The sequence below is a fragment of the Pinus tabuliformis genome, chromosome 5_2, assembly GCF_031772625.1.
Source record: "Pinus tabuliformis cultivar Carrire ecotype Pingquan chromosome 5_2, CPIR1, whole genome shotgun sequence".
In the NCBI taxonomy this organism is placed as follows: Eukaryota; Viridiplantae; Streptophyta; class Pinopsida; order Pinales; family Pinaceae; genus Pinus; species Pinus tabuliformis.
In genome coordinates this window covers 740,453,096-740,525,184 of record NC_142306.1, presented here as the reverse complement: position 1 = coordinate 740,525,184, position 72,089 = coordinate 740,453,096, and the positions used below count along the sequence as shown (strand labels likewise).

The following is a 72,089-nucleotide window of genomic DNA, read 5'->3' as shown; positions in this document are numbered from 1 at the left end:
CAGAGATCGACTGTATGGGCATTCACCGGATATCTCACCTTCCAAAGGAAGGATGAATCCAGAAGCTACCTGGCCCAATTACAGACTCTGCCTGAAGAAATAAAATGTAAACACTTTCTGAATAATAGATCTGATGATCAATCTCGCTTTGATATCCTGTAGAACTTTTTCTACAACTCAACCAGCTCTGATACCATGTAGAAATTTTGAATAATATGACACATATTCACAGAGATTATCCTGATTATACACTATTGTGGAATACATGCATAATACATAACCTCCTCTACGTTGATCATCAATTTACAAAAGCAGAAACAATAACATGCGCACATAGAAGCATCAATCACACATATCAACACAATATTTTCACGGGGAAAGCATCTCGCTAAAAACCCCAACTATCTGTATATTATATCGATTGAGAACATGTAACAAACATAGTACAATACTCCTCTCAAGTACTCAACACTATCGCCACCTGTTACACACAATACAACTCAGATCTGATCTCGAAATCTCCTCCGCTGCTTGCCTGCCTCCACTGCACAATACCTGCAAGAGAATGAATGAATCCAAACTCGTTCCAAGTTCTATTTACCTTGGAAAATCACTCACACTGGAAATCACGTGAGCACAGGCTATAATACTGGGCAAATATTGCGCAATACTCATTGGCATACTCAATCCATTGATTGTGCAAGATCTCATGCACAACTGATAGTCACAACTCACCCTTTCACTCACCTCTAACACTTGTCTCCACTGAACTATCCATGCACTGAGTTAATTGATGTATTCTTCAGTTGCATTATGAGTTAATAATTAGTGAATTAATTAATAACTAATTCACACAACTCATCACTTAGTCTATTGATCAGTTAGACTAAATACAACTAGTTCAACTAAGTCAAACTGAACACAACTCCATTAACTGCTCATCTAACTCCACAGAACTCAACCACTTGAGTTCTAACTGAAGTCCTTCATGCAATAGCTTAGTCAACCCATAGCTAACCACGTTATTCCTTTAGGTAGTTGCATGTGCCACATCTGTAGCTCCAACTGAAGTGCTCCAAGAGAATAAGATAAAGTTTAGAGTCCAAATATTACTAAGGGCTAATAATATTTGACTGTTTCTATTTTTACCTGACAGTCTAAAAATAGACTTTGATCACTCTTGCTGTGATCCAAAAATAGAAGTCCATCTATTTTTCCCAACATGACCAATCATCCATAAACAACATCCTGCAACTCATAGACCATGATCCATATGTCTAAAAATATACTTTGCGCCAAAACTTGCCTGCGGGACCACTTAGTGAAGACGACTCCTTTCCACTAAGCTCCATCATCTTGTTGCATTCTCAACAAGCATTTCTTGTTGCACACTTTTCAACATTTAGGAACTAGAATTTTAAGTTTTTTAAATTGTTTTATGAAATTTTCTAAAATCTTACTTCTAGTAATGACCTTAAGGGGCTTAGAATTTAAATTAAGTTTTCTTTAAAGTTTTAGGAGACTGAGGATCAAAGTCCCTAGTATGGTCACCATAAATGTTATCACTTTGGTAATTCCTTTGAAGTAAGAAGAAGGAAAAACCAAAGGTAACCACTATTCACTTTTGGAGATAAAGATCTGTTATAGACATTTTTGTGCCTTACAGCTATAAGCATGAAATGTCCATAATCTAAGGGATCCAAAGTCCCTAAACATGTTGTTCCTACCCCTAGAGGAACAAGGCTAACAAACCACAGCAATTCACAGAAGTTCTCCACCAGAAACTGCTCAAAAACAAGTCAATTCAGGATCAATTCAGAGGCTCCACTAGCTGTCTGCGCTGAAATGCAAAGTCTGCACTGGCTACCTGCACTGCAACGCAGGTAGAAGCACTACCAGGGTGCGCTGAGCGGGAATTGACAAATGGAAAGTTCATTCAACGAAGTGTCAAGACCCTGGAAGCTTCCAGAATCTTCCTCAATGACACTTGCCTCAGTGAATTCGACTAGTGATGAGTAAGAGGTTCTCAACCTCCAAGTGGAAGCAAGAACCTCCAAGTGGAAACAAGAACTGACAGAGGGAGAGGACACTAGTCAGATCTCAAGCTGACTCATCCTCTCTCCAAACATCTATATATGGATCTCTCCTCCATGAGATCTAGAGGCTGGAATTTTGTTATTGCAAAGAATTGCTGTTGGTTTGAGATTGGAATCATTGGGTGCTTAATGCTTTGAAGGGAGGTGAAGATAGGAATTCCATTTGATGGGAAGGAGATGCTAGATTGGAGCCTTCTTGGTTGTATCTCTTCCTGAACCTTGTTATTCATTAATAAAGCTATCTTGGTTTCTCCTATATACTGATGTATCTTTGATGTATGATTGCATTAGTATGTTTAGTTTATTTCTAATCCTGAACTAGTTATGAATATGAATCTATGTCTTTGTGTAGTGTTCTCTTCTTGTGATCTTGCAGGGACCTGTTGAAGCTGGGCGAGCGAGAAGGCAAGTAGTTGGGAACCCTCAAAGAGAAGAGAAACTGGATCGAGGGACAAACGGAAGACACTGGTTAGTCCATCCATCTCTCTTCATTCTTAATTCATAAAGGAAGAATACTAGAATAGCTGTTTCTGTTTGTTGCTAAGGCACTGTCACACCTTAGGTGGATAGGATCGTCCTGCATAGGCATTTTTCCCCACAACAAATTGGCGACTCCGCTGGGGAGATCTGTCTAGTCATTTTATTTGTGTATCTATCATTATTTGTTTCATAGACTCAACAACAACAATCGAACTGCATCTGCTATTCTCAGATGCAAAGTAGACAGCTGCTGCTTTGATCCAACCACTGGATTTGTCTATGATCTGAACGATGGACTCACAAATGATTTGATGATCCTTTGTGATAGATCTTAGTCCTCCCTCAAAGCATCCCTTTGATTGTACCTTGCTTGTTGCTTTTATTTGGCCTGAAACCGTAGATTAATCAGCAAACTGTGACCCAGAACCCAGTGAGGAACTCTCGTTTCTCCTTCAGCGCAGACCCTGTGAAGAGGTTCTGCATTTCAACGCAGGTCCCGTGAAGGCTACCTGCGCTGAATGTCAAAACCTCTGTGTTGAGGGTGCATTGATCCAGTTAGGCCTTGTGCAGCTGGGGTTCTCTGCTTTGTTTTGCCTTGTTTTGATCTCTGATTTTTGCAGCTTGTAACCAGCATAGGTACCTGTCTGATAACTCCTTTTCTCTGCTTAAATTCCGCCTCCTTTTTTACAAAAAGACTGTGAGTGTTTTTATGTGTTTGTGGCGTCATTTACAGTTTTCCTTTGCAAGAGTGAAATAATCATCCTGTAGCCCTTGATTCAGATCTGTTGATTGTGATCTTAGGAGAGAGTTCATTGGCTGTTTACAGTTGATTATACATTTACTTTTGCTTTTGGTTTGAGTTTGTCTCTTTTAAGTGTCGAAACAAGTGTTCATTTCGAAAGTCGTAAAGTGTTGTATTCTCTTCTACCCTTTCTGATTTCGAAAAAGTAAACTTGTTTGTATTTGTCATTTAAAAGCAAATTCAAAGTTGTACAAAAAGCTTTCTTTTTAGGCATCAATATTAAGAAAGCGGAAAACAAACACCTGCATTGTGCATTTGCATCTTGATAGTTTGCATGCTTGATTTAGGAAAAGTGCATTAGAGTGTGCTGATTGCTCTTTGAGAAAAGATGGTGTCTTTCTTTTCCCTTTGTAGCTAGGATTTTCATAGTTGAAAAGATATAAAGCTTGCTTATCATCTTTAGACTGCATTTAGGAATTGTATCATACATCTCGTGGTGATCCAGAAAGGCAAACTTCTAAAAAGATCAACCTAAAATAAATTGAATGAACTTAACAACGCTTTGCAACATAACGCACAACATAGAGGTCTAGGCTAGAGACGTGTTCCGGCGTCGTAAAGCCTGGTGACTGTCGATCTCGCTGATGGTGGGTGATTCCTCCTGAGGGACGATAGCGCCAGTATGGATTGTGCTCCCACGTACCGTCGCGTATATATTGGGAGACCTCTATAGGAATATAACCTTTATCCATAGGAAGCCATGTCGGCCACCCTACTGATCACAATGCACTGAACACAGCATTAAGGAAGATCGACCGCCCGTACCTTAAAAAGTATTCTCCGGTTTTGCGAAAAGTTTGGCACACCCTCTACCTAGAACTCCAGAGCAGTTCCTTTTGGCCTTTTTCAGACTCTATAACGGAAAAATTCCATCCGAGCATTTGTCACTTCGGGCTTGTTAAAACATCGAAGGAGACTAGAGTCATCTTTAGCTTTTTCTCGACTCTTTAAAATTGAAAAATCAAGTTGTGTCTAAAGCGTCTAAAAAATTCATTCAACTCGGAAACACACTTTCCCCTTTTTGTATTTTGGTTGATCGAGTAATCCGCAATCGTGGAAGAAAGTCAATTGAAACCCCGTCGTTCGTGGAGGATTACGAGTCAACCGTCTTTGTCTTTGGAATCGAAAACAGTACGGACAAAGCGAACTTGTTTAACCGGTTCGAAATCTCCTATCAAAGTTAGAACAAGTGTTCCAACAACATCTGAGATTTCGGTTACTCCAAACATTTTTGGAAACCCTGCCTCCACAGAAGAAGTTCAACAGCCACATAGGGACAGTGATACTGATCCTAGTTTGAGAACAAACACTTGTGTTACTGAACCAGTTCCATCTGTAACTGGTCCAGAGAGTCTTGTTCTTCAAACATCTCTCGTTGTTGATTCAACCCCTTCTTCGGCACCAGAAATATTTTACGGACCTGACGTTCTTCCCCTTCCACCTGGTTTGATTGCGATAGAGGAAATTGTAGAAGATCCGCAAGCAAGTACTCCAACACATTTTGGAGTCGGGGTCACTCTATTTCCTTCGACATCAGAAGTTAGTCTACCACAAGTGGAAGTTCCTGTAGAATCGCTAGGCAATCTATTAGATAGACTCAAAATGTCTGAGCAACCGTCAACATCTAGGACTGTGTCAAATGACACAGCGACAGCAGAACTCCCTGCCGTCACCCCGACAATGTTTGCCGGCATACCATCTGTCCCGACTAGCTCACAACCGCTAGAAGGAGTCCACCCAGGGACTATTTCGACAGTGTGGTCTGTTCCAGTTTGTTCCTCCGGAATAATATCCGGCAACTCTTATGTTGAGACTCGCCAGATTGATCTATTTGGAGGTCAATTTGGGCAATCCAGTCCCCAAGGACAAACAATCCCCTTGAGTTCCGGATTTCCACCGTATGGGGGGCAGTATGCCCTTTCATTACCCCCTCCGGGAGGATATCCATACGGGAGTTCTCAACAGTATTCAGGTTATACTGGAATTATGACAAGTGGTTGGGTACCTATACTACCCCAACAACCAAGAGTTGTGTATTCTATGAAACAATGTGTACCTATGTCGAACATCCCGACAACACCAGCTATTGTAACAGTGTCACAAGTTCAAACGATGCCTGTTGTATGTCAGCCTCAGATTTCTCAGGTTGTAATGCAACAACCCCTTGACCCTGTGACTCAACCGCAATCACCAACTGGTGGGGCGACACAGGTCCAAACAGGTACAATTACCCCACATCTTGGTCCGACGGTTAGTATAGCACAACAGAACATGGCTTCACAACCGTGGCTGGTGCAATACCAACAACCACAATTCCAATAAGTATACCAAGGTTCTGAGCAGCAGATCTTTGCGAACAGTGGACAACCGTACATTCAAAACGGTCAAAATCAACCACTTTACAGTGGTCAAGTCCACCAACCGTATCAGTCATACCAACATCAATTGCATTATGCTGGTATGCAAAGGCCAACTGCTCAGGCAATTCCATCGTACCCTGGGTATGCTTCACCTAACCTGAATCAACAGTTACCATTCGTGGCAACTTTAGAGTTACCCGATTTACACCGGCTAACAAATGATCCAATTGCTTACGCCCCTTGGTGGCCAGCGATTCCTCACAAACTTCCATCAGACATTCCTAAATTTAATGGAAATCCAGGTGAAGACCCATCGAATCACGTGATGATGTTTCGTCTGTGGTGTTCATCAAACACCCTAAACGATGATTCGATAAGGCTTCGCCTTTTTCAGAGGACGTTAAAGGGTCCAGCGGAAAAATGGTATATTGAATTACCTAGAGCCTCGTTCGACAATTTCAGCTCCCTAGCCACGACTTTCTTAACCCATTTTCAATTACCGATAAGGTATGAGACGGGAACGGAAATCTTAACCAACTTCAAACAGATGACGGCCACTCATATATCCGATCATATACATGAGTGGCGTCGTCGTCGTAGGATGGTGAAAACGTACGTTCCCGATCAGCTATTAGCTGAATGGTTTATCAAGTCGTTACTTCCTGCCATAACGGAAGATGTGGCCAAGGGGGGAGTCGTAACGGAGGAGCAAGTTATTGCTCGTGCACAATATCTAGACTTAGTCTACACTCAGTTTGGCAGACTCTATGACAAAATACCTGATGCCCCTAGATCAGAATTCTCAATTCCTCCTCCTCCTAAATCAAATAGTGACTCTCATGCCAGCGATGGTGTGATTGGCACGACAAACGCGAAATCGACAAAGGCTGTCTCCAAGAAAGCCCGTAAGATTTCAGATCAAAATGCAAAAGAAGGAATTCTTGCTTCGGAAGTAAATGCCGTATCAGCAGATAAAGGCAAAGAAACCAAACAACCAGGAAGAAAGAAGAAGCAAAACAAAGGGAAGAAGAAGAAACAAGGTGAGTCATCTCCCGAAAAAACTTCTTCAAACCCTCCTGGGAAAGGGAAACCAAAAAATCCATGTTTTATATGTGATGAGGATCATTGGACAGCCAATTGTCCATACAGAGCTGAGCTTAAGAAGTTCTTTAAAAGTCCAAAAACCTCAGCTGTGTTGACTGATCCGTTCCCAAATCCAGGTACAAATCTGGTTGATAGTGGAAATGCTTCCCCGTCGCAAGTGCTAATGTTATCGATTTCCAAGCAACAAAATGATGCTTTGATTTTGACAAGGAACAAAGATTATGGGAATCTGCAGCTGTCAAACGACAAAGGTAAAGATCAACCAAGTAGTTCGACAACAACTTCGACAGAAGTTGTACCGCCCATCATTCCTGAATTAACAATAAAACCGCCAAAGGGAGTAGTACACAAGTCGACATTTAATCCTCGCGCCAGAGCGGCGCGGCATTATAACATAGTGGAAGATTTGGCCCAATTGCCATCCGCTATGTCGACTCTTGAAGTACTACAAAATTTTCCATCCCAAAGGCAGGCTTTGTTATCGGCCATTGGTGGGGTTGATCCTAAGGATTCCAATCTTGTATCCTTCGACCACAAAGGATACGATCCTCAGTTACCAACTCAACTAGCTTTCCTTATTCAAGTGAAAGCCCTCAACAAAACTGTTCACCGAACAATTATTGATGAGGGGGCATCTACATGTATTATGTCGATGAGTTGCTGGAAAACTTTAGGGTCTCCAACCTTGTCACGATCTTCGACGACATTAAAAGCATTCGACGGAAGGACATATACCCCGTACGGTATCCTAAATAACTTGAAGGTTGAACTAGGGGGAAAAACAGTAGAAATAGATGTTGAAGTCATCGATGGGAATCTTGATTACAACATCCTACTGGGAAGACCGTGGATATATGCCATGGCAGCTGTAGTGTCGACCTATTTTAGAAAGATCGCATTCCCTTTTCAAGGAGGGATTACGATCGTCGACCAACAAAACTTCCTCCCTAATGGTTCACAAGTTACAGGAAGCATTCCCATGATCCATGGAAGCAACAATTCGCTTCAAAATATCGGAGTAGGCCTACTGAAAGACCCCACATTAATGGGAACTTTCGCACTTCCACCTCCAATCTATATAGGAGAAGTAGCATTGGTAGGAGCCTGCAACATGATATCTTCCACGAAGATCTCAGAAGACGATATCAACATGGATCATGCAATGGTTTTGCCCCCAAGCCCAATAGAAATATTGTAGCAATCAATGTTTCGGGCATGGGAGGCGAACCCAAATCAATGCTTATCAAGCGTTTGGGTAGATAGGTCTAGAGAATATGGTACCCCATTAGATCCTTGGTCGAGAGTGCATGGAACCGACGAAGGAATCCTACAATCCATGTTGATTGAGGGGGCACCATGGAATGATTGCCACCATCATTCCCTTCTTCTAGATTATGAAGAAGATACTCAACATGACCTTTATCACCCTTCAGTTTTTGAATTCCTATCAAATACTGTAAATACGGTGGATTCCGAGCGAAACTTATCCAATATTGAAGAGACTATAGCCATAAATATCTCGACTAAAACAAATGTTGTAGAGAATATTTATGTCGGCAAAGGTTGTTCTCCTTCAGAACTGGAAATATATAACGCTCTTTTTCGCGAGTTCAGAGATGTATTTGCTTGGTCATATGATGAAATGCCAGGCATTGACTCGAGTATCGTTGAACACGAAATTAAGATGTATCCAGATGTCAAACTGGTAAGACAACGGCTCAGGCAGGTGCACCCCGAGAAAGCCGCTGCCATTAAGGCAGAAGTTGAAAAGTTTCTCCATGCTGGTTTCATCTACCCGGTTCCTCTAACCGATTGGGTATTGAATATTGTCCCTGTTATGAAGAAACAAGGGACAATTAGAGTGTGTGTCGATTATAGGGATGTAAACCAAGCTTGTCCGAAAGACAACTACCCTACACCCTTCATTGACCAGATAATTGATGAATGTGACGGATGTGAAATCATTTCATTCATGGATGGATTTTCCGGGTATAATCAAATAAATATCCGCCCACAGGACCAGTCAAAGACTGCATTCATTTGTCCGTGGGGCACATTCGCTTATCGAAAATTACCCTTTGGTTTAAAGAACGCAGGGGCGACGTTTCAGAGGGCAATGAATTGTGCCTTCCATGAAATCAAGAACATCGTTCAACCATACCTCGACGACCTTCCGGCTCATTCGCGAAAGCGAACTGATCATCCGCAGCATTTAAGAGCGATATTTCTACGTTGCCAACACTACAAGATTAGACTCAATCCGCACAAATGTGTATTTTGCGTCGGTTCTGGTCGTTTACTTGGCTTTGTAGTCTCCAAGGATGGGATTCGTCTCGACCCTTGCAAGGTTCAGGCAATCATCAATTTGCCTCCACCTTCAAATTTGCTTCAGATTCAGAAACTCCAAGGGAAAGCAAACTTTCTGAGGAGGTTCATTCCAAATTACGCAGAACTTGCTAAAGGTTATACTCGTCTTTTGAAAAAGGATGTACCTTTTGTCTGGGATCAGGTGGTGCAAGCTTCCTTTGACGCTCTGAAAGATTCTCTAGTAAAAGCATCATTAATGTATGCCCCAGACTATCAAAGAGATTTTAACCTGTATCTGGCTGCAGTAGATACGACCATTGCGATGATTTTAGTTCAAGAAGTCGATGGAATTGAACATCCTATATATTATTTAAGTAAAAACTTAAATGATACAGAAAGCAAATATTCTTACATTGAAAAACTAGCGCTTGCAGCTGTTCTAGCGATTCAAAGATTTCGACATTATGTCCTCTTTCGGAAAACTACCATTTTATCAGATTGCAACCCCATGACTTATATATTGTCGCGACAGTTGCTGGGGGGCAAATATTCAAAATAGATAGCGATCCTTCAAGAGTTTGATCTGGAATTTGTAAAATCCAAATCAAAGAAAGCTCTAGTTTTCGCAGAATTATTGTGCGATCTCCCATCGTCGTCCAACGATGAAACATCCGAAGAATCAATCGTGGACGAGAATTTGTTTCTGATATCTACAAGCAATGAGTGGTATGGAGATATCATAATTTATCTCCAAACCCAAAAATTCAGGCCTAACACCTCTCATTCTGAACAGAAACGTATACGATACCAAGCAAAAGACTACATGATCGTCGGTGATACGCTTTACCGTCGTGGTATCGATACAGTTCTGAGGAGGTGCCTCACCCATGAGGAAGCCGAAAAAGCCCTGAATGAGTGTCATTCGGGCGCGTGTGGGGGGCATCAATCTGGATATGTAATAGCACAAAAAATATTACGAGCAGGATACTTCTGGCCAACCATGTTCAAAGATTGCATAACCGCAGTCAGAAGTTGCCATGCTTGTCAAATTTTTGATAGCAAAACCAGAAGACCACCTGCACCTTTACAGCCAATAGTTGCTGTTGGGCCTTTCGCCAAATGGGGCATCGATTTCATGACATGTAACCCCACCTCGACCGGGGGGAATGGGTATATCATAGTCGCCGTTGACTATTTTACCAAATGGGCCGAGGCGATGCCTACATTAGATAACACTGGTGAAACAACTGCCCTTTTCTTTTTCAATCATGTAGTTGCCAGGTTCGGCGTACCACAAGCTATAGTTACAGATCACGGATCGCATTTTCGCAATCACATGATGGTTGAATTAGCTGCCAAGCTAGGGCTATCTCACGACAGCTCTACCTCGTATTGTCCGCAAGCCAACGGACAAGTTGAAGCGATCAACAAGGTCCTGAAGCGTATGTTGCAAAGGATGATCGGAGTTCACAAAAGAAGGTGGCACCTAATCCTGTACTCAGCCTTGTGGGCTTACTGAACATCGGTAAGGAATGCGACCGGGTTCACACCTTTCCAACTGGTATATGGCCTGGAAGCAGTCTTACTAGTCCAGTGCGAAATTTTGTCTCTTAAACTCGCAATCGATCTCCTCCCCGGAACTTCAGAAGAAGAGGCCCGTTTCTTGGAATTAATCCAATTGGATGAAACCCGTCGTGATGCCGCTTTGGCTAACGAAGCCCATAAGAAACGAGTCAAGGCGCAGTTCGACAAAAATGTCAAACCCCGTGTCTTCTCAGAAGGTGACTTGGTCTTGCTTTACGACCAAGAATCCGACAAATTGGGAGCAGGTAAGTTTAATTCTTTATGGATGGGCCCCTATATTGTTAAACGAGTGTTAGCAAAAGGAGCCTATGAGTTAATGGATTATGACGGAATTCCACTGGCGCAACCTCACAATGGGTTGTACCTTAAGCGTTACTATGCTTAAATAGTAACCAATGTGCTTTTGTTGTATTTTGTTTTCGCTAAAGTGATTGTTTTGGTCGAGTAATCCATATTTTTACATTTATTACAGATGTCGAACCTTTTGGAGACATGTGTTGGATATGCCGACGGAGCGAGTCGTAGTTCGCGGAACCTGTCCTCCGCAGCCTGGGCCATTTTTGATCCAAGCGGCGAGTTAGTAAGTTTCCAAGGTGTATGTATTGGTCAATCAACGAATAACATCGCTGAGTATAGCGTGTTGATAGAACTGCTCTCTGATGCCATCACCCATGGTATACGCCGACTAATCGTCAGGCTAGACTCACAACTCGTAATTCTACAACTCAATGGTATATATTCCGTTCGCAACCCAGCTATTTATCGCATGTTCCTAAGGGTTAAGATTTTGGAAAGATGGTTTGATTTAATTCAATACCAACATATTTCCAGAAACTTAAACACATTAACCGACTCATTAGCAAACTATGTGTTAGACAGACATTTGCGACATTTATAAAAAGAAACACATCATCAATGTTGTACATATGGATCATATAACTCAACCAGAATAAACCCCGAAAATCAAAATATATATATATATATATAAGCTATTAATGATAGATTTTTCGGCGAAAATCACATGAGAGATCATTTGTCGACGCGTTTCGAACCAACCAGTGTGGTTCATCGTCAGGACAAGTTGAAAAACAGATCCAGCTTAGCCTGTTTAAATAGCTAGAGCAGAGACACCAACGGTTACCTGGGCCAAAAGTTGACTTCCGGAACAAGGTCAAATTTAGTTATAATAGGCAAAAACTAAATAAATAAATATATAAAAATAAAATCAAAAATAATAAATTATAAGGTCAAATTTAGTTATAATAGGTAAAAAATTAAATCACTACATAAATAAAAATATATAAATAAAATTAAAAATAATAAATTGTAAGGGAACATATAAATAAGTAAACAAATTAGTAGGCAAAATAGTTAAAATAAAAATAAATTAGAACCATATAAAAATAAATTAAATAAAATAAAAAGAGGAAAAGAGGATTAAAACAAATAAAATTAAAATTAAGAAAAATTGATAATAAAAGTAAAAATAACGGACCTTTCCTTATAAAAAGGGGGTTATTCAGATAAAAGAATGTTGGAAAAATAATAAATAAATACAAGCAATAACCAAAATAAAAGAAATAAATAATAGAATTAAAATAATAAATAAAAATAAACAAAAAATAAAATAAAACGATTACTATATAATAGTATTTATTATATATAAAAATAAATAAATAAATAATAACTAAATATAATAATTAAATAGTATTAGTAATAATAATAGATTAAAATAAATAATTAAATAAATAAACATATAATGTTCTGTAACCAAGACAAAATTGGCCGCATGACCCAAAAACTCAAAATGCTAGGGGGCACCCTAGCCTAGTGATGCTCATGATAACACGTCACGGCCTGTGCAATCATGCGTAAGAGACGAGTCCATCGTCTAGGCACACCAGTAGTATGCCGCTACAACTGTAGAGGTAACTCGTTGATCCTCACATCCGGAATGCCAAGAGTAAGGCTCTCAACCTGCTCCTGCATAGCTGTGAGGGTCTTGGCCACATCAAGGTCACGAAGAATAACCCTCCCAACAGTCTCCCCTGTTGGGGCAGCGGCTGGCACTCTCGGGCGAACTGCTGAACGAACAGGACCAACATCTGCATGCACACATGAGTTTGATTAAAGTCTTGATAGAATAAAGCACAAGGACATTATAAATAAAAATAGTAAATAGTGAGATGGTCGAAGATGTTACCAATAGCGCCCCACTGTTCGCCATCCGGCAGTACCAAATCCGGATCACCTCGGAAATCCATGCCAACATATGGATACTCGGAATAGACCATCTCCTGACGCTCGAAACACCTGAAGAAGGTATCAGTGAAAGAAATCTGAGATTGACCGGCATGCCTAGACATGTGATCAACCCATCTCTGCATGCGTGGTTCAGTAGGAGAAGGCAAGTCGAGTGCAATGTACTGTGGCTGCATCAGTGGTATCTTCTCCAAAGCAAAGGCGATCAAAATAGAACCAAACCCAAAGTTCTTCAGCTTTCCGTCCTTTACCTTGGTTAACTGACTTTTCATCTGAAGAAGTACTGCATCACACCAGTTGAAGATTTTCGGTTGGAGACACTCCAAGGCATGCTGCACATAGGATCTGTTGGCATCGTGAAGAGATGCACTACCGGCCATCCTACCAATAGTATACAGAATGGACCTGAGAGACCTGTCAGCAATCTCACGGATAACGATCTTGCCGTCTCTGCTCGGCTGAGATCCTTCCCTGCAATACTGGCGGACATAATCTCTCATAGAGTCATTCCCTCTGGCCGAACTTGACAAAGAAATGGGGGCACCCCGCCTCGACAATCCAGTCAAGAAGTAAATGTCTACTATGGTCAAGGGGATAGATTTGCCCCTAATCTGAAATACTTGGTTGATAGGATCCCAAGCGTCAAGCAAATACTACAGTAGAGAGATCTGTTGTCTCATACTAGAGATACGGAAAAACTTCAGCAGGCCACAGTTCCGTAGCGCGTTCACCGTGACAGGATCATGTAGGGCAAACATGTCCTCTTCTTCATGTTCTCATTCTCGCCATGTAAGGGTCATTTTGCTCAAAGATCCCTGCAAAACAAACAAGAGAAGGAGTAAGATCCTGATTTTGATGCAAAACAGGCAAAATTTTCATCAATGAGCAACAAGTTCCTCTTTTTCGCCCAACGCACCTACAGGAGTGGTTCACCTGCGTTGAATGTCAAACTGCCTTCATGCTAGCTGACATTCAGCGCAGGTTTCGCTAGGCACAGGGTGCGTTGATAGGAAAACGAGCTCATAAAACCCCAGGGGCTCAGAAAAACAGGAAAAGAGGCACAGAATGCAAAAAGGAAACCATGAAAAGAAAGAGCTAGGGTTTAGCTCCTACCTGGTCCAGACGGCGCCGAGAATCGTCCACAGAATCTCCCGAAATCAGCTGGTGAAAATCAAGGGGGAAGAGGCACCTCCAAAGCTCCAACAAACCAAGTTCAAATGAAATGGTAAAATGAGAGGTAAAAACACTTTTTAATTGCTTTTTACGTAGTTCAAAGAGAAATATTAGGGTTTTAATCTCATTTTCAAGCAAATGTTATTCATTTCTAACTAGTTTGATGCAGCAATTGAGGATACAGTACTATCTTTGAAAAGGGCAAAGCTAGTTATGGTAAAAAATCAAAATTAGACCATGTTATCGAGCAGTTTTAGCACACAGTTCATGCTCGTTAAAAAATAAACGCAAGATCCGAGCAGTTTTAGCACATAGTTCATGCTCGTTAAAAAATAAACATAAGATTGAGCAGTGTTTTTCCGCGTTTAAGCTCATTAAAAAAATGAACTATCTTCCCGTAAATAACCACTGTGAATGTAACATTATCAGCCATTAAAGCCTTGGTCGTGTTTGCACCGTCACCTCCACTTTTCCATTGGCCGATCGTTCACCTCCATATGATTGTTTACCTATTTTGAGGAACAGCTGCGAAGAGTGATTTCACTAGCCATCCTTGTGACACTACCGTGATTGGAAAATTCCAACCTGTACCTGGAATCATCTGCTAACCCGTTTTATCACTCATTCCTCAAAATACGAGTCTTCTTTAAGCTCTTTTCATCTGACTTGTAAAATATGAAAAGATTGCCGAGTTTTGGCCTTCCAGCTCGTTAAAGCGACCGGAAGTGCTATCCCTCCTCTAGATTTTAATCTTTTTGGACCTGAGGGATTATTGCACAAAAAGATCGAGTGCTTTTTTTGTTCGGCTCGTTAAAACTATCGAAAACTCATCCCTTCTGTATTGATTTATACCTTTTCGGACTTAAGGGATTAGATGACGAAAAAGGACTTTCGGAGTTGACTTTACGTACCTTTTCAGACTCTCTAAAATTGAAAAGGACCGAGTTATCTTTGTCGTTAGACTCGTTAAAAGCATTAAATAGCGACAAACTTGTCTTTAGACGAGAACGAGTTTCACTATCGCTAGGCTCGTTAAAACATAGCGATGGGCTTGCCCGAAGGGAAAGTTATAGAACAAGCATATGTTATCCTCCTCAAGCTTGACAAAAATAAAGAGGTACTGGTCAGCAATGACTGGGGAAAATTGGGAGAAACTCAAGAAAACTTTGATGGTAGCAAGTCGCTCTTGAACATGACACTTTTCCTCCGTACCACAATCGGGTTGGGTTGTTTCATTCACCGGTCACATCACCATGGTCTCGCCATACCATCCATATTTGGGGTAATTCTACCGATCCATCACATAAGTGTTTCGATATGTTCAAGAGAAGTCGTTCAGAGAAGTCAACCGTGTCCCATCCACTGCCGTACATTATCCTTCATCCTTTCATGACCGCCACCCTGAACCATATGTCATCAGATCGTTTTCACCTCCATCAAAATCATTAGCTCCGTTCCGTGTCATTGATGTGGGATTCATTAAGGCCCTCCTTTGACGGATCGCTTCTTGTCGACATCAGCTCATTATCCAAGAAGTGGATCTAGGAACAACCCCTTCAGTACTTTGAAGCTTGCATGCCTCAATGGCAAGTTTCTCACTTCCGGCGACAGGTATACATCAATGACCTTCGACCGAAAGATTTTGCGTGGTGTTCGACGCCAAGTCCTTTATTCACACCACGTGAATTGTACTGCAGTACCTTGAGGGTCATTATCATTATCGGTGATTCCTCTCGCGCTTGTTAACGGTTTACCTCATTGACCAGTAATCAAGCGATGTCTTTCCATGTTCGACTTCAGAACATTTCTCACATGGATCGACTTGTACTTAGAGTGAAGATCGAACGAGTTTGAAGACCCCGGATCTAGTTTCATCCATCCGGGCTGCGATATATATTCAGGAAAGATAAAGACATTGACATGTACATCATTGCAGCAGATAATCATCCTACCCAAAGGATGATAATTTCATCAAAAATTATCAGTCTACCATCAGACGATTGTCTATTCTATGTACAGAAAAATGAATTTATAAAGCTGAGCATGGGAATGCCCGCCTCAGCTAGATCATGAAATCAGTATGAAAAATAATGTATTGTATTGTATCTTATTACAGGTCCCCTCCCAGCATTGGATGAACTTCGGATCCTCCTGATAAAGCATTTCACCCGATAAACGGCCTCATACTTTAGGGGGCAACTGTTATAGACATTTTTGTGCCTTACAGCTATAAGCATGAAATGTCCATAATCTAAGGGATCCAAAGTCCCTAAACATGTTGTTCCTACCCCTAGAGGAACAAGGCTAACAAACCACAGCAATTCACAGAAGTTATCCACCAGAAACTGCTCAAAAACAAGTCAATTTAGGATCAATTCAGAGGCTCCACTAGCTGTCTGCGCTGAAATGCAAAGTCTGCACTGGCTACCTGCATTGCAACGCAGGTAGAAGCACTACCAGGGTGCGCTGAGCGGGAATTGACAAATGGCAAGTTCATTCAACGAAGTGTCAAGACCCTGGAAGCTTCCAGAATCTTCCTCAATGACACTTGCCTCAGTGAATTCGACTAGTGATGAGTAAGAGGTTCTCAACCTCCAAGTGGAAGCAAGAACCTCCAAGTGGAAACAAGAACTGACAGAGGGAGAGGACACTAGTCAGATCTCAAGCTGACTCATCCTCTCTCCAAACATCTATATATGGATCTCTCCTCCATGAGATCTAGAGGCTGGAATTTTGTTATTGCAAAGAATTGCTATTGGTTTGAGATTGGAATCATTGGGTGCTTAATGCTTTGAAGGGAGGTGAAGATAGGAATTCCATTTGCTGGGAAGGAGTTGCTGGATTGGAGCCTTCTTGGTTGTATCTCTTCCTGAACCTTGTTATTCATTAATAAAGCTATCTTGGTTTCTCCTATATACTGATGTATCTTTGATGTATGATTGCATTAGTATGTTTAGTTTATTTCTAATCCTGAACTAGTTATGAATATGAATCTATGTCTTTGTGTAGTGTTCTCTTCTTGTGATCTTGCAGGGACCTGTTGAAGCTGGGCGACCGAGAAGGCAAGTAGCTGGGAACCCTCAAAGAGAAGAGAAACCGGATCGAGGGACAAACGAAAGACACCGGTTAGTCCATCCATCTCTCTTCATTCTTAATTCATAAAGGAAGAATACTAGAATAGTTGTTTCTGTTTGTTGCAAAGGCACTGTCACACCTTAGGTGGATAGGATCGTCCTGCATAGGCATTTTTCCCCACAACAAGACCTAGCTTTCCTGATGCTTAGAGAGGGCTCTCTCTTCAAGATTTAACTTTGTTTTTAGTTAATATGTTTTTAGGCTAGATATTATTGTTTAAGGGTTGTTTGATTTTGTTTGAGATTGGGTGGTGGGATCTGCTTAGACAGATGGATAAATTGATGTCTTTTGGACCATTGGGCTATGGAGTCAACTGATATGGGAGCACCACTGGATTAACTCAGTAAAGGGGAGGTTCCAAGGGTAAGTTAACAGAGCTTATATCAGATATTTGAGACAGAGGGGTGGAAGCATTTCACTCGAGGTGAGAGAGAAGTTAAGGGCCCTCAGACCCAGATAATGAACGAGGAAGGAAGGGGTAATCGAAACCAAAGGGAAATTAAGGATCCTTTAACTTAGATTATTTATAAAATCAATTTAAACCAAAGAGAAATTAAGAATTCTTTAATTTAAATATCATAAGAAAACATTGAAATGCTTAACCGTTAAAATAGAGTGTGATTAAACAAGTTTCGAAATATTATTCCAGTTAAAGCATTTAGATTGAAACACATATAATATTATGATTAACTTTGAGAAAATTTGACAAAAACACATGAAAATACTTGTCTGCAATTTTTCTTAACACATGAATCCTTGGAAAAAGTCTATCTTTATTAATCAATCCAACTTGCTGGCTCATCAACTGATACAATAGCCTTCCGAGTCTTCTTGATCAAAAAGTAGATAGAAATGTCTAATAGAATCCACACAAAATACTTCGAAATGTGAAGTATTTATACAAAAGTTTATTACAAAATATCTCAAACTAACTTGAGATTTATTCTAGGAAATAAAAATATATTCTTGCAAGAAGATAGAGATAGCTATTGAACTGCTTCATGTTGTCCCTTGTATTTTGGTACTGCTAGCTTTTATGGTTTGATTTCTAGCCCTTTATGCTCCGTGCTGTTTGATCTTTCACGCTGGAAGCTTTATTCACTTTAGCCTTTCATCTGATACTCTTTGACACTGATACACTTTGACTCTGCTGATCTGTATTCATCTTTTTACCTGACTATTTTATTTTTACTGTACATTAACCTTTTTACTACATTTTACTATAGTAAATCAGTCAACTTTTCCCATGTTTCATTATTAGGTAATTTGATTTTCAACATCCTCCTATATATTTCATCTACCTTTGTGTACTTGGCAAAAGCAGGCTTAGTGATGAACAAGTGTTTTACCTTATGCTAGAGGTAAACCAAGTTTTCAAATGTATGGTATAGTACTTTGCCTATTGGCAATGCCTTGATTGATGATGTACTGACCTGTTCTTTAGCTAGCTCTCTGATTTTGTTGGTGTAATCCTATTGTGTCATGAGCTTGTCATTTATGACTAAGGGAATGGGTAACTGTTTCTCTCTCAAAATTTGAAATTTAGCCATAAATATATCAATGGCTACCTGCATATTCTGACATTTTCCCCCCAAGTTTAGCATTTTCTCTTGGAAAGGACCTTTCTCACCTCCAAAATGGTTTCTATCCTGTCTTCTATTTCCAATTCCTGAAGTTCATACTTGTTTTTGCTGTTAGGGAAATGGATAAGTCTGGTAGCATCTTCAGGCATATCTCCTAATTCTTCCTTCACTCTTTGTATGGCCTCTGTAGCCATCTTTATTAAATCTATTTTTTCAGAAAATACCTGAATAGATAGCCAAATATCATTGACAAAGTCAATGATATTGGTCCATAATAGTTCCTTGGCTTGTCGAAGGGGTTCTTTTAGTGTCAGGTCCTTCTCCATGGCTTTTAATCTCTCACTCATTCTGGCAGCTTTCTGCACTTCTTCTTTGTGCATGATTTTGGCAAGCTTGTAATCAGTTTCCAAGCTTGTCACCTTTTCTTTCAACTTATTCATCTCTATAGCCTGTATGGACATTTCCTCCATAGCTCTAACCAACTTTGCTGCTTCCTCTCTTGATGTACCTGCTGCTGATGTAGACTCTGTGGAAACTGGTTGTGCTATAGGCATAGGAGCTATGGGAGCCAATGAGGCTACCAATGTGGAAGGAATAACTGTTGAGATTGTTGGGATGACATTTACAGATGTAGTGGCAATACCAATTTGCTTCAATTGGATTAAACTGTCCAATTCCTTCTTTGTCTCCTTTAACTGATCGTTTAATTTTAGCACTAAGTCCATCAATTCTTCATGTCTAGTTTGTTTTTCCAAGACTTCCTGTGTTTGGGGATGCTGCAGCTGAGGTATCTTCAATTGCTTTTTAAGTGCTGCAATGTCATCATTCTTTTTCTTGATCAGTTGTTCAGTGGCTTTGATGTCTTTGGGATCATGTCCTAATTCAATCACTAAGTCTTCCAAAGACTTGATTTTGGTATGTTTAGCCCGTGAGGAGGCCTTCTCTAACTACTATTGGGCTGAGATATTGTTCAATGAATTCTGCAATTGATGGGCAGCTATGGCTTTATCTGTAAGGGTGGAGTATATCATTTCTACAGCCTGTTTGTGAAATTCTATTTGGTCAATGGGATGAATATCCCTTGCCAACACTTCAAAATCAATCATTTTGTAGTCCGCTGATGTCCTTGGCTATTGTACAATTGGTTTTATGAAAGACATCTGCATTTTCCCCTCCATGATGTCAAAAGATGACATCAACCTGGTTTGATTTGTAGGTGTGAGTTTGAGATACCGAGAATAAGACTGTGCCTTCAGTTTCTCATTTCTCATCTTGATCTCTTTAAATATGTCTTTTATGTCCTTATTCTTATCAACAGGCCTACTACAGGATGAAACTTCTTCACTTAGCTGCCTTTCCAAAATCTGGGTCTGTGATGTGGATGGCTCTTGTGTTTCCCCAGATGGAACTGTGCCTTTACTTTTGTCTAGCTCATTATTAGTTATTTCTACTGAGCCTTATGTGTCTTCCAACTCTAAAACAGGATTTAGCCTAGGCCTTTTACTCTGAATGGTCTCATTTGTATATATGATGTCCCCATTCCTGAACTTGAGGGTTCCTCTCTAGTCCTTTTGGGATTCTTTTCCTCATTTTGAGGAGTCTACACAACAAGAGGGCTGCTCATGGTTCTTTCTTGTTGTTTAGGTACCTGCAGAAACAAGCTCTCATCAAAATTTATTTCTAAGTCAATCAAGGTATTCTCAACATCTACCTTTGTACTATCTCCGTCTAAGTGAGTATTTTCCAACCACTTAGATTGGTTGGCATATCTCTCTATTTCTGGTATGGGGTGATGGATATAAGGTCCCAACTTGACCTTCTTTCTCAATCTGGTCATGAAATCCCGAGGGTCATATCTCCACATGAAACTTTTTTGAAACTTCATTTGTGGATAATTTGGTCAGCTTCCTCCCCTGCCTCTCTAGAATTGCAAATGAAGGGCCTAATTGGTTTTTGAGATTGAATTGAGATATTTTCTTGGTTGAAACAAGATTGATCTCATCAGAGTTCATTATCTGCCTATAGTACTCTAGAGAAAATAACCTCATGGGGAGGTATTTGGGCAGTTTATATGGGGCAAGCTGGCAACCATAGATTCTTATCTCTGTGTGGTTTTGGTAAAGGTACCAATCTCCCACTTTACTTTGCTTAGACAACTGAAGCACCCTTTTGATCTCTTGACTTATTCTGGGTGGAGGGCTTCTTGTCAGCATGGTCATGACTGGATGAACAAAAGAATCAATGAAATCTGTATAGGTATATGGTGATTGAAACTTGTGGAAAAGTGGGGTCCAAAATATGACAGACCTGGGCTGGCCTCTAGTATCCAGCTTTTGCAGGGTGAATGGAAATTTGTCTGGATGATAGTATAAAAAAAAATGGTATAGAACACATGAGTATTTAAATACTCTCAGATTGTGTATTTTCGTAAATTGTTCATGCATCCTTTCAGCTATGAACTGGGCATAATCATACAAAATAGCAAGAGGCTGTCTTGGGGTGTAAATGGACATGAAGGCCAGGACAAGTTCATCAACAAATTCATCAGTGGTACAACCCAGAACACATGATATCATAGTCACAATTTGCTTCCCCCTATCAGAGAAAATGGAAGAAACATATGGAGGAGCATCGCTAGGAATGTGCTGCTCTTCTACAATGAAAGTCTGGAATATCTGGGCTAATCTAGAGGGACTCAACTTGGTGTACTGGTCTAAAAAATCCCCAATGGAGAGTGGGGTCAGGTTTGGACCTAGTTGGACTTGCAACATCTCATTAATTGATTCAGCTGTAATTGTGAACAAAACCTTTTGGTCAGGGGACATTATGGCTCTCTGGCTAGGAATGTAACAGGTATGGCACATATGGACAATTTCAGGGAAGACATGCACCTCTGGAAACTGGTATTTGGGCAAATTTGACTCCCAAAGGCCAATATCATCAGCATGGTTCAGATATCTGTCCCTACTCAAGCAATGGATTTTAAGTAGGAGTGTATGGGTAGTTGTATCTTTGATTTGGAAATCCCTGTTAGCCAGGGGAAGGTGGTCGAGGTCCAAATGGGGAGTTGTGACAGGTCTAACATCCATGACGACAAGGGCAGCCATAATTCAGTTCTTGTGGATTTGAATTTGGCTTTACAGGTTTATTCAGAGGTTTTGACAGAAACTGAAAGCTTTCAGAAGGGTTTGGGCACAGACTTTTAATTTTAAAGCAATTTCAATTAATTTTACTTAATTAAAACACTTTACAGACTGAACGTTTTCAAATTGAAAGGGTTGGCTGGTATTTTGTTTTCAAATACCTGGAATGGGTGAATTAACTTCAAATTCGAAGTTCACAGCAGTTGCAGAAGTTTGAATGGCTCTGGTATGGATTTGAGAGCTTGATTGGGGTCTCTGCAGCTTCTTTAGGGGTGAAATTGGAGTTCAATGGGCGAATTCAATGTTTGTAGGTGTCGCACTGGTTAGTAGAGGTTTGCACAGAAAATGAGCAAAAAAAGGTGAAAAGGGGCTTCTTGGCCTTTTTATGGAGCAACGGTCACTTTTTGGCGGGTAATTTATGAATGAACAATGGGTGGTTTATTGGGCTTGGCGGGGAGGTGGTTTCCCAAGCCATCACACCGCTTTTGTGGAGGAGGCGGTATTTAGGAGGGGTCACCCGATCTACTCCACCACTTGACATGTAGCAGTTGGGGGGCTGGGGAAAACCATCTTATCGTGTGGGTAAAGGTCGGCAGGTGAAGCCGATATGGCTGTGGATCGTCGGATGAGGGCACGGTTGATCGAACGGTATTCGGGTGAGGGACGTGTGCAGATGATATGAGTGGAGGTTTCGGGGGGCCCAGGGCTTTTAATCCTTGGCGGTTTGGGATTAATTAGGATATAATCCTGGGTTAAAACGATCGGGTGGGGCTTAATAATGAGATTAGTTTAGGTTTACCGCGCAGGGGAGTATTAAGAGGGTTTTGTCGAGATATGGGGTGAATTGTATAGTTTTTATTAAAACTAAGGGTTGGGTTATTTTTTAGGGGATTTAATTATATACGAGAAAAGGTATTTTGGGATTTATGTAATTAAGTTAAAAATTAATATGAAATTAGTGGAGTGACTTACCCTCAAGCATAAATGTAACATTTGCGCATTTTACTTATATACACTTTATACTTAGGATAAAACCTCTTTGTGGGTTTTTTGAGTGAAAAGGAATTTAACATGGGGGTTTTACTTTTTCCTAGGCAAATGAAGTTTAACCTTATGAAAAGGGGTTTTATTAGGGAAATGAAGGGAGATGAAATTTATGAAGGGGCTCCAAACACTTGATGTCCATAAGCCATGAAACCAAGGGTCCAGTCCAACCAAAAGTTAGAGAAATGCTCTGGGCCTTTATGAATTAAAGGATTTTTAGTATTTATAACATATTTGTAGATGGGGAAATTAATAAGTATAGGGATGAAATGACCGAGGGGGAGTTAATTAAATCAACTTGTAAACCATTGTTGCTTTCCTTACTTTTTATGCACATTGAAAGATGTGTTTAAACATGATATAAGTGCTTTTGTGCAATCAACTTTCTACTTCAGCAACCTTTCTTCTACTTACCCATTACTTACCCTAACATTTTTCATCATTTATTTGGGTGCATTTAGGCTAGAAAACCCTTATCAATCCTTTTTCTTTTAAAAAGTAAACTATCTAATTCTAACCTTATATCATCCTATGGCTCAATTAAGCTTATGAGCACATTTTATTTCTCTACCTAACTATTGATCTGCCAAGATTAAACTGTTTGGTCAGATTTTATTCTCTAACTATAAACATAAAATTGAAAGCATGAAATAGTCAAGATTAAATAGTTTGACTACCATGGGTTGTGGCATATATGACAAGTTGCACACAACCATTATTGAAGACAGTAAAACAGTAAAATAGTAGTGGCATTTAGACTTGCACACTTTCATGATCTGTTTTTATTTTTGGGGTTCATATATTTTTATTTTTTGATCTTTTTTTATTATTTTTGTCCTTTGATATTTCTTTTAGGACATACCCTCTTTACATTTTTTAATTTTTTAATATGGAAAACATTTGCAGAAAGCAAAGGTATGTACAATATTACAAGGCTTAAACTTAGCCAATTCAAATTATGAATCCTATCACTATAGGACTCTAACAGGATGGAAAGAGAAGATGGAGAATTCCAAAATGGAGGTGAAAGAGGTTCCCTCCCCTACAGATCAACACAACCCTACAACCAACCACATACATACATCCATTGATCATTAACACAGTGATATAAACTATGATGGAAAAGATGAGTTGAATTTGAATAACATATATTTTATGCCATAACACTACTTTGATCACTGAACTGACTCCTAAGTTACAGAAAGTAAATATGAAGAAGGACAACTAACATCTATCTATTTCCAAGAAATCATAAACATAATGTTTTTGGGCTAAGATTGTGAATCCTTCCAACCATTCTCCCACAAGAGAGGTGATGTAGAAGCTTGCAATCATAAGTTTTTATAGCTTAACCTCTACTGTAATGAAAGAAAGCTATGAAATTCTTGGAACTAAGAACAAAACAAAAGTACAAAAGAGGGACCAAAGCCTTTGGGTTGGGCCCAAACCCAAGGGTCTCAGCCCTCTAAAACTAACTCAAATGTAGCTTAATAACCAACTTCTCATGATCAAAAGTAAAATTTTCATACATCACATGAAATTAAAAATAACAATGTCAAGCTCGGAGCTCTAATCTCAATAGCTACACTTAGCTGAATCAAAACTTTGAATCCTAATGAGACTTTCAGTTCATTTATTTATACAAAAGGGTAGCTGATAGAAGCTCCCTTAAAAATAGGAGTGATTTCCTCCTTGATCTCGAGAATTGTGGATCTTGTCCTCCTTAAGCTTCTAATGCACTTGAAGCTACTTGGATGTCAGTGAATTTGAGCTTGTGAGTGAGGATTTGGTGATCTCAAGCTGAGTTATAGAGTTAAGGAGGTGGACAAGCCTCCCTAGATTCCCTCATGATTATCTTAATCAAGCCCCTGCGTAGTAAATGCCTCAAAAATGCTTATTTTCTTGCAATTTAATCACATTAGGCCACATACTATGACAACCACTAAAATAAATGTGAATAAATATAATATTCTTACTAAGAATATTATAACAAAAAATGTGAATAAATGTGAGAAAAGGATAGTTCTAAGGCTGGAGGATACCATAATAAACTTCAATATATACATATTGATGGGACTCATCAATTACCCTTGTTGTCATCGCGATTACTGTCAACCATATGATCATTATTGTCATCATCGTTTCCATCCCCAGAGTCAAACCTGTAAGCATTTCATTCAATCCTTATTCATTCACTGCATTTTCACTGTCATGATCATCATCATTAAGGTCATTAGGTAGCATGTCATCAATGTATGCGAATCTCATAAGTTGTTAAAATTTCTCTTTCAATATGCTCTTTTCACCCTGGTATGGTTTAAAGGATGGTTTGGATCATCCCATCCAAATATTAATAGCCCAGTTGGATCAACTTGGGTATTAGTAGTCATTCTTTCATCATAATCTTCTACCTATCGAAAAACACAACCATTATTTAATGTTTGGAAAGAATTGGATAAATCATAAATGTATCAATTTCAAAGAAATATAATCAAATATCGCTTAACAAATCCCATCCCATGTACTATAGTCTTGAACAACCTCTTCTTCAGTGAAATTATTTGTTGTGTCTAAATTATCCATTGTCATATCCTCATCCACACACTGTTTTCTTCATGATTTAACAGTGTTAGGTCCATGCCCACGTACATATGTTTTTTTCTTTTGCTAGTTGAACGCTTAGGCTGTGCACTTGTTCCAATCTCCATATGAAATATCAACATGAATTAATTTATTTCAAGATTGGAAAATACACTATAAATTATAACAATATTGTGAAAAATGATCGGTGCATCACAAAATACTTCCTAAGTTAAGTCAAAATTTGATTATCAGATGCCCTATGACATCCGTTGTTTCCTTATTCGATATGACACTATCTGTTTCCATGGCCTCGTTTTGACCCTATAATACATAACATAATCAATGATGTTTAGTACACTAATTATATCATTTCAACCAATATGCTATCCAACACAAAACCTCACTTTACTCATATATTTGACATATCGATATCATGTTTTGGATTTGAAAAAAACAACAACATATTTTATATAACTTTATCTCGTCTATGTTGTAGCATTTATGAATTCATAAATACCATCCTCTTTTGGTTTAGGTTTCTTTGTCTTCTTACTATTGACGGTGTTGGACCTGGAAACATTCAAGGGGTATCCCCAATGTGTGGACCCAATTAGACCTCACACAATTTGGGATAGGAGCTCCATTTGGAATATGGCTCGGTTGCCGGTTTCTTAAATATTTTCCTTGGCTATAACTGTTAGCAAGAGAGAGGGATGCACACATATCTTCGAAAAGAAAGTTAGTGTGTCTAGTGAGTGCTCAATTGTAGGTGTGTCAAGGTTCTTCTACTGTAGAGTAGAAGGAAATTGAGCCTCTAAGAGAGAGGTATTAGTACCGCTCTAGTACAAACACACACAAACATGAAGAATATGTCTAATATCTAGTGTAATAGTCCACAAAGATGTGATGGTCATTGTAACAAATACAAACAAGAAGGATATGTCTAACATCCAATGGATTAGTCCACAAAGATGCGACAATCATAGAAACCATTGAAACCCATTCTCAATATTATAAGCACTAAAATAACCAAAATAGTTCAACTACTTTAGTACAAGTGAAAGTAAACATGAATTACAAACATTCAAATTACAATCTTACAAATATTCATAATCCATGCATGAAGAATGTGTTGACCATCAGGCTGAATATATTAAGTAAACATTCTTGGACACATGTATACAATGAAGACCACTAGCTCCAATAGTGGAGCGTTGGAGCCACTTCTTGCTCCCCGAAAGAACTAGCTTGTCTCTCTAATGCATTGCGAAAGGAGCCAAGTTGAAAAGTCCTTTGCAGTTCATACAATGAGGGTGTATATATAACCAGTGGGGTGATGCTTCACCTTCTTATGACTCTTTGACTACCCTCATGATTGTTTGAATTCCTATGTCTTTTCAACTTTACATGACTCTTCATCTTCTGTAAATGTTCTTTGGACTTCCACTTTACAATACATTTTGGAATAGTAAATTACATAATCCACAATAGTGATGTGGCATATGAAAATCCACGACATGACATGATGTGACATTGCTGCCATGGATTGCTTGATGACATGGCAATGTCAAGCCACTTTTTCTTCTCCTTGTTGTATATCTTCTTGAGAATTCTCTTCTATACACCTCCATATGGATTAGAGGCAAGGAGTATTCAATGATATCAAGTCTTGAGTCGAGGTCACAAACTAGTGTCCCATTTTATTTCTCTTGATGGAACAACTTGCATAATCAACTACAAATATGTCTTCCATCATGTTTCCCTTCTCCATCTCCTTCTTCATCTTCTTTCCATGGTATGATAGAGTACTTGCGTCTGCACTTCACTCATGACAGGACAACATGAGTCCGATAAACCCCTAGTCTAAGATGGTGCATGTTAATCCATTGATTGAGCCTGAACCAGGTTGCAAGCTAAGGGAGATGCTCAGTGACTATGAAATTTGACAGTCCAGGTAGTCAGAGGTGAAGCTTGACCCTCGATATTGCGTAATGCGTAGTTCAGGCTAGACTGGGCAGGCATATTGTATAGTTTTGGGACTCAGTGAGCTGGGCTGAGGGGTTTTGCATTGTTTCAACCAATTGCATAGTTCTGGGAGCTAGAGTAGACCTGGTAATTACACAATTATGTAACCAAGGAGCTCAAGGGATGAGCTTGAGCTCAAATACTATGCAATGCGCAATTGAGGCTAGACTAGAGGGTTGTATTACACAATTCTGGGGGCCAAGGTCTAGGCTTAAGCACTGAAACTACCCAATGCATAGTCTTGCAAGGCAGGAACTGCGTATTGTAGAGTATTAAGGGGAAGGGTTGTAGCTTGAGGTCTATAACTATGCAATGCAGAGCTAAGGAGGGTCGAATGAGGCTACGTTACTGGGAAAATTCAGGAATTTGGCTATGTGTGGGAATAATGAACTAATGTGATCAATGATATGACTTGAGTGTGATCATACACTTAGAACACTTGAAGACACAACAAAATATATCATCCATGAAACATGAACCACACATCTCCCTCAGTGTGAAAACTTTGCGACAACTTACGACAAGTGTGACACCAAAAATACACTTTGTGACGACTGTGATGACATTTGTGCGAAAATTGTTAAAACTTTAGAAATGAGTGCAAAAATGTTTACATGGTTATATCAACTCATTTAAACAAGAATAACCTCTTGAAACCAGCACACAAGCTTATATACATCGTGCGATACTTGACATGCGAAAATATGACACTTTGATTTTCTTGCAAAAGGGCCCAAAACACTTAGAGAAAACACATGGAATGGATCTGAATGTTTGTGATGGCAATATAAAAGACCAAGGTAGGCTCCAAAATTTGGTGCAGGCCAAAATTTTGGGGGTTGTTATAGCAACAACAACACTTGGCGACACACTAGCAGAATTTCAGCTTCTTTGTCTCATAACTCTTTTGTGTAGGGTCTCACTTCTTTAGGGAGTATTGATTCATCGTGCAAGTCACTTTGGATTCCCCACTTACCCCGTGAATAAACATGGTCTCCCTTTGTGCCTTCTCAGTTGAACACAAGCATAAGAGTCAACAATATCGCAATGTTTTGAATTGGAAAGGGTAGTGAAGTTGTGAGCTTTAGATTTTCAAAGTATATTTTTTCATCTTAGATGTTGCTCCACTGTCAGTAGGCATGGAAAGTACCTTGATGTAGTCACTATAGGAGCACAAAAATTTCTCTGTTACCAACAAGCCTAGATAGGACCTCGGCCGAGTTGCTTGCTTCACCTCCTTGTGAAGGAATCCTTTCTCTTCTTTCACCTTTATTTATATATTTAAATAGGCTTGTGCATTGACACTTACTAATTTTATGGGCGGAAGAGGGATCCCAATTTATTGAGAGAAAGCGAGATTGTTCTTTTGGAGAAGCATATAAATACCTCTAATTTAGGTTTGCTCATTTAGATTTTCCCCTTTTCCTCATCTACTGATTGGATAAGCATGAAAGCACCGAAACATAAGAACCAAGTATGGAATAAGGTTTCCAAAATAGACATCAGTATCATGGTTTGAATAAAACTCTCCTTATGGATGAATTATATTTTTCATTGGAACTTCATCGACAAAAATATATGACGAAAACAAAGAAGGAGGATTGAAGGTTAGCCAAATGTTGAAGTGTCAAAAGATTTTTTTTTTTAATTCAGCCATACGCAAAGAAGTCAAAAACACATTCACACATGACGCTTATTTATACAAACAAAAACAAAAACAAGACCAAACAAACAAACAAGCAAGAAAATAAACTATGTACATAGGACAACAAAAAACCACATATCATCATTGAAAATAATGTTTTAAGTCTTGGCCATTAATGGGAAGAGAGTCAACCTTCCCATCTAGTGATTGCAGATGATATGTGTGTTGGCCAAGCTTTTCGTGTATGGGGAATGGTATGATCCACATGGATTAGAACTTAGTGTGTTTCACTTTGTCCTCATGCCCCTTGTCCCACTCCAAGAATAAGTCACCCACATTGAATTCCTTCTTCCCTGTAGACTCCTTATCGAACCACCTCTTGATACAACTCTTGTTAAGTGAGAATTTTTGTTTTACTTTTTTCCTTTCTTCCATAAACTTGTGAAGGGTGCATACCCTACGCTGAACCAATAAGAAAGGATTTCTCTAGGATTTTTGTGAAAGTTGAAGGGCAGGCAGGTAGATGTTCAGGGGGAGGATGACTTCTTTTCTATAAAGCAGGAAGTAAGGAGATGTATTAAGAGAGGGTTTTGGCATGACTCAGTTAGACCATAAGGCATTCACCAAAGTGGAGTGCTAGTTTCTCTATTCAAAGAAAATGGTCATTTTGATAATGTGGATGAGGTTCTTGTTTGTAGACTCAACAAGACCATTTCCATGTGGATAATAATTAGCTGGATGTTTCAATATGATTCCATTTTCTAATGCAAAATCATATAATTTTAATGTGAAAAATACGTTTCGTTGTCAAAAGCAAGTGAAGTCAAGATGCCAAACCTGGAATTCATATTCTTCTTAAGGAATTTGATGACTTCCTGATCATTCACTTGTTTGAGTGGAATTGCTTCTGTCCACTACGTGAAGTAGTCTGTGGCAGTGATAATGTACTGGTGTTTCCTTAACGAGTGCAGGAAAATTTCACTGATCAAATTTAAGACCCATTGTTGAAATGGGTCTTCCACTGTAATTGATTGCATGGGGTGACTAGCTTCTTTCCTCTTCTGACACACTTTTGATAGACCAGATACTTATGGGTGTAGGTGTGAGGATCCTTTAATAATGTGGGTCAATAAAAACTAGACCACATAAGCTTGTGTGAATTTGTGTCATTTGCAAAGTGTCCCCCAGTTGGTCCATCGTGGAGATCACACAATACTCTCTTTGAATCATGGGCTTCTAAGCACTTGAGCAGAACTTCATTATGGTGCTTTCTAAAAAGCACCCTGTTAACACTCCATAAATCACTTAATTTTGAAGAAAGGAATCCCAGAGGTAACCACAAACCACTTGTAGGTTAAGGTTCAGTCCCCCCAACACTGGAGAGGGCTCTCTCACTGGATCAACTATCAATCAAACAATTGATAGGATATGGATTTTAGACTGGTTATTAAGCTTAGGGGTAGATGATATAAATTTGAATGAAAATTGTTGGGAGAGAGGGCCACATGAATATAAATTTATAAGACATCAGGGCATGCATGAGCCATCTAGATAACAAAGGAAAGATAGGTTCACAATCCAAGTCAACTGCGGTTGTAGTATAGTGAAGAATGAATGAAACACAAAAATATTTAGTCAAATGTAACAGAGCATACGGTTATGAATTCTATTACAAAACTAATGGCCAAATATTTAGAAGAAACATGAAATAGAAATAAAGAATTCTATCATGTATAAGATCCACTATTATCCCGAGCATCTAAGGATGAATTCAAGACAATAGTTTCAGAAACAAACATTAATTTAACACAAAGGAAAACACAAACCTAAGACCAAACACCACAGGAATCTCTAAAAATGATATTACAATCTCATCCTGAGCTTTTATTAAAAATAAGTTTACAGTGGTCTTCTTCCTCTCAACAATTCTCCATCATTCCATATTACATTATAAATTTAGCCTTTAAATACTACTTTGGCCAAGTGCCAAATACATTTCATTACATCCACTAAGTGATCAAAAGGTGCGTTTGATCATTTCTAATAGAAACAACAAGATTCGGGTTAATTACAAAGATAGAATTAACTTAGAAAAATCACCTTCATTCTCATCCGCTCGTAGTCCTTATCGAGTGACTTCTGATCGGTCTAGATCATAAACATATAGCGGATTATAAGTTGTGACTATATTCCCAGTCCTCCTGGGTTAAGCCCTTTTAGCTTGGGATAGAGGGCGATTGTTTGAAAATTGCGTTAATGCTCATTTAAAATAAGACTTCTGGAATTGGTGGAAAAAGGGGTAGATTCTTTAGAATATCGTGTTCCAATGGTTCCATCACACATGACATGGGACCACATATATATGCGCTTGGGTTTGTGCCTTATGCTGATAGCTCATGGCTCTTTTGAACTCTTTATAACGTGGGCTATCCCCCACATCGAAGCTCCTCTCCCGACAATTATAACCAATGGTTTCATTTGGTGCACACATTAAATTTCGTTGATTGCGATCGTCGATCACCTTTTACGTGTGGCCCTTGGTCTTGTAACTCTTCATGTGACCACATTCAACCCTCTTATCAGAGCCCCTCTTTCAGAGGTTTTCAATCAAAGGTTTCACACCAATGCACAACAAGCCTCAACCTCTGATCGCCAATATGTGATTGCTGATGTCATTGTTGCCATGTCACTACCATGTGTCAGCCTATGAGTGGTGACACATCTCACACATTTTTGGACCCTTCTGACCCTTGAAATGTCAAATCCACTGCCATGTGTCCACTGTATGGCCATGTCATTTCTGACGTCATCCTCCATGTGGCCCTTATCAGATGCAATTGCTGACTGCCACGCGTCCCTTTGGGAGGAGAGAGAAAAGGACCGACTTGCCCTGTTCTATAACGAATTTCCTTTTTATTTTATTTTCAGCCCTCCCAACATATTACAACTAGAGGCTTGTCCCTGAAATTTTTATCACATATAGCACTGCACAACCTCCAAACTGCGGGATGCCGGATCTCCGATCGTCGATATGTGGCATACAAGAATCCCTGATATGCCATACACCTCCGAACTACGGGATTTGAAACCCCCGATCACTGATTTGCGATATTGGCGATTGCTAATAGACATTTTGCTCTGACCTGCATTGTTTTCTCCTTTCAAACCTCCGATATGCAGGATTTGGGACCCTCCTTAAGCATTTTCCTCTATTTTTTGGGTTTTGAAGAGTAAACTTCAATTTGCTTTGACTTTTGAATCTGGGGTCCACTTGGGGAGCTTCACATACCATCGGAAAGCTAATTCTGAGCTCCATTTGATGATTTCACTTGAAATATCATCTGAACCAAACATTACGGACAAAAATTCCTCCCAACTTTGGACTGGTTTTTTGACCACATGACTTCAAGGACTGAATCACATCTTTGACAAGTAAATATTTAGGCTATTACACCTAGTGCTTCATAAGCTAAATTGACCAAAATGAATAGTGAGAGACCAATACAAATAATTCCTATTATAGGATTCTAACATCAGCTCCAATGGGGATGGAAGCCTCACAATGAGGTGCCAAGAGCAAAAAGCGGACTAGTGGCCTAACCATTGGGCACTAGAGTCAAAACTACAAACCGACTAACTCCAAATTGACTGACAAACATACATAATTGTAAAATTTAAAGGAAATAAGAAAATATGATAGCACATCGCTAAATTCTTAGGGCCTTCTCCTTGGCATCAAACCTCAATGAGACTTTTCTGCTGTTGTTGAGAATATATACACTAGGTGATCTCCTCCTCCCAATGTAACTAGTGAAGAAAATGGCTGCTTGACTGAGTTCTTCTCATAGTTCCCATGAGAAGGTAGAAGAAGGAAAAGAGTGGCAACCCAAAATTCAACTGATCTCAATACCCAACATTATTAAAGAGTGCAAGCTCCCATAACTCATGCAACATATTGGCCATGGGATAATAAAACTCTTCTTTTGTAGGCTCCATGAGACCAGCAAAAGAATCCTTAAAAACATAACTAGTTACCTCCACTTGAGCACTTTGTTCATCAATTTTTCTCTCTTCAACTGAGGCAACCAGATCCACAACAGTAATATGCACATCTATAGGATCCGGGACAACTTTCTCTTCTTCAGCAAATTGTTCAATTTCTAAACCTGGAGGAAGATCTTCAAGTGTAAGAGGCTATCAAACAACCCCTTCTCTTTCATTTTTCTCCTCTTCCTGATCTAGCTCGGTCTATTGAATTTCTTCATTAATCTTTGTATGATCAATTTAATCTTCAACTGCAAAAAATGTTACCTATTGGGAATCTTCAAGAATATATGGGTAACAGACCTCTTCTGTTTCTTCCTGAGGAAAAGACAACTCAAGCAAGTATTTTTCAATTTCATTTATCATTACATCTTGATAATAGATGTCAATTCCCATGAGTTGAAATAGATCATCTAATTTTCCAACAAATATTTCTATTAACACTATAGAAGGATAAGTCTGTTTAAAATTTGTACAAAATGCTAAATAGAAATCCATCATAGAACATATACTTACAGCTTGAAAATCTTCATACCATGATCTGGCTTTATCGTCTAAGGTTGCCATGAACATTTTCATCAATGAATCCTCATGAAAATGAACTTCAAGTCTATGTACATGCATATGGAATTTAATTAAATGTAGAGCAACATCTTCTCCCTTTCCATCTCTGAATATTAGGAGATAAGCTAACCAATTAACAAGAGGCATAGGATTTAGAAAACAGGAATACTACATTTATCCATAGGAGCATAACTGGTATTCATTCCTACAAAACCCATTTTGAAAACAATCATCAGTAATTCTTCAAATTACTGACCTTTAACCAATTAAGACATTGTGAACATTTCATCTTCTGGATCCTTTGAATTTCAAAGTCGCCAGGTGAATGATTCAACCTCTCTGTGTCTAATTGTTGTCCACCATCAACAATCAAATCTGAAACTTTGATATTATTTCTCGGAGAAGATTAAATTTTGTTGGGATGGGGTTGTCAGACTAGGAGGTAACTTCTCAATAACTTTTTTTGGGATGGGGCTGTCAAACCAGGAGGTAACTTCTCAAATTTGAATGATTTATTCATTTAGGTTGTTCATTATTATATACAAGAGGGAGTGATTTTTCAGTTCATCTCCCGATGACTCTCAATTTACTCTATTATTTATTTACACTAATTACTGTTGTTCACCCAATCCCTATGATTAGGTGTCAACATTCCCCCCCTTAATCTGAAGGGATGTTGGTGAGTCCAAGCATCATTTTGAATCTTTCAATCTTTTCTCTTCCAAGAGATTTGGTGAAGATGTCTACAATCTGTTCATTAGTGGAACAATGGAGGAGATGGATTGTTTTGGCCTCAACATGATTTCGAATCATATGATATTTTGTAGTGATGTGCTTCATTTGATCATGGAACTCTGGGTTCTTGGCCAGCTTTATTGCCTAGGTATTGTCAATCATGAGTGGAGTCGATTGTACTTGTTTTACATGCAAATATTCAAGAATTTTCCTCAGCCACACAATTTATTTTGTTGCCTCAGCTGCTACCACATATTCTTCCTTTGTTGTGGAATTTGCTGGAATTGATTGTTTACGTGATCTCCAGGAGACAGCTCCTGATCCAAGACTCATAGCATAACCTGAAGTAGATGCCCCAGTTTCTTTGTCTCCATCGAAGTCTAAATCAGAGTAACCAATCAAATTGAAGTCTCCCACCTGTGTATACTTGATTCCAAAGTCTTGAGTTCCCTTCAAGTACTTTAGAACTCTTTTTGCAGCAGATCAATGTCCCTCACAAGGCTTTTGCATAAACCTAGAGAGGATTCCAACAACAAACAAAATGGCTGGTCTGGTAGTAGTTAGGTAATTGAGACTTCCTACAAGTTTTCTATACTTTGTTGCATCCTCAAATTCTTTTCCCTCAATGGATGTGAGCTTTAAGTTTTGTTCCATTGGAGTAGTCAGAGGATTGCATTTAGTCATGCCAAATCTGTTCAACAGATCTCCAATGTACTTCTTTTGAGAAAGGAATATGGACTTTGGATGTTGAGTTACTTCAATACCAAGATAGTAATGAACATAGCCCAAATCAGTCATTTCAAAACCTTTCCTCAATTCCTTCTTTATGGATACAATTTAGCTCTCATTGTTCCCTATCATCAAAATATCATCTACATATACCACAAGATATACAACTGTTTTTCCAACCTTCTTGACAAACAAAGTTGCATCATCAAGATCATAATGTTTGAAATTGAGTTTCAGAAGATGCCCAGTTATTTTTTCATACTAGGCTCGTGGTGCTTGTTTGAGGCCATACAAGGATTTCACAAGTTTGCATACTTTATGTTCATGTCCTTTTACAACAAATCCTTTAGGCTGGGACATAAAAACATTCTAATTTAGGTCTCCATTCAAGAAAGCAGTTTTTACATCCATTTGATGGGCTTTCCAACCGTTCTGAGCTGCTAGGGAAAATAGTGTCCAGATGGTAGCCCATTTTGCTGTGGGGGCAAAAGTCTCCTCATAATCGACCCCTTCCTTCTGTGCAAAACCTTTTGCCACAAGCCTAGATTTGTGCTTGTCAAGTGAACCATTAGCTTTATACTTGTTCTTGTAGACCCACTTGCAGCCAATTGGTTTGGTTCCCAATGGAGGATCAACCAGCTTCCAAGTGCCATTCTTTATTAAGGCATCATACTCATTTTGCATTGCTTCTTTCCATTCATCATGAGAAGAAACTTTTTTGAAGGAAGTTGGTTCAAAATATGTAGAAAAATGCAATTCACAATCATAAGAAACATCCATATCAACAGGTGAATCAGAGTCATCTACATCACCTCCATTTTTCCGGTTTGAATTTCTAGTTCCTATCTTTCCAACCTCATCAAGATGAACACTTTCAAGTGTCTTTGTAAAACACTTTTGGGGGACCTTTCTCAGATGGTCAGGCTCCTCCGTTGATTGAGTTGGGAGTGAATCAAGATTGAGTCTCCCAATTCTATCAATCACATCACTCAAAGTATCATCCATTGTTGGAGTTTCATGCAGGGGAGAGAGTGCTTCAGAAGAAGATTCCACAGGTTGATCTAGTATAGGAATTCCCCCTTCAAGATGTGGAATCTTATTATCAAATTCTTGAAATGATTTTGCATTTGCGAATCTATCCAAGTGATCAAGTTTCCGCTCAACAACATTGTCAGTTTTGGATGATTCAAGAAAGATTACATCTCTAGATACAACAAACTTTTTATTGACTTCATCATAGAGACAATAATCTTTGGAGGTGTTTGAATACCCCAGGAAGATACACTTACGACTTCTTGCACCAAGTTTGTTTCTATGTACCTTTGGTATCAATGCATAACATGTGGAACCAAAGACCCTGAGATGCTTTACCGAAGGAATGTGTCCATACCACATTTCATAAGGGGTCTTGTTTCTAATAGCATTAGATGGACATATATTCTTTACATATACAACACATAGAATTGCATCATCCCAAAACACCAATTTTACATTTTTGAAAAACATCATGGAGCGCACCATATTTAAGATTGTCCTATTCATTCTTTCAGCTACTCCGTTCTGTTGGGGATTATAAGGCACAATTGTTTGATGTTTGATCCCATGTTGGCAAAGATAGTTTTCAAATTCATTTGAAGTGTATTTTTTTCCATTATCAGTGCGAATAGAGCCAATATGAGATTGTGCATCATTTTTAATCCATGTGTGAAAGTTCTTGAATGTTTGAAAAGCATTAGATTTGTTCTTCAATAAATAAACCCAACACATTTTGGTGTAGTCATCAATAAATGCCATCATATATTTATTTCCATTTGCAGAAGGAACATGCATTGGACCACATAAATCTGAATGAATGAGTTCAAGTTTTCTATGTGCTCTGGAATGTGAATCATGAAAAGACTGTTTGCTATGCTTTCCTAGAATGTGGAGGCTGTCATAGTTCAAGAGTCAAAATCTAGCATGCCATAATAAACTTGATGGAAATGTACCTTCTTCATAATGAGAATTGTATGAGAAATTTTGTGCACGAGCAGAGGTACCCTGCAGCTTGAGAAGCCTTTCTTCTTCTATCCCTGTCATGACAAGTGAGTGGTTTGATGCTTTTCTCACCTCAAGCTTGCCATCAAACATATGAATGGAGTGTCCTTGCTAGCGGATGTGGACCAAGGACAACAAGTTTCTCCTTAGCTGTGGGAGATATAGAACATGATGCAGAAGAAAGTATGGAAGACCATGAAATTTAAGCTGATTGTGCCAAGTCTTGATGGCATGAGTTTTGATTTGTCTGCAAAGTATACTGCTCCATCAACATTGTCAGTAAATTCTTCAAAAAAATCTCTTCTAAAAGTCACGTGGCAGGTTGCTCCTGAATCAAGCAACCAATCATTTTTCCAAGAAGCAAGTGAAGCATTAAATGAGCCTTCATTTACTCCAATATTACAATGTGCCACAACATAGTGAGCGGATTTAGGTGCTTTACCTTTCTCTTTGTCATTAGTTTTACCTTTGGTTTGGTTTCTTTCCTGCTCAATTCTATCCCAAGGCAACTTGCATGTGGATGCATCATGTGATCCATCTCTTTTACAGTGTATGCACTGCAAATCTTACTTTTCTCCTTGAGAGTGTCTGCCCCCCTTGCCTCTGAAATTTCTTCCTCTTCCTCTTCGACCACCTCTTCCTCTAGAAGAATCTTGAGGAAGATTCTTTTCTCTATGAGCAAGGCACACAACCTTTTCAGAATACTGAGGGGTTGTCTTCTTCCAAAAAGCCTTCTCTCTTTCAACAATTTTTTTCACAAGGGAGTCAAAGGTAATACCTTTGAGGTTTCCATTTGCTTGCAATGACTCAAGATAATTTGAGTAAGTGGGATAAAGTGCCTTGAGAAAAGCTATCAAAGGAATATCCAATTCAACATTAGTGACTTTGATATCATGCATAATAGATTTAACTTCTGATGCAAGAGCAAGAGGATCATCATTTTGTAATTCGAGGGTGAATAGTTTAATCATGAGTTGAACAACTTCAAGTGCAGAGTGTGAGTCATAGAGTTCCTTTAGTTTTTGTAAGGCTTCAAAAGCATTTGAAAATGGTGAAATATGGCGACTCACCTCTTCATTTACTGACGTTGCAATCCATGCATAAGCCTTGCTGTTCTTATTTTCCCAAATGGCAAATTCCTTGTCTGAGGTAGGCTATTCTGGATCTTTGTATCTGTTTCCAACACACTCCTTTCCATATCTCATTAAAAATGAGAGTGTGTTTGATTTTGCGTGATCATTCTAGATAGTTCTCATTGCCGGTGAGAACCTCTCCCATTATAGATATCAATGAATTCATTTTAAAAACCGTGTATTGTAAAAAAAATAGTTCTGCTACAAAATTTTACTCCTAATGGTAAAAAATATGATTCTGATATATGAAAATAGAGGTATTATGTGAGGGAGGTTTATATGATAGAGGCCCCATGGTTATGACGATACAAAAAATTCAAATATCAATACGCATTAAACTGGACAACATTAAAGTATGGAATATATGGGTGGGGCAGCGTAAATATATGGTGAGCGTATTATGGACAAAGTATACCAACGTTCAATGTAATACACAAAACTGTGTATTAACTGGATTCAACGTAATACAAGAACTGTGTATTCAAACCGGACAACATTAATGTAACTGGGCAGCGTTAAAGTATGCAGGGTATGGTGATGGCGGTATAGGTAAGCAAGCATATGAATGATGTATGCGGGTGGAGGCACAAATGAGGGAAGGTCTATGGAGAGGCGTAAAACTAGTGTATATCAAAATGTATACCACACAGCCTCCAAACACTGCTTCACCTACTCCTAAACACAACCTCCAAATGCTGCTCCGTCGGCCCCTAAACAAAGCCTCCAAATGCTACTCCGTCAACCCTCTGTTGCACACAGTCGAACTTCCTCCTCATAGTCTATGCCCGAAATCACACCTCCTTGCAGCGTTTCCACAACAGATTCAAGGGTATACTCAATAATGCATGTGCATTCAATAATGCATGAAATTTCACAAGGATTTGACAGAGATGTCAGTCTGCAAAGTCTGTAAAGGATGCAGAACATAGGCAGAAAGAATAGGAGTTACAAAATAGAGAGGGAAGCCAAAAAAGGTGTTGGCTCTCATACCATGTCAGACCAAGAGGTAACTCCTCAAATGTGATTGATTTATTCATTTAGGTTGTTCATTATTATATACAAGAGGGAGTTACTATTTAGTTCATCTCCCGATGACTCTCCATTTCCTCTATTATTTATTTACACTAATTACAACTGTTCACCCAATCCCTATGGTTAGGTGTCAACAGGGGTCCCCTAGGTCAATTTTGGGGAAAAAGCCCAAGTTTTGATGTATAAAGATGTAAAGTATCCACAAATTGTGGTCGCGAAGCATGTAGTTAATTAAAGAGTCAAAAATGGTTTTACCCTCTTTTATGTAAGTTGAGTTGGCTTTTTAAGATATACCCATGGTCCGCGGACCATGGGATTGTATAAATAAGTATGTCTTAGAGAGTCTAAGGAAGGATAACGATGACGGAGATGAATGTAATGGGTCAATAGAAGGAAGATCGTAGAAGTATTATAGGAGGAAAAGGATCTGTAGCTGAGTGCACAGAGGCCTAGAGTAGAGTCCGCAATTGAGTGCGCGAACCCTTGTAGCTGAGTGCGCAGGGAAGTCTTGAGTCTGTAAGCTTAATTGAATATCAATAAAGAAGATTATTACAAAAATTCCTGTGTTTCGTCTCTTTACTTCTGTTATGTATGAATGCACTTTATGCTATGATGAATAATGGTTGTATGAAATAATGATGTATTGGTGCATGACTTTACTTGATTTATATTGTTATTTGAACACAATTGATGTTAAGTGTTTACATGAAGAATATATCATTGTCTGTTAAAGTTATCAAACACTTAAGCAGAACTGAGTAAATATTGGGTTAAGAGTAATCTATGATGCACGTAAGTAGCTAATTCACCTATTCAGGGTCCATGAAAGCCAGTCGTAGACCTTCACGGAGGTCTAGAGGCTGATTAAAGGAAGTTACATCGATAAGCCATAAGGGCTTATCGATCTACGTGAAGGAAGATCTAGGGCACAAAACGACATCACACTGATCTCTGGGTGTAGAAACTTGGTTCCAACATCCCCCCATACTGCTTTGGGTGAGACTTTAGTCCGCACTCCACGGATTGATGCCAAAAGGGCCATAGTGTAGGGATTTGTTTGGCACAACAAATTCTAAACCTGGGTCAGGACTCACCAAGCCAACAAATGGTTCTGTTGCTAGGATCATGATCTACATAAAGAGATGTGTGATGTCGCATCACTAGAATCCGAAAAAGAAGGAAATTGAGAAGTGGTTGGATAGAAAAATCCACGAATTCGTGGCGCAAGAAAAAATAAATCTGTGCCTGATGAAAGAACAATGGTTGGACAAATATTTATACACAAAAATACACGAAATTTTCTTCTACACCTTCCCAATCGAACTATACGAGTGGATTTCTAAACTGGCAAACGACCAAGGAAGGTGGAGGCTTGACAATTCGATAGTGTGGACCCCGAAGTTCATGCAGAGGTTGGAAGCTTCTGAAGATAAGATTGTGCTTACAGTTGATCACTGGCTGAATCGAGTCATTAGAGGATTTGTTTCAGAGTTCATGGTTGATACCACAGTTAGTTACAGCGAAGTAGAGCGACTCTTCTTCAAGGGAACACGAGGCAAGTATTTGAGATCTTTGAATACTTGGATTAAGATTCTCTTGTGTGAAAAGAGGGTTAGGCCATTACCTTGATGTTTGGATCTACACGGAGTGGACAAAGCTTTAGAAATCAAGGAAAAATAGGTCCTGAATATAGTCCTCTGATTGGACCTCCTCTAAGTGATGACGAGGGAGCAACACCGGCTTCACTGCAAAGCACGATACAATTGATAAGATAGGGTTTTATGCGAATACCTCATCTGTCCACACCACCTCCACATTCACCTCCACAACATACATCTTCGCCCACACCTCCGCTGGTCAACATGTCAAATATGATGAAGTTGCCAGTTTTCAAAGGTTTAGGAAGTGAGGATCCAAATCAGTTTTGGTTTGTTGTGAATGTTGTGTGGACAACACAACAAATCAATGATGATAATATAAAGAAGGTGTAGTTAGTCACTACTCTACAACACCGCGCGCTAACATGGTATGTTAAGTATTGCACCGATAATTCATTGGCATCATTGGCAGATACTTAGACTGCTTTGAACAAGGAATTTGGTCAGCCTAAATCTAAATCACAGTCAGTAATTGGATTTAAGGAGATCATGATGAGGCCTAGTGAAATTCCATGGGAGATAGATCAAAGATTAAAGTGCGAGATCCGCGAAGTTAATATGAATCTCTCAGATATCCAACACTGCGATTGGTTTATAGTTGCGCTCTTGCCCCACTTAAGGATTTCTTTATCACAACAAAAGATAGGAACTCAGGTGGAAGCCTTGGAAATTGCAATGAGATTGCATGAGTCACCTATCTAGGACACTTCTTTGAGAGTCCAACAGATTCATGCAGAACTGCAGAACCTCTGCTTGGAGTTACAGAGCTTGAAAAAGGAAATATCGGTTTGATCGGAGGTGTGCAAAGAAGTTTGGTGTCTCAAGTGTAAAACCCAGGGGCATGATAAAGATCACTGCCCTATCTTTGCGAATTACATCACAGGAGGGGGCCCATGCCCCTAAGGCAGGAGGCTCTGGTAGGACCAAGTACGGGGCTTGTGCTATGGTGCGCTATTTGTCAAGTAGTCGGAAAACATGTAACAGACAATTGTCATTTGCTGCAAAAGTTTGTACAGACGCCACAACAATTGTTCTACGATTTTTGCAAATCAGTGGGCCACGATGAGCGCCACTGTCGAAGCTATGACTTAATGATGGAGAGGACATCCATGTATCGAATGCAAGTAGAAACTGGGCCTCCCGAATCAGGGTGCTGGGGGAGCGCGCAGAGGATACCAGGGGCATGGACGAGGCTGAGGAGGAGGAGGACCTGGTAGAGGCCGTGGACAAGTTATTTTCTATAATTTTAGAATGCCAAGACACTACGCACTGGAGTGTATGAGCCAGACATGCCTGTCATGTCGATACTGCACTCAATTTGACCACGCAATAGAAGAATGCCCTATATTGATAGCTAAAATGCAGGAGAAGAAGGCGTAGCCTTAATAACCTAACTAGAACCTGTAGATGATGAGGGCCGAGCCCAACGAGGAGGAACCAAATGCGAATATCATGCTGCAGTGTTGCATGATGACTGGTGACGATAAGGGAAAACAACTTGAAGAAGGTGGATGGGTCTGCAAGGCTCTAGAAAAGAAGGTTAGATTTGATCTGGAGCACGCGAAGGAAACATTCATGGAAGTGAAGAAAATCTTTGCTAAGGCCTATACCTTAGGGAGTCAAAAGAAACTGCCAGACACTAGTGCGCCTATAGAGGTTGACCCCTTTGTGCTTACCACGTTCTTGGAGACTTGTATGAAACTACTGCGTGATAGTAGGGCTATGAAAGGACTAGAGGAGTTGATAAACAAATGTGCCTGTAAGGATAATACTTCTGATGGACACCAGATGGTTAAAAATATCGGCAGACATAAGATAAAAATAGGGTGTGAGATGAGGCTCACCGCACAAATAGGAGATTATGAGATGGACCAAGTAATTTTGGATTTGGGGTCTGACGCGAATGTATTGCCTAAACAAACCTAGGAGATAATGGGGAGACCTGCGTTGCAATGGTCTCCAATTTAATTAAGGATGGCGAACAGATAAAAGATTATCCCTATGGGAAGATTGCATGGGGTGACTGTAGGTATAGAAGGTGCAAGCGCGTTGGCCAATTTTGAAGTGATAGAGATTGTTGGAGACAACAATCCATATCCCGCACTCCTGGGAATTGATTGGGATATCGACATGAATGGGGTCATCAACTTGAAAAGGTGGACAATGTCATTTGAAAGGAAAACGCTCCGCATTATAGTACCATTAGACCTTGTAGAAGGACCGTGCTATACTGAACTAGTTCGCGACTATGAGGAAAGAAATGATGATTTGGACCAGATCTATAAAATAATAGCGCGAGACCAAGATTGGGTTAATCCAACAACTGATGGATGAATTTCATGGGATCACGAAATCTCCTGTACCTCAGATTCAGATGAAGAATTGGAGCATTGGTAGAATAGGTTGCATGAAGTATCCACATTGCGCTACAATATGATGACTAAATCGTTGCGCTGTGTATCATTGGAGGTAAGAAATTTACATTATTATGATGGTTTAACTGATGTAGATAAGTTCTTGGATTCCTTTGAAAGAGAAGTAGCTGAGAACCATCACTTCCAAGCACTGGATTTGGTGCTACGCGCTACACCCGCTCGGTGGTGGGGTATGCATAAAGATAGCTTTGAAGAATGGCGCGATTACAGGAGGATGACGAGGATGCGATTTGGTCACCCTAAATTATGGTTAACGGTGAAATATGATGGGAGGAATGATCCGCGCTATCACCTGGAAAAATGGACTAAAGTATATTTAATGGAGCCGCAGCCAGAATGGGTGCATTTATTATGTCACACTGAATATAATCCCTATGAATTGATATTTGGAAATGGAGCTCTGCCACGAAATTGCAGAATGGGATATCTTAAGAGAAGGGTCCCTAAGGACATTCAACTTTGAATATGTGTTCAAAAGCATTGAGAAATGGGTCATTGATTTTGTAGGACCGATTCAACCCCCAGGAAAGAAAATTGGTGCGCCCTATATTATCACCGCGATGGAATATTTGTCTAGATGGGTGAAGGCATAGCCTGTGTAGGACTTTATAGGGGCAGCAAGAACAAAATTTTTGTTTGAATATGTGTTTGCCAGGTTCAGTTTCCTGAAGGTATTGATGAGTTATTACGGAACACATTTCCTCAATGAAACGATCAACACGCTGACAAATGAATTCCAAGTTTACCATCAGAAGAGTACAACATATCATCCTCAGGCCAATGGAACGGTTGAGCCTTTTAATAAGATAATGGAGAATGTGTTGACTAAGATTTGCAATGCATCATGGAATGATTGGGATGTGCGTGTACCGATAGTATTGTGGGCATACAAGACTACTTGCAAAAAGCTCACAGGTCAGACACCTTTTAGGTTGGACTATGTTTTGGAAGCTGTAATGGCTATGGAGTATATCATGCCTAGTCTACGCATAGTGTCTTTCATAGGAATGGCAGATCGTGGAGCCTTAGAATAAAAAATCGTGCAACTAATGGAGTTAGAGGAAGATAGGTTTTTGGCTGGATTCCATCAACATGTTCAAAAGGAACGCGAAAAATCTTGGCATGATTGACACATTAAACTACTCACCTTCAAGGTAAATGATCTGGTTATATTATATGACAGTAAGTCTGCTAAGTTTTTAGGAAAGTTTCAGATGCACTAGCTAGGGCCATATGTCATCAAGGAAATTACAGATGGCAGCGTAGTTCAACTTGCAAAGTTGAATGGAGAACCATTTTCGGGAAGGGTAAATGGAAGCCAATTAAATCCATACACAAGGGATCTGACTCAATGACTACATTACGACAACACAGTCTTAGCACTCCAAGCAGCTGCAAGGGAGCGCGGGACAATAAAATACATTGCCTTGTTAGTGGAACTACGTGATAGAAGGTCTGCATAGAAAAGGGTAATGTCGCAGTATCAAAAGATGCATGAAGGGAGCTGCGCTATGGGGGGATATACCATGCAACATAGCCAGAAAATGACTGTTATAGTCACTATTCATGATTTGATAGCGAGGAGACAGTTAATAAGAGTGGGGGGTGGAATTTAACGCTGAATTTAAGAATGAAATATTTGAAGATCTACCACCAAATCAAAATTTATGGACCAATTTTGGGGGGGAATGGTCGAATTTGAATTCAAATTCGCCTATAAATTACGTGTGGCTGTCCAACAAAGAACACTTTGCATCCTTAGAATTTTTGCACTGTGCTGTCCATTGTTTATGAATCCTCAGGTTTTTGTAGATTTGGTCCCTAGCTTAGTATTTGTAAAATTACCCAACGATACCCATCGGTTTATTCTCAGCATGATGTCCGGAACAGGTGAAACTGCAAGCATTGGAGGAATTGTCACCTTTGAGGGAGCTTCTCCAGAGGTTGTGAGCATGGAGGCTCTGACTGCTATGCCAACGGTGCCGAGGTCCCCTAGGCCAAAGCCTACACTAGTGAGAGAAGCCCCCAAGCTAAGAAAGACAAGCAGAAGAGGCCAGTGTCGGTGCACGAGTCGCCGAGGAAGCACTCTGCTACCCAGGACCAAAAGAAAGAAAAATAGTTGGCGAAGGACAAGGGGAAAGTTGTGGATTTTGAGGCTGAAGAGGGCACATAGGATATAGATGTTGAGGGCGTGGAGCCTATCTCCATGTTTCCAGATTATATCCCTCCATGTAAGGGAAAAGTGAAGATAACCAAAGACCCATAGGTAGAGAAATTCCTGATTCACACACCCCTGCTACCCGAGAGCATCACATTTGAAGGAATGCACCTGGCGCGAGTGCCCCATTTAAAGCTAGAAGATTGGGATTTGGCAGACCACGAGAGGTTCCCTCACCTTGCGACAAAGAATTATGTGAAGAGGGTATATTACAAAGAATACAGTGTGAAGAGTTCCTTGCGAATTGTCGTGAGGCTTAGGATGAGAGAAAAACCTTCCACTATGCATGGTTGTTGCTCTCCATCGTGCTAGTAGCTTGGGATTTGTCGGAGGACAGTCAATTTCCTCCCTTGGAGAAAGGATTACCAAAGGATCCCCAGTTTGCATCCCTTTGGGCCATAAAGGACGTCGTGCGGGTCACGGAGAACAAATTTTTCTGCTTGTTGATGGAGGCGAGCTTGCATATGGCCATCAACCATAATCCATGGTTGTCTCCGACTGTGTTCGAACAATTATCAGAGTATACAGAGTTTAAGACAAACATCCATCACAAATATATCAGGGCGTGGAAGGATCTGCAATAGAAATGGTTTGACCTGCCGTACCTTGTTACAGATGATGCTATTCAGGAGGTTAACAAGCGATGGATGGAAGATTGGAATTCTCCATCTGATCTAGCCGCAGGCAGTAGCAAAGGTGCAGGGAGTTCCACAGAAAAGAAAAAGGAGGCAACAAAACAAGTGGTCCAACAGTTGGCTGAGAAGCGAAGGAAAGAGGCCAAGGGTAAGGCCCAATTGGAAAAAGAGAACACTGCGAAGAAACATGTCAAACATGAAGAGCGTGACTCTAAGCGGAGTGGTAAGTCCCCTTCGCCCTAGATAGAGGAAGAGGAGTAGTTAGAGTAGGGCAGTGGCAGTCAGGAGGAACAAAGCACTCCCTTTTGGATAAAAAGGTATAGGGATCAACAGAAGGAGGGGCCCTAGAAGAAGTCGAAAGTGACAAAGCCATCACTGGATCTGATCACACTAATAGAAGGTGATCTCGATGAGATTGGAGATAAGGTGCACGACACCACAACGAAACTACTGCAATAGTTCGAATAGTAGCAACAACAAGCACTAAGTACTATCCAAAAGGATCTGCACAAGTTGCAGATTCAGACCAGCAGGATCCAGGTGGGCGCAGGGCAGGTAAGCACCAAAAATAAAAGCTTGGCACTAGGAACAAGTCTGGTAGCAAATATGGTCAGATCATTGGATCTTCGGGAAGTCGCGCTACCGAAAGGATCATTGAGCACGGAGGCGGCCGATGATAAGGTCATCGTGAGTTCTCTAAAGAACATCGACCTCAACCTTGCCGTGCTCCCCAATGAGTATCTTCACACACTGTAGATAGGTGTGATGACAGAGTTAAGAGCACGGGAGCAGCGCGCCCTCAGCCTCATAAGCAAATATCGAGTGAAAAATGAGCAGATGTTCACTGAGAAGACAGAGGCCTTGAAAGCAAGCCATATTGCAGACATGTATCATGTTTATGAAGCCATGTAATCAAGTGTTCAAGTCATTGAGTTTATGTTATCATGAGTTGGTGATAGGAAGGTTATGAGTCATATCAAGTTGGTATTTTCATGAGTTGTTGCAACCACCTTTGTGTTGTTGTATATCATGTCATAGTCATTTTGTAGCCTTGTATCTCATTATACAACCATGTACTACATTGTATTGCATATCATTGTTCATGGTCATGTTGGAGAGAGAGTATTGGTGTCTAGTATCTATTGATGAGGGATGAAATATCCATTCATGAGGGTTGATGGGTGTTGTTTCAGTCATGTATTACAAATCAGTCATAATGTGTTAATTCAACCCCTTGGTCCGTGAGGTGTAGCATTACACTAGAAGGCATTGGTTGTAGGTCTATGATGTTGATGCAAGTGTGGTTGTTGTGTTGCTGCTTGAGAGAGGATGGATGATCCTATTATTGATTGGTAATCATGTATATGCTATTATTGTATCAGAGGATGATTTTTTCCTACTAATTGGTTTTTGGAGAGAATTTTGTTGCTCACATTACGTTGTTGCTGCTGGTTAAGAGTGGTGTTCATGGAGAATTTGTTGTTGTTGCTTTGGGAGAGAGAGGGAGTTATAACTACTATTGTTTTTTGTCATGCTACCATGAGGAGTGTTGTTGATTATTGTTGCATTATGATATGACCCAACTAGTGTCTAGGGAGGAGTATTGACTATTTATATATCATTACTTAGATGAGATCAACACTTTGCCATTGATTTCAAAGGGGGAGTGACTGAGGAGTTTTTCATAGGACAGTTGGATGGTTCAGCAGGGGTTTCCATCAATGCCAAAGGGGGAGATTCTTGGAATTATAGCTCAGTTGTTGGTTGGCATTGATGTCAACCTGGTAGTGTGTGAATATTGATGAGTTCTGGTTAGACTCCTGATGAGGTCTAGAAGAGTCGTCATGATGTTACAAAGTCATGGGCAAGGTTGTCTTAGTGTATAAAATATCCTCTTGAAGAAAGACTGCAAAACTTTTGGGAAATCTCAGTTTTGAGAAGTATATGATGTTTTTGTGAAGGAAACTAGGGTACATACGATGTTATTATGAAGGAAACCCGCGTATACATCCTAGAAATGATTTTCTATAGATTCCTCATGCACATCAAGTGTTTATTTATTTTTTTCGGCTTATCTTATTCGAGACTCTTCATGTAAAGGTCAAAAAAAGGTTATTGAACTTCTAGAAGATGGCTAAAAGATCATATTCATTAGTAAGTGAAGTTAGTGGCTAGATTGAGTCAAGAAACAATGAACCAGACCACTTCCAGTATATGAATAGAGCTCCACTACAAGATTGTAATTATTGATTTAACCATTACTAAAGATTAGAAATAGATGGAGATCATGAGGTTATTGGTTGGTTCTCTTGTGTGAGAAAATTATCATTGTGTCTTGGAGAGCCAGTGGTGAGGAGAGTGAATTTTTTGTAGCTGAGACAGAAGTATGCATGGATGAAGACTATTTGTATGTAGAAGAAAAGTGACAGGTTGAAAAAGAGTTTTCTAATGTGTTTGTGATTGCAGGGGCAATATTTTATTTGAGTTTATATACGTTGTTGATATGATTGTGATAGATTGGATACAATAGTGTCTCATCTTTTTAGATGGCAATTTTATGTTGCATCATTGAGTCTTTGGATCTATATTATCTGCAGCTAATGTATTGAGGCGATTTGAGTTGAGGATGATGTCTGTATGTGAGAGAGGGTTATGATTTGAGTTTGATTCAGTGATTGATGTTTTGTATTGAGAGTGTTTATAATGTGTTATGATGATATTGTTGTTGTGATGTTCATTGTTGTCTTCAACGCTTCAACAATGCTCCAAGGGTAGCTTCAATAATGTTTCAAAAATAGTCAAGAATGTTTTCTCCAAGAAGTGGCTAAAGTTTGCTTCCAAAAAGTCTTCTTCAACAAGTTTTCACAAGGATCAACAACTACTCTAAAGTCAGCACAAGGGTCAATAACTACTCCAAATTCTGCATACGTCTATGTTATGGCATCAATACAATTATAAAAAAAATTCTTAAGAAATGTCAATAATTTTGTGAGGTAAGATTTGCTCCTAGAGGCTGAAACTCAGAACTTTCCACATGTCTTTTTCATAGGTTTCCATAGGCCAAAAAATCCTTGTTACAGGTTTTTAATTTAGGGTTGAATTTGAATTGTCATGGGTCTCCACACTGCAAAAAATTTTAGAAGTCTTCTCCTTGCCTCAGGCTGAAAATATGGTCTAGAAGGGCTAAAAAGACCAGCTCCAAATTACAGAGGGGTTTGCTCCAAAAGGGCATAATAGATCTACCCTAAAGTAGGTCAAGACTAGGTCCAAGGGAGGACCAAAAACATGCTTCAAGAAGCTTGAAGTTTTCTCTAAGAGGGGTCAATATTTGTTCCCAAACGAATCCCAGAAACCACATAAATATATCACAAAAAACCAATGAGAAAACTATCACGTTTTAGCTCCATTGATAAGCTCCTTAGTTCACAAGTTGGGAACTTCTTTCTTTCTTACCTCAGCTATGAATTGCTTCTATGTATACTTGGCTGAGTTGGATGGATGAATGGAGGAGCCTAGCTTCTTATTTATACTTGTTCGGCCATGATTATAATAGACACATATCTTGGGAAGGTCAACTTGTACTCATTTAGGATTGACAAAATATGGGTTTCCAACTTGTAAATCTAATATATTATTAATGAATAGGAGTTAGAAGGAGAGTAAATACTTGTTTGAAAGGTATTGAAATCCCATACACTCTTATGTAATTGACTTCTTGAGTTGGTGATCTCTTTGACATCAATAAGAAGAATTATTCCAACACCATGTTGGAAATTTTGTTATAACTATTTTTTCTAGAGTTTTAGACAATGAAATTTTGTGGAGCTTGAGGATAAATACCATAGTATAGGTGATAAAAAATTTAGGTTTTGGTTTCCTATACTTTCATAGATATAGTCTATGGAAGTTAGGGTTTGTGACTAATCCTGAAATTAGTTTTAAAACAGTCATCTTAGAATTTTCACTATATTTTTTTGGGGTGAAGTTTGACTCTGAATTTTTCAAACATTGAGACGTCATAACAAATTAAAAAGTGAATAATTTTTTCATATTTCTACTCATTTAGTTTACAATATATATCTTGTGGAGTTTAGGGTCTTTGGTTAAATATGTTATAGTAAATTTAAGAGTTTTTTTGGGTTAGCAAGCTCATTTTTCAAAATTTTTAGATGTATTCCAATGTCTTTAAATAAAACAATAATATATCATTTAATAGGTAAAACTATTGACATGGAAGAATACATACATCAATTAAACATAGTTTCACCTCGTTGGAAACTCATGTAATCCCTGTTAGTATCCCTTCGAGTAGTACTGCATCACATAGTACATGTATATAGAATATCACTTGATGTACCTATGGTTACATAAGAATTCCCTTTGGTATACTTGAAATTGGCTGTAGATAAGCTAATCAGATTCCATCTTTTTGTTATACTACATTGAAAACAACACTTAGGGAGACCACTCTCTAGTACGTGGATAGTCGAGTAAAACAATTAAGGGCATTGTTGAGCCTTCTTAGTTACTTCCCTAAGATATTGGGTTGAGTACTATTGTTGGAACCCACATGTATATCAGAGAGATATAAAACCTTACACTCTATTGTTATTAAGACCTACTAATTTTTTCTCATGAGCTCACACACAAAGATCAACCATTTAGAAAATGTTCAAAATAAGCTTGAAATGTACACAACAAAATGGCATAAGGTTTGATTGGAAGATATATTTGTGCTGATTAAAAATTTGCGATAGAAAGGAAAAAGAGGATTATTATCATTTTTTCACATGGATCCAAAGGGTGCTCCAAAAGTTACTTCACCAATTAAATGTCTAGAAATTTCATCCATGACTCATGAAGAAAATGAAGAATTACAAAACCAAATATCCAAATTGGATAATAAAATTAACGAATTAAATGATAGGTCAATGAAAAAGCTTGATTTGATAATATACAAATAGAAATAGAATGAAATATGGATAAAAAAATTAGAATGGTTGGAACATAAGATGAATGGAAAGTTGGAATAGATGGAACAAAATGTTATGGAATCTCTAAATGGGAGGCTCCCTAAAGTTGATAATGTCATTAAAGGGACAAATGGAAGTAAAGGTAGTATTCAGGTTGAACCCCTTTGCAATAATATTTTTTTCTTGTGGATTAAATTCTAATAGTGAAGTTACTTATGGATGGTATCCAAAGGGTGTGAACCATCCGAAGGTTGAGTTAAATAAGTTTAATGGAACATAAATTTTTAGTTGGGTGAATCAAATAGAACAATATTTTGAATTGCATAATGTTATGGATGATAAGAAAAGGATTTATATAACAACTTCATACTCTTAGATAAAACCCTATCAATGGTATTAATGGGTAGTTAAAAATAAGCCCCATTCTTATTAGTATACTTGGGGTTTATTTGCAAGAGGCCTAGAATCACAATATGGGAAAGTAACAGAATAATACCAATTCAATCAATTGACAAGAATCAAACACTTATGTGATATTGAAGATTATAATTCATAATTTCAAGCATTAGCCCCAAGGGTGGATAACATAAGTGAAGAAAATTTGGTGGAAGCTTACATGGGTGAATTAGAAGGAGACATTAAACATGGAATTTTCTCAAAACATCCTAAAAATATATGGAAGCTATGCAACTTTCTTATTATATTCAAGCTAAGAATAAGGCTACACACAATGGAGCATATGTAGGAAGCAAGTGTTCATAAGGCAACCTTACCTCAACCTACTCGAATATCACAAAAGGGAATGATGGATTAATATTTATTTGTGATTCCCATTACTACAAGTTCAAAACATGCATGGGCTCAAGTACTAATAATCATGTTGAATTGGAGGAAAACTTGTTTCTCTTCAAGCGTATGATGACTCTGCATTGATAATAAGTTGGATGAATGGAGTTTGTCATTTGTAGTAGTATATTTAATGGCTTTGGGGGTGCAACTAAAATAGATTGATTATAATTTTGAATCCCTTTCTTTCTTTCACATTTATATAGAGTTCAAAGAAGACGCCAACGAGCTTTCAAAGAAAGGATTACAAGTTGAGAGTGGTTTTTTGGTTGATGAAAGAATTTCCATAACAAATTTTAATGACGTTATAGTGTTAGGTATCTAATTTTTTTATTATATTTGAGGCAACATTAGATGGTTCATGTTGTCAAAATAGACAAACCTACGAGTTGTTATGGTTAGTGACCTATTTTTGCTCTTATATTTATTTACCTCTTATAATACTTAATCAAGACCATTTTTAGAGAACCATAATCAACACACTAGATACAGTTCATGATATATTATTATTATGTCTATGAGACTCTAATGTGAGAGGAAAACCATGAGCCATGATTTAACCATGATCCATATGAACATATTAACCGGTTCATGATATGGTTTTAATATGTTTATGAAGATCGACTCATGATATATTTTTATTATGCTTATGACACTCAACTTGTACACGAGCAACTACCTCACTACGAGAGGCACATCCTTGATTTAACCACAATCCATGATTAACATAGTGGAACCAGTTCATGATATGTTTTTATTATATTTATGAGGATAAACTCATGCTATATTTTTATTATGTTTATGGCTAAAATTGTACGAGAGCAACTGCCTTATTAGGAGAGGCTCTCTATGAGAGCAATTACCTCACCAGGAGAGGCTCTTTATGAGAACAACTACATGGACTTGCATTCATATGTTTTGCTTTTAAATGATAAAGTACTATGGTACTTGGATGAAAGCAAATTTGTTTCTCTTTTAATAGAAATTTATAACCTTTTTCTTGGAAAAAAAGAAAGAAGGAGGCAAATAGTAAATTGATATCCATAAAAATTAAAAATTAAAGATAGGAAAGTAGAATATTAATACATTAAAAAATAAACCATAATAATTATAAAATTCTACAATAAATAACAAAATAATAAGTTTAACTTACATATATCTTTCCCTTAAATAAATCTTTTGAAAAATGATATACCTCTATATTCCCTCTGTTTATGCTTATTTTTTCTACACTTAAATAATGCATATTAAAATATTACCTTTCAATATGATAATGGTCTTGGTTTTGTAAAAATGAAATCAAGATCTAGAAAATATTTTATAATAATTTTGTAATTTTCGAGTCATTATCATATATTGATATTTGTAAAAACCTGTGTAAAAATCTTATATTTTTTTCCTTTTAGTATAAATTATGGTTTCCACCCTCTCGCTATGGTTCCCATCATACTAAATTATTTTTAATTATATTACCAAGGAGAAATTATATTACCAAGTAACATACTCAATATGAGCCCAAACACACTAAAACTTCATTTTACAATGTTTAAAGATAAAAATGCTTATTTGACTTTATTTCTGCTATAATTTGTTTGATTCAAATGATAAAATTTCATTTTAAATATAGTTTTTGGCCAATTATTCAAGTGAATGGAGAGTTAAGTACTCAAGTGAAAGGAATTTTTCTACTTAAATGATAGAATTTCATTGTAGATGTGTTTATTTGACCTAAATGACAAGTAGAAAATTGACAAATGGGAAAGAATAGGATGAATAATACAACTTATGAACTATTCTTAACTAATACTTCTTATAAAAAGGAAAGAATTAGCAAATTAACATGCTTATGCCTTTTGTGTCATTGCCAATCTTTGCGAAAGGATATTTAGATTTAAATTTCATTGGTGGCAAATCTTCCCAAAGAACGACAAGGAATTTCCATCAAATATAAGAAAAAGTCAATATGAAGTTAAACAGATAGCTAATTCCAAAATCTTTAAGAATTGATACAAATTTTATCTATATTGATCACATAATGATATTTGTAAATGCCACTTTTGTTGGAAACTTGAGCTTTAAACTAAGGTTTTTGCCTCTTTTTAGTATAAATAGAGGTTTCAGCTTGCTCTCAATATGTCCCTATTATTTTTTTCCATAATAATTTCATTTTGGATAAACACAACATAACTTTTTATTCACAAGTTAGCATACTTATCATCCTTGTTTTGTTTATGCTTTTATTTTCTTGGAAGAATAAAGATAAAGACTTAGATATCAATTTTGTTGGTAACAAATTTCTGCAAAAAGAGTAACATGAAACTTCAATAAATCAATAAAAAATCTCACTTTGACAAAAATGGCTAGGTTTATAATTATTTTGTATCTTTATTGCTCAATATATGAGATCATTTCATCATGTGACAACAAGGCATATCATAAAATAGATCCTTTTAGTTATCAAACTTTATTTGGAGAAGAAGACAACTTATTATATTATGAAATATAAGAAGTTTGTAACAAATATTAAGGTGAAGCATATAATAGTATAATAATGTTTTCACAATGTCTAATCATAAGAAAAAATGTTCATAAAATTTCTCATTAAATTGTTGAATAATGAACTAAAATGATATCGTGTAAAGTTAATGAGACCTTGGTTTCACTTTTAAAGTGAATGGAGAGTTGAGCAGTTACCAAGACTTCATTTTAGCTATGTTTTGTTAACCATTTTAACTATTTCATTTTGGATATAGTTTGATCCATATAAAGGATACATTTGCCTATTGTACCATAATAAATTTAAACCTTAGAATTTCATGCAATATGCCATCAAATCCCCGCCACTTATTTTTCTAACAAAATGTATTAACCTACAAAAATAAAATTACATAATTTTACAACAAAGAGTATTAATGTACAAAAATAAAAAGAACTTGAATAAAATTCAATAGCTTTCATAACTCAAAACATCTAAACCTCTTCTCCATTATAAAGCAAAAACATCTAAATCTCTTCTCCATTCTAAAACAAACTATTAAATTAAAGTTAAACAACTAGAGCATAAAGAAGAGAACCAATTACACATAATATATATTACTTTTACTACAAAAATATTATACCATAACTTTTACTATATAATATTAATAACCAAAATAAAATAATACAAAACCAATAAACCAATGAAAGAATATTGAAAAAATGAAACAGATAGAATATCCAACACAAATTCCTCTTTTCCTTACAAGTCAAAACAACATAATTCAATTCTCATCTAAAATTGAGAGACAGTCCACCTTGTAAGTCCTCATTATTCCACAACAACAAAAGTAAATCTTAGATCTATTGGACGGATTATAAATCCAATACATAGCTTTCATCCTGAAATTTGTAATAATATGAATAACTGTGGAAATCTCAAATCTCTTATTTCTAAGAACGGGTTATAAATCCAATACGCAGTTCTCACCCTGAAATTTCTAACAATATGAATAACTGTGGAAATCTCAAATCTCTTCATAAAATAGATATCAAATACTTCAAGGAAAATCCCTTTACACTACAAAACAATGACATTCAATTATTAAGACCAAAATTGAGTAACCATTTACCTTCTAAATCCCAATATGTAAAAGTAGAAAAAAAGGCAATACAAAACCAATAAACTACTGAAAACATATTGAAAAAATGAAACAACTCTCAAGTATTACAACATGATAAGGACAAATAAAATATCCCACACAAATCTTGTTTTCCTTGCAAGTCAAATCAACAATGTTCAATTCTTATGTTTAAAATTGAGAGACAATCCAACTTCTAAATCCTTATTATTCCACCACAATGAAATTGAAATAGATATCAAATAATTCAAAAAAACTCCCTTAACAGTACAAAATAGTAACTTTCAGTTGTTATGCTCAAAACACAGAAACCATTTACTTTCTAAACTCGATTAATAAGAACTAAAAAAAACTATACAAAACCAATATAGCAATAAAAGCATATTGAAAAAATAAAACAGTGCATTATAACAAAATAAAATATCTAATACAAATCCTCTTTTCCTTGCCCATCAAAACAACATCATTCAATTATCATGTCTAAAATGAAGAGACAATCCACCTTTTAAATTCTCATTATTGCACCACAATTTAATTGAAACATACATCAAATATTTCAAGGAAAATCTCTTAGCCGTACAGAACACAGCTCGCATGTCAAAACAACAATGATCCATTCTTATGTTTAAAATTGAGAGACGATCCAGCTTCTAAATCCTTATTATTCCACGACAATGAAATTGAAATAGATATCAAATACTTCAAAGAAACTCCCTTAACAGTACAAAATAGTAACATTTAGTTGTTATTCTTAAAATACAGAAACCATTTACTTTCTAAACTCGGATTAGTAAGAACTAAAAAACCTATACAAAACCAATATAACAATAAAAGCATATTCAAAAAATAAAATAGCTCATTATAACGAAATAAAATATCCAATACAAATCCTCTTTTCCTTACTCATCAAAACAACACCATTCAATTATCATGTCTAAAATGAAGAGAATCCACCTTTTAAATCCTCATTATTGCACCACAGTTTAAGTGAAACATACATCAAATATTTCAAGGAAAATCCCTTAGCGGTACAAAACACAGCTCATAACGACCAAATAGAATATCCAACACAAATCCTCATTTCCTTACATGTCAAAACAACAACGTTCAATTCTCATGTCTAAAATTGAGAGAGTCCACCTTCTAAATCCTGGTTTGTAAGTGCGTTCTATCATCTAACACGGAATAAAGGTGAAAATTATTTAATCAACTTCTTCAATTTGAGGCGCCAAGCCTGCAGCAGTTCAGGAGATCCAACGACTCCATATTATCTAAGCAATGATAAGTTAGAAATAATTAATTCCTACTTGTCTATGGTTGTAATTTTCTATTTGAGGAGTTTGTTCCTACATAATAGGAATAAGCTAGAATATAGTTTCTCCTAGTTTAGTGTGTGGTTGAGAGAATCTCTCAACCACACTACTGTACGTCTAAGATAGCATTCCTATCTTGAGACTATTGATTGTATAAATATGTGTGTAATTTCCTCATTCAGATTAATAGAATATATTATTGAGTGTCTGTAATTTTATCTTGGTATCGGAGCCCATGAGGGCCTGGCCCCTCCTGGGCTTGGTCGTTCCTGGGCATAGAGAAATAAACTACTGTGTTTGTCCATCGACTAGGGTTCTGAAAGTCAAGGGAGCGTAACGCTATGCGTTGTGCATTGATTTAGCCCATTGATTAATTGGGTCTACGGAGCGGCGTATTCGTGCCTTTGCAAGTTTTAACGGCCTGTTCGTGCCTGCATTGATTCTTCAGCGCTGATGCATTCATCGATTTTTTTTTTTTCTTGCCAAAAACTGGAGTTCGGCCGATGCCAACTTCCGACGTGCTGGGAAGTTTCTTGTCTCGTTAGTCCCCTTCCAGTGGCTACTTAATTTGCAGAAGAGATGGTGCTGGGCAATGGCAGAAGCTGTGCAGGCCAATACTGTGGTAGTCTGATGTGATGCCTCCCGGTTCTCACCTCTTGCGTAAGAGAATGGACAAACACACAGGCAAGTCCCGCTACAAATTCTTTTATATGGTATTGGTGTGCTGTGCTGTATGGTGCGTGATATTTTATTTCTCGTTCTTTGCATTCGAGACTAGTTCGCAGTATAGATCTGAGGGGATTTCCGGCCATGAAAGGGAAAATCAAAATCTTTTGCCACCGAAACCCCTGGCTGAGAAACCCCAAGCACCGAAACCCTTCCTGAAGGCCCTGAAAACCGCAGAAAACAGCAGTGATCCATGCGGTGGGAGGTATATTTATGTGCACGATCTGCCCGCGAAGTTTAATGAAGACATGCTCAAGGAATGCCGGCAGCTGAGCCTGTGGACGAACATGTGTAAATTCACGTCAAATGCCGGGCTTGGCCCTCCCCTGGAGAATACCGAGGGGGTTTTCTCGAATACTGGGTGGTTTGCGACGAATCAATTCGCTGTGGATGTGATTTTCCGCAACAGGATGAAGCAGTACGAGTGCCTGACGAATGATTCGTCAATGGCCGCGGCTGTGTTTGTCCCCTTTTATGCGGGTCTCGATATCTCAAGACATCTGTGGGGTTATAATATATCTGTTAGAGATGCTGCCGTTCTGATTTTGATAATGCTAATGTTTTCTGGTGTATTACTGGAAGAAATACGTCAGGGAGACCGAGGTTGCTGGAAAAACGGCCTCCGAGAAGATGGATTTCTCCGGTGGCGCGCAAATGCTAGAGATGGAGAGGACTAAACTTGTGTTCACTCATAAGTAGATGGTGAAGGAAGATACTTGGCTATGTCAAAGGCATGGCAGCGATGGCGATGGAAGTTAGGCACAAATCTGGCATTGTTCTAGATCTGAGGGAGCAGGCTACCGAGACCTCCTTTGACCGTCGTGCGCATAGGACCTTTTATGTTTCGAGCCATGGCATCTCGCTGCTGTTACTGGTGAGCCGAAGAAGACAATAGGTCAGCGGCTGGAAATCGATGGAGAAGAACATGAGAAAATTGCTGTTAATATAGACGATCCGGACGGAGAAGACAAGGGTTACGTGCCTCCGTTTTCATGGCGGAAGCTGTGGCTGTTTGCGGGGCCTGGATTTCTCATGAGCATTGCGTTTCTTGATCCAGGGAATCTCGAGGGGGATTTGCAGGCAGGGGCGGTTGCAGGGTACTCCTTGCTATGGCTTCTGATGTGGGCGACGGGAATGGCTTTGATAATCCAGCTCCTCGCGGTGAGAGTAGGCGTGGTGCCTATTGGTGCATGTTCATGCACAACGAAATTATGATGAGCTCCACCTACGTGAGAGAGATGATTTCTGCGTCAGGAGTGCTAGCTGCGTGAGATTTGTGGGCAGTATTCTGTTGAGTAAGTTTGGAGCAGCCTGTGGTGAGCTGCGTGTTCGTGAAGAAGCGTGGAGCGATCTGTTGTCAGTAATCTTACATGGATCAGATCGAACGCAATGTGTTGTGATCTTGGATCTTCCCACAACAACAGTGTGGACAAGGTTTTGGGTGAGCTGCTCAGAAGCAGGGGATTCGGTCGGGTTTACAAGGCAGTTTTGCCCAGCGATGGCTCTATTGTGGCCGTGAAATGTCTTTCCGAGAACGGCGAGCGCAGCAGCCTGGAGAAGACCTTTGAGGCTGAGCTCGCGGTCGTTGGGCAGCTGCGGCACAAGAATCTGGTGTCGCTCAAGGGCTGGTGCTTTGAAGAACAAGAACTTTTTTGGGTTAACATGAAAGTTATTTTTTTTATTTATTTCTTGGAATTATGGATAAAATTATTATGCCTTATTGAGCCTAGCTAACTCAATTTAGGTAAAGTTATTTTGTTAGAATTCGCGACTCTAACGAATGACAGGTTAAGCATGGAGTTCCAAGAAGTTATTTGACAAAGATGCCCAAGATGTGAACTATGAAAAGATGAGGTAAAGGAGCAGCAACAATGTTTATGGTGGACAACAAAGTAGATGTTTGTTTGAGTTAGTGTGGCTTGTGGAATAGACTCCCTAGCATGTTATTGTAATAGTCATTGTATGTACCCAGAAACTCCAAAATGTGGAATCAGATGTAAGATTTTTAAAGGCATCTGAAAGTTCGTGGTGATCTTAAAACCACTTTGTAATGGTTTATGGTCAGCCTGAAACCATCTTTTATCACTTGAAAGTGAGGGTTGGTGGTGAGCCAGAAACCATCTATATGGTCTTTGTGACTGAAGTGCCTTTGTGGCCAGCTTGCCTTTGTGGCTGGAATCGTGGATGTCAATGTGTTGTTTGACAAGTTGAGTGAATCTTTCTCTGCTTGCTTTTGTGGTTGTGTGTACACGAGAGCTTTGTGCTCAATTGAGCAGGTGGACTGCAGAACACTTGGCTCGGACTCAGATGATTTTTTTTTCTGAGTAGAAGGGGATTGGTGCGTTTTTCGCACTGACAGCAGCGCCAGGAAGGCCAACTGGCGTGTCTGTTAGGCCATTAATCGCGCCAATAGGCGCGGGTTTTTCATTCAGGATCGCGCCAATTCACCTTCAAGGGGATCCGCGGGACCATAGAAGTTGTGGATCTGTCCGAGGCTGACAGATTGTGTTTTTGGAGGTTTTGTACATGCAATTCGCCTAATGGTGGTGGATTTGACTATCATGACAAGTAGTCATTAAGGGGGGGAGTTAGAAATAATTAATTCCTACTTGTCTATGGTTGTAATTTTCTATTTGAGGAGTTTGTTCCTACATAATAGGAATAAGCTAGAATATAGTTTCTCCTAGTTTAGTGTGTGGTTACACTACTGTACATCTAAGATAACATTCCTATCTTGAGACTATTGATTGTATAAATATTTGTGTAATTTCCTCATTCAGATCAATAGAATATATTATTGAGTGTCTGTAATTTTATCTTGATAGGATTGCAAGTGTTCTCTAGGTCCTTCATCTTGTCATCAAACTCGTCAGCATCTGCAAGCCGGTTGGTATCCAGCCACTGGATAGTCTGTTCAAGAGCATCCTTAATCTTCTTTTTATCAGAAGGATCTAACTTTGCCGCAATATTTTCATCTCGAATGGTATTCCTTAGGTTGTAAGCATAGTTCTCCAAAGAGTTCTTGGCCTCTGCCTTCTTCTTGTGCACTTCATCTTCAGCCTCGTATGTCTCAGAATCACGAACCATCTTCTCAATCTACCCTTGTCATTTGTAATGGTGATTTTGTTTTTCTGCCCAGTGGTTTTGTCCTCAGTAGAGACGTTTAGAATACCATTGGCATTAGTATCAAAGCACACAGTGATCTGGGGAACTCCTATGGGAGAAGGGGGAATACCAGAAAGTTCAAATTTACCCAACAAGTTATTGTCCCTGGTTCGAGTTCGCTCACCCTCATACACTTGAATCAACACACCAGGCTGATTGTCTGAGTAAGTAGAAAAGACTTGCTCCTTCTTTGTGGGGATGGTAGTATTCCTGGAGACGAGAACTGTCATAACCCCACCTGCAGTTTCTAGCCCTAATGAAAGGGGAGTAACATATAGAAGCAACAGATCTTGCACTTTATTATTGGCCTCTCCACTCAAAATAGCAGCTTGCACTGCAGCTCCGTATGCAATAGCCTCATCAAGGTTAATGCTCTTACAAAGCTCCTTGCCAGTGAAAAAGTCCTGCAACAAGGACTGAACCTTAGGGATCCTAGTAGACGCACCAACAAGAAACACATAATGGATTGAGCGTTTGCCCATGTTCGCATCCCGCAGGTGTTTCTCAACAGGCTCCATGCACTTCCTGAACAAATTCATGTTCATCTCTTCAAATCTAGCCCTAGTAATAGTGGTATGGAAGTCAATACCTTCATATAGGGAATCAATCTCAATGGTGGTCTGGGCAGTTTATGAAAGGGTTCTCTTAGTTCTCTCACAGGAAGTTCTAAGTCTCCTGAGGGCTCTAGCATTACCACTAATATCCTTCTTATGTTTTCTCTTAAACTCTTGTACAAAGTGGTTCACCAATCTATTATCAAAATCTTCACCACCCAAATGTGTATCACCAACAGTAGCCTTCACTTCAAAAATACCCTCTTCAATTGTGAGAAGGGACACATCAAAAGTACCTCCACCCAAATCAAAGATAAGAACATTCTTCTCAAAAGCACTGCTAGCCTTCTTGTCAAGCCCATAGGCAAGAGCAACAACAGTGGGCTCATTAATAATTCTCATAACATTCAACCCAGAGATTACGCCTGCGTCCTTAGTTGCCTGCCTTTGAGAATCATTGAAGTATGCAGGAACAGTGACCACAACATTCTTAACAGTGGTCCCAAGATAAGCTTGGGCAATCTCCTTCATCTTAGTTAAAACCATGGAAGAGATCTCTTCGACTACAAAATGCTTCTCCTCCCCTTTGTATGTTACAATGACGCTGGGCTTATTGCCAACCCCTGAAATGACCTTGAAAGGCCATAATTTCGTCATAATCACAACGAAGGGATCAGAGAACCTCCTACCAATAAACCGCTTTGCAGCCGCCATAACATAAAGAACTGATTTAGATTGAACACAAATACAAATTCTACGCAAACAGAATCTTACAGATGCAAATTCTAGGCAAAAGCTATCATACAACATGTAAAACTATAAGCTGAATTATGTCAATCCAGGTTCATATTTGAGAATGAAAGGGGAATTAATATACAACAACTGAATCACATATACAACAACAAGCAGTGGAATAAATTCCCTCAAAAGAGTGACAGAGAATAAATGGTAAAGATTACAGACCGAAAACAGTGTTAATGGGATTCATGGAGACCTGGTTCTTGGCGACATCTTCAATCAGACGCTCTGTATCAGTAAAGGCAACATAGGAAGGAGTGTTTTGATTCCCCTGATCATTGGCGATCATTTCCACCCTGTTGTGCTGCACACTCCCACAAATGAACACGAACACGTGGTCCCCATAATTGTTGGTTCCAAACGTGTCATTAAAAAAATTCCACTTATGTGATTTCTACCAAAAAACTTTGCTTAATATATCATAAGTTTTTATTGTGATACAAATCTATTTTTTTCCTTTGAGAAACTTTATCTATCAATTTTTGTTGTTCTGTAAACCCATAAACCCATTTTTCTCCTTCTAAAAACTTCATCTACCATTTTTTTATTGTTATACTAAATTTTCTACTAAAAACTTCATTATGGGAATTTGGGATATTATTATTATAATTTGCAACGGTTTTCATCTTTCATCCCATAAGTATAATCTTATAATTTTAAAAATTTTAATTTTAATTTGTGGGGCAAAAAAAAATGGTATATTCCTACCAAAAATATAGGAAAAGGAGAATGTTCAAATAATTATTACTATAATTTAAAGCAATTTCAACATAATTCACTTCATTTGAATAAGAGGAAAGTAAATTTTAAATAATTTCCCCATAAATATAATTCAGTCATTGAAAAATCCCATCTAGAAGTCTTATTGTTGGATAACCCTATTTCTCTCCTTCAATAAACTTCATCTATTGGGTTTTGGGATTTTATTTTATGCTTGCAATGGTTTTCATCTTCCAACCTCATAATTTTAGTGCTACAACTTAATAGGCTGAATTTCTAACAATGAAATGGGTATGTTTCAATTAGTGACATAGGTACCTTGATTCCTTAGTATGAGATTTTTTTATTACGAACCCATATCCAAGTGTAATTGGTCTAAAAATATCTGTTGTTTACTTTGGTGAGCCACAAAAAAATATCTCATAGAATCAACTATCTCCACAATTTCCAATTAAAAACTAGTCTTATATTCAAGGGTCACCGTACTTTCTAATGAAGACAAGAAGAGGGAAGAAGTTATCCTTACATCCTATCTTTTCATGTTTCTATGAGAGGAAATTCTTCATGTGAACAAAATTATGATTTCCTTTTGTTGTATATATGCCCTCTTGGATCATATGTTGTTCTTGATTTCTTATAAATAAATAGAAATGTTTCCTATATTTGAAAAATAACTAATGTATTATTCATTTCTTTTGCATGTTTTTTAGTGGGGAAGCACACATGATTTTCTTATATGGATTCTTGTGAAGAGTATTTGTTTTTGAAATGAACAACTATGTTGTGTGATTCTCTAGTTTGCACATTGTTGGCATGGAGTAGTATGATTTCTTTGAGTGGTTTATGTTTACTATTTATGCATCCTTTATGTTTATTATGGGTGGAATCCTCTGCATGTGTGAGTGTGGACTTGCCTAGTAGACCAATGTGGTTGAACTCTTGTGATGGAAGGGCTTCACATTGCTAATAATGGGTAAACTTTACATCTTTGGTTCAAGCCACAAGGTCCTTAACTATCATTGAGATAATGTGTGATTTTATATGGTTTTGAATACAACATATGTTACTTTATAAGTGTTGAAAATGCAACAAGAAAATCCTAACTTAATTTTGCCTACATTAAATTAGGAGCAATGTCAATTTCAATTTCAGCAGAATACTTGGAGGTGGTTAATTGAGGTGGCCTGAGTCTTTTCACTCAATTAACTCAGTAAATTCGAGTTGGAGACACTTGAGTTCAGTTCTACATGATTGATTGCTAATTTTTAGCAATCTATTTCAGTTAATTTGAGTTATTATCAGTGTAACTAGTTCTCATTGTTAGTAGAACTAGTGGAGGTTCAATCAAGGGTGTGTAACTTTTTTCACACTGAGTGATCATCCAGTTAAAATGATCAATTAGCCTAAATTAACTCATGCATGCATAGAATTCGAGTTACCTAGTTGAGATTTGAGTTCAAGGGCAATGTACTATCAGTTGTAGAATTTTCCAAGTTGTATAGGTGGTGCATGCAGTCAAAGAAGGGCCTAAAGGAATTGTGTAATTCTCAATGAGTAATTTCCCTAATTAATAGGGGTTAATTCCTCATCAAACAACGCAAGGAAATAGGAGCTTGGCAGGCTGAGAAATTGGCTGAGTATTGGCTCGAGTCAGTCTGCGAGGTAGTGTGATAGATAATACTAGTTTAGAGGTTGCTCAAGCTTGAGCAAACATTGTATTTCTTCTATATTCTTTGATTAATGCAATACATATAGTAAGGGTTTTTGAGCAGTTGCTTTCCCCTAGGTAAATATTTGTGTATGTGTGTTGAATCTTGATGCATGTTAATTATTTGCGTTCTCAATCTTGATTTGTTTTACATAGATAAGTAGAGTAGCTTCAAGTCTTGTGATATAGTAAATTTCATGAGAAGTTTTGAATCTACACATAGTAGTGGGTGAATGAATATTGATTCCAGTTCCAACATAGGAAATAAAGGTATAATATCTCGAGGAGAAAATGATCCTAATTGGCTACTGTATATTGCTAACATCAGTAAATGCAACAATCGAGGATTTTGAGTAATTGGCCAAGCAACTGAAATGGCCAAAGTGGTATTTCCTTATGGTATCAGAGTAGGAATCACATTAGAGAAGAGAGTTCGAAGTTGTCTTTTTAGGTGGATCGAATTTGCAGGATCAATTCTTCAAACTAGCAGGATGGCTTTCTATGGATTAAGACTCAAGTATGCCCTTGAGGGTAGCTCGAATTATGTTGCTTGGAAGGACAGTATGGAGCCAGTGTTGAAAGATAATGGGCTAAAGGAATTTGTACATAATGATATCTCAAAGCCTCTAACATTTGATGCTCAATATCAAGTAGAATGGAAGAAGCGTGTGGCAAAGGCGAGGAGGATCATATTGGAGGGAGTTCGAGACCCTATTGTCTTGAATATCCACTAGAAAGTGACTCCATATGCAATGTGGAAGGCCTTGATAGATTTGTTCTAGAACAATAGTGACCACAGGAAGCTCACACTGAAGGACAAGCTTCAAAATATTTTTAGATTTTTACTTGTAGATTCAACAACTTCTGTGATATGCTAAAACAAAAGTCAAGAATCTACTCTACTCTTCAGTGGAAACCAAAATTGATCGATGAAAACAATAAGCAGAAAAGGAAGAATATCAATCACAAAAAACACAATATTTCTCCAGGGAAAGAAATTGCTCAAAACCTCAACTATCTATATTGCATTAACTAGAAGATCTGAGAAGAAAATACAATTCTTGTTCAACTCGAACAATTCCTGCACAAGTACAATCTATCTCTCTGCTTCACAAACCAGCTCAAGCCAACACTTAACCAAATATGTTGCCTGCTAAGCCCCTACTTCCTTGTGCAATTCCTAAGGGAATTAACCCATATTTAATTAGGAAATTCTCTCTCCATAACTACGCAATCCATCATAGGCCCTCAATTGATTGCATGCACTATCTGTACAACTCGAAAAATTATACAATTGATAGTACATTGTCCCTGAACTCTAATCTCAACCGGGTCTTCCTCTAAATTGACATGCATGAGTTATTTATGAGTGAATCTTCAGTTAACTAGTGGAGCAGTGAAGCTACAGTGGTGCTTGTCCCCACTACTAGACCTCCTACTAGTTCCTCCAACAGTTGGAACTAGTTTAATTAACTATAACTCAATTAGACTGAGTTAATTAATTACAACTCAAAAGAGCTCAACTTGCGCCCCTAAAATTTATGGATCTCTCTACATGACTTTAGATAGACTTCCAACTCGAATTTCCTAAGCCAACTAAGACAAATTAACTTAGTTAACTATTACAAGTTTTTATGAGAATAGAATTTTGATTGAATTCCTACTTCAATTGAAGGAAAAAATAAATTAGGATTTCTTGTTGTTATTTTTAACACTCCCTCTCAAAAAGGAAGGGATTATCTGCTACCTTGATCCTGCCTCTGTGAAACTCGAATTTGCATCTTGACAAAGCCTTTTTCAAAATATATGCATCTTGCTCCTCTGTGGGAATGTTCTCCAACAACATAATTCTCCTCTGCACACAATCCCAAAGATGATGATACCTAATTTCAATATGCTTGGACCGATCATGAAAATTGGATTCTTAGAGAGTTTTGTACAACTCTGATTGTCACAATAAATCATAGTTGGATCCATCTGCTGACCAAACAAACCAGCAAGAATCTTCCTCATCTAGATAACCTCACAAGCTGCTTGACTAGCATCCATGTACTCTGCTTCTGTTGAACTGAGTGTAACTGATCTTTGTTTCCTGTTGTACCAAGAAACAACTGTTGACCCAATACTGAAGATCTAACCTGATGTGCTCTTCCTGACGGATGGATTCCATGCCCAATCTGCATCGGTGAAGCCTTGAAGCTTCACTCCCTCTATTCGTATGTACCAAAGACCATACTGAGTAGTTCCTCTTAGGTATCTCAACACATGTTTGGTTGCTTACCAATACCTCTTGGTAAGCTTAACCATTGCTTAACTAAGCTGGTTAACTGCATAACACAAGTTTGGTCATGTGTTCACCAAATACATGAGTGAACCCACAAGATGCTTGTAAATAGTAGCCTCCACTACTTCACCGGAAGTAGCATCTTCCTTCCTCCAGTTACAAGCTAGAGAAGTCTCCATGGGTTTATTACTCTCCATGTGGAACTTCTTGAGTATCTCTTTGGCATAGTTACCCTGAGAGACAAACAGTTCCTCATCACCTTGCCATATTTCCATCCCCAGAAAGTAGTGCATGAGCCCCAAGTCCTTCATTTCAAAATCTCTTGCAAGATCCTCTTTGCAAGACTTGATCAACTTATCATCACATGTCAGAATAAAATCATCGACATATAAAACACTAATCAACAATTTACCTTCAACCACAATATGGTTAAGGTTCACATCTGCTTCACTTTTGGTGAAGCCCAACCTAGTGAAATAACTATCGATCTTGCTGTACCAATCATAGGGTGCTTGTTTAAGTCCATACAACACTTGCTTGATTCTGCACACATGTGACTCTCTGTTGAATGTCTCAAATCCTTCAGCCTGCTCAATATGCACCTCTTCCTCAATCATGTCATTGAGGAATGTTGTATTTACATCCATCTAATGTATCTTCCTTCCCATATGCACTGACAATGCTAGAATGGATCTGATTGATGAGTACCTTGCTGAGAAAAAGTCTCATCGTAACCAATCCACTCCACTTGAGACAACCCTCTGGCCACAAACATGGCCTTATGTTTCTCTCGACTACCATCTACTACTTTATTTGCCTTGTAAATCCATCTGGAACTCACCACTGACTTGTCTGCCAGTCTTGGGAGCACATCCAAAACAATGTTCCTGACAATGGAGTCATAGTCCTCAACCATGGCATCAATCCAAACTGGTTGTTGCACTACTTCCTCAAAAGAGGATGGCTCAATTTCTACACATCCGCTCATCAGAGCCATGTAGCCAGTTTTCCTCTCCAGTGACCTGTTATTCCCGCATTGTGATGTTGGTGCTCCCACATTCCCTCAAGCATCATGTAATAACCTGTCAGCTTATCCAATGTGGTTTCTCCCATCTTTGGAAGACTTTGCATGAGTGGGTGTCTCCACTCCCTACTCCTCTGTATGTGGTTGCTCCACATCATCCTGAGGATCCTCCTTTGGAGCTAAGAGCTCCTCAACCACATGTATATGAAGCTCCCTCTCAAGGGAACATATCATGGTCTTCTCTTCATCAAATTTTACATCTTTGTGAACCACTATCATCCTGTTGGTTGGCAGGTACACCCGATAGTTGTGAGGTGTATTAGTGTACCCCACAAATATGCCCAACTCTTCTGTTGGCTCAAGCATTTTCCGTGCATGTTTGGTTACATGGTGGTAGAATTATGAACTGAAAATCCTAAAGTGTGCCACATCTAGTTTCTTCCCTGAAAAAGCCTCTTCTGGTGTACTCATCCCAAGAATTCGATGAGGGCTTATGTTCTACAAATAAACAATTGTGTTGCATGCTTCAGCCCACAAGTGTAATGGTAGGCCCTGATCATGTAACATCGCTCGTGCCACTCCCATAATAATCTTGTTCTTCCTTTTAGCCACCCCATTATGTTGTGGGTTATGAGGTGCTATCAACTCCCATCGAATGCCTTCTAATGCACATAATTTTTTTAACTCATTTAATACATACTCTCCACTGTTATAACTCCTAAGAGCTTTAACTTTCTTGCTAGTATCTTTCTCAACAAGTGATTTAAATTCACAAAACTTAGCAAACTCTGATCTTTCTTCTCCATGAATAATATCTAACACTTACGAGAAAAAACATCAACAAATATCACATAATACTTGTGTTTGGTTGTGGATGATGTCGAGAATGGTCCACACACATCTGAGTGAACACGATCGAGGATTTCATGTGCTCGACTGCCTTTGTCATGAAAGGAAGCTTTGGTGTAATTTCCCAAGTTACACTCTTTGCATGTGTTTACTTGCTCTAGTGTACCCTTGGGAAGACTGGTAGAAATTTGCTGCATGATCTTCAAAGCGCCATGGTGCAAGTGACCCAATCTCTTGTGCCACAACTCACTGATGTCTTAGCTCTGCACCTTCTCTGCTTTAGTGCTCAAGGCAGCACAATATTCTACCTCCAACTTGTAGAGGTTCTTCACTCGAACCCCTATCCTCTTCACTTGTCTTATGGCTATGTGATGAAGGAACACCTTTCCCTTACTAAATATCACATCATAGCCTCTATCCTCCAACATGGCAACAAATACCAAGTTCTTCTTCAAACTAGGAACATACATAACATCTCATAAAGTGAGGGGAGAACCTGACTCCCTCTGAAAGGTAACTGTACCGATGCTAGTAGCGCTATACCTCCCATCATCACCCATCTCGATATGCATCTGGAGATCCTTCTCCTCCAAGTTACTAAAGAGCTATTTGTTACTGATCATGTGGAAAGAAGCTCCACTATCCAAGTACCACACACTACCCATCATCGATGACACCATACAAGCGATAAGGGTAAAGTCTAGTTCAAACTGTGAAGCAAGAGCTTCACTTGCCACTCTTATTAAGAGCTTCTTACTATCCTTCTTGAGCGGACACTTCGTGGAAAAGTGTCCTAGCTCGTGAAAGTGAAAGCATTTGAATTTTGACATGTCCTTCTTCTTCCCTCCCTGACAAGAATTTGATCTGGAACGGGAAGACTTCCCTTTCTCTTTCATTGAATTACCAACTAAAGCACAATTCTCCTCATCATCATGCTTTAATGAGGATTTGTCTTTAGTGTTCCACCAAATCTCTTCCTGTACCAAGTCAGACCAAAACTTCTCCCACTCTGGTAACTTCTCCCTCCCATTAACTGAGTCCTGGTAACTGTACCAGCTCTTGGGAAGTCCTAGAAGTGCTAGGTTTACGAGATCATCTTCAGCAATAGTAATCCCGACACTTCCAAACTCATCCCAACATTGGGTGAACTTGGTCAAGTACTTCGGAATTGAGTCGCCCTTCTCCATCTTGATCTTTCCGAGTTTGTCCTTCAGTGCCATATTCCTATGGTCACTGCTATTTTGTAACAGGTCCATCAATTCCTTCCACATTGCAAATGGAGTTTCCTTACTATGGAGATTCGAGACAATGTGATCTTGAACTCCTTCTAGGATAATCCTTCTCACTTTTTCCACACACTTTCTCCATTCAGCCAGATCTTTAGCATCAGATGTTGGAGGCTTCAGAATATCATGATCTATGAATTCCTTCAGCCTGTTATCTTCCAACACTGCCTCCATCATGTCCTTCCAAGCTATGTAATTCGAGCTACCCTCCAGGGCATACTCAAGTCTCAAATCGTAGAATGACATACTGCTGACTCTGAAGTATGAACCTGCAAATTCGATTTCACCTGCACAACAAACTTGAATTCTCCTCTTCTATAATGTCTTCAACTCTGATACCATGTAGATTTTTACTTGTAGATTCAACAACTTATGTGATATGCTAAAACATAAGACAAGAATCTACTCTACTCATCAGCGGAAAACAAAATTGATCGATGAAAACACTAAGCAGAAAAGGAATAATTCCAATCACACATAACACAATATTTTTCTGGGGAAAGCAACTACTCAAAACCCTGACTATCTATATTGCATTAATCAGAAGATCTAATAAGAAAATAAAATGCTTGTTTAACCTGAACATTTCCTTCACAAGTACAATTTATCTCTCTGCTTCATAGACCAACTCAAGCCAATACTTAGCCAAATTTGTTGCCTGGCAAGCCCCTACTTCCTTGTGCAATCCATTATATGCCTTCTATTGATTTCATGCACCATTTGTACAAATCGAAAAATTATACAACTGATAGTACACTGTCCCTGAACTCTAATCTCAACTGGGTCTTCCTCTGAACTGACATGCATGAGTTAGTTATGAGTGTATCTTCAGTTAACTGGTGGATTAGTGAAGTTGCACTGAACCTAATCCACACTACTAGACCTCCTACTAGTTCCTCTAACTACTTGAAATAGTTTAATTGACTATAACTTAGTTAGACTGAGTTACTTAATTACAACTCCCTAAAATTTAGGAATCGCTCTACATGACTCTAGATAGACTTCCAACTCGAATTTACTGAGTCAACTAAGTCAATTTAACTCAGTTAACTATTACAAGTTGCTATGAGAATAGAATTTTGATTTAATTCCTAATTTAATTAAAGGAAAAATTAAATTAGGATTTCTTGTTGTTATTTTTAGCATTTTTCTAGCGAGATACACCTATGAACAAGAACAAAAGATCTACTTTTCAAATTATTTGTTGGGCTGAGACAAATCGGAACCTTCCTGCACAAAATGAAATTAATCTAGAGCACTCTCAATATGCGACCTCCACAAATTTTCAAATGCTGCAAAAATATCAGAAATTTCTTTTGATCACATGTTCAAATCATACATATTGCGAGGGAGATAAAGGTCCTTATATATTTTTGAGGAAATTTTTTTTAGGATAATCAACCTCCACTTTAGGAGGAAGAAAAATATTTATTTTTAATTTGAAATATTTGGAGCCAAACGTTTGGTATCAAAACCCTTACTGGTATTTAATTTAAATTTAAATTTGGAAACTGATGTAGCCTTATGGTTGCACAACCGGTGGACCTTATCAGGATTTAAATCTCCTTAATGGCCAATAAAATTTATGTTTCCTTCATTCTTTGCTGGCACAGGTTGGGGCTTTAAGAAAGGCTTGAGTCTATCTTTGGTTCATCTCCACTTAAGCCAATGCACTCCATA

At 38.5% G+C, this 72,089-nt stretch overlaps 1 pseudogene; it reads right to left on the bottom strand.

The window, feature by feature from the left end:
• Window positions 1-60,802: 60,802 nt before the first annotated feature.
• Window positions 60,803-62,839, bottom strand: LOC149161360 (heat shock cognate 70 kDa protein pseudogene; annotated as a pseudogene).
• Window positions 62,840-72,089: the final 9,250 nt, after the last annotated feature.